This window comes from Ochotona curzoniae, unplaced genomic scaffold (genome assembly GCF_017591425.1).
Source record: "Ochotona curzoniae isolate NIBS_2020 unplaced genomic scaffold, NIBS_Ocur_1.0 contig_3819, whole genome shotgun sequence".
Lineage (NCBI taxonomy): Eukaryota > Metazoa > Chordata > Mammalia > Lagomorpha > Ochotonidae > Ochotona > Ochotona curzoniae.
Genome location: NW_024466004.1, coordinates 501,671 through 571,298, shown reverse-complemented (window position 1 = coordinate 571,298; position 69,628 = coordinate 501,671). Strand labels below are relative to the sequence as shown.

The following is a 69,628-nucleotide window of genomic DNA, read 5'->3' as shown; positions in this document are numbered from 1 at the left end:
CTTTATGCTAGGCATGTGTTTGCAAGCAATGAATCTCAACTGAACTTGAACTATGGTTATGCAACAAGGTGGAGGAATCCACCATGGGGGGAAAGGTATGGGAGGGGTGGGGGGAATCCCCAGCGCCTATAAAACTGTACTACATAATACAATGTAAGCAACAATAAATTAAAAAAAAAAAAAAAAGAAAATTAAAGGCCATATTTCTATCTTTAAAAAATACATATATTTTTAAAAATATCTTTTAAAAATATATATTTATATATAAATATATAAATAAATATATAATATATTATAATATATTATACATTATATTATATATTTATAATATATTATAAATATATAAATATATGTATTTATATATTTTTATATATATATTTAAAAGGCAGAAGGAGAGAATGAGATCTTCTGTCTACCGATTCACTCCCCCAAATGGCTGCCTCAACCAAGGCTGGACCAGGATGAAGCTGGGAGCCTGGAACTCCACCCAGGTCTCCCATGTGTGTGCCAAGGGCTCACCACACTTAAGCCATCTTCCCCTGTCTTCCCAGGTGCATTAACAGGGCGCTGGATTGGACGTGGAGCAGCTGCGAGGCCAGTGTAGTGGCACAGTGAGTCAGGCCGTTGCCTACAATGCCAACATCCCTTTTAGAGTTGTTTGAGTCCTGACTGCTCTGCTTCTAATCCAACTTCTTGCTAATGTGCCCGAGAAGGCAGCAGAAGGTGGTTCGTGTACTGAGCCCCTGCCACCCAAGTGGGAGACAAACATGGAGTTTGTGGCTCCTGGCTTCAGCCTGGCCTTCACCTGGCTATTGCAGTCATTTGGAGAATAACCTAGCAGGTAGAAGATCCTCTCTCTCACTCACTCTTTCTGCCTCTCAAATAAAGAAGTCCTTAATCCCTAAACCCACTCCCCACATACACACACACAAAGGAGCAGATGAGACTGTCCTGAGCAGTCTGGGATGCCAGTGTTACATCTTAACCAGCTATGGCACGGTGCTGGCCCCTCGCCTTCATCTTTCCGTTCCATCTTTCCATGAACACTGCGAGTCCGCTTGTATGAATTACCGTGCCACTGAGTTTGCTTGTGTTCAGGTTGAACAGACACAGCCAAACCAGTTTCTAAGGTGACTGCAACAGCGTGGGCCTCCTCTCCCAGGTGTAGGGGGGCAGCTGAGGTCCGCCAGCGCCTCTTCAATGCAGCCGTTGTGCTCGGTGTGCAGTGACGTCACCTGATGATTGATCACACTGAGCACTTTTTTCTGCTGTGTGTCGGCCTTGCAGGCTTCTCTTTGTGGGCATTTCTTCCTCTCTTTGGCCGATTTTTTAATCTGATTGCTTGTCTTTCCCTTATTGATTTATAGGTGTTCTTTCTGTAGTTCGGATCCCAGTCCTTCGTCTGACGCATGCATTGCAACTGTCTTTTTCACTCTTGCTTTTTTAACTCTCAGAGGTGTCTTTTGATAAATGATTGTTCATTTGAAGCCACTTCATCCCCCTTTGGAAGGTAACTTTTTGTTGTGGCCTGTGTCCGAATGATTTTATGCTCACAAAAGTTTGAGGGGCAGGAGTGGAGGGCTCCTGGATGGGCAGCAGGCCTTGTTACCACTCACCCCCACTTCCTTAGCTGCGCACACCCAGGATTCACCTTGACCTCTAGGCTGCACTGAGGAACCCCTCCTCTGCACTGGGACACTTGCCCTGCCATGGCAGAGTCCCCATGTCCTGGCGGCCCCATGCTTACTGCCAGTGCTCCCAGCACAGGTTGACTGTGGCATGCTGGCTGAGTTGGCATATGACTTCAGTGCCCTGGTCATAGGTGACTGGATAAGAACAGACCCTCAGCAGGCTGAGCCAATCTGGCCCTGGCTCCTGGGATTGGGGAGTATGCCCCGAGGAGGACCAGATACCAAGCAGATGGCAGCAAGGTGCAAGCAACGGGAACTCAGGCCAGGCCATCACACCCAGCTCCCTTGGAAGCAGAGATGGACAGTGGGGTGGCAGGTAGTCTCCCTGCCCTGGCAATCCCTCTAAATGCTCAGGTTTTCTCTAATAAATTTCTCAGTTGTCTTAGGTCAATCCTGTTCTTGCAACCAAGAATGTCCTCAGGACAAAAGTCTTGTTTTGAAAGTTTTACTTATGCCTCCACCATGCGGAGATGGAGCCACTGGCAGTTTTGCTCTCTTCCATGAGCTCTGGGCCCTCGGGACTTGCACTAGCGGCTGTTGGAGCAAGCCTGAGATCATGCATGTGTTTCATTCCCATGGGTGGGTGGGGAGGGAGGAGAAAAAGGCCCCGTGTTTATTATTACTGGGTCTCATGCATGTGCTAGGGTCCCAGGCCAGCATGATGCCAGAGAACTGGGTGTGGGGACCTGGTGGGCAGGCAGAGCTCCAAGTCACTATACCACCAGCACACTAGAAGACAGGCCACGGGAAGATCGTGCTGGGGAACCCATGCGCTCCCGGGAATGGGTTCTGTGGATTACTTAGGAGAGGGGAAGTGAAGCTGCTGGGGAGGGAGGACCGCTGAGGGAGTATGTTGCAGGTAAGGAGTGACTTCTGAAAGACTTCCTGCAGGCAAGCAAGTGGGCTGAGGCTGAGCAGTTTGGAGGAGGGAAGCTAGAGGAGCTTGCGCTTTTTTTTTTTTTTCAGATTTATTTAGTTTTATTGGAAAGGCAGATACACATAGTGAGGAGAGACTGGGAGGAAGATCTTGCGTCTGATGTTCACTCCCCAAACTGCTGCAATGGTTGGAGCTGAGCTGATTCAAAGCCAGGAGTTTCTTCTGGGTCTCCCACACGGGTGCAGGGTCCCAAGGCTTTGGGCCGTCCTCCACTGTTTTCCCAGGCTACTAGCAGGGAGCTGGATGGGAAGCAGGGCTACCAGGATTAGAACCAGTGTCCATATAGGATCCCAGCATGTTCAAGGTAAGGACTTTAGCCGCTTGGCTATTGCACTGGGCCCAGAGGACCTTTCTGAGTTAGACCAGTGCACATGCTCACATGAGAAACCTGAGCTGGGCTAGTTAGCATCGACCACTGCCAACCACCACCCACTGGCACACACTAAAGCTAGGGCTGGGAAACCTACCTGACAAGGCTAGAACACAGTACCCACCAGTGAGTGTCAGAACAGGGGATGGGTAACATTAGGCTGGGCCATGACACTAACCAGCACGTGAGAGAACCATGTCCTGGGGCAGATTCTGTGAGGGTTATGTGGGCTCACCCCCGTGGGACTATAATATCTGCTTTTTTGCTCAAGAGCTGGGGGTGGTGATAGGCTGAGCTAGGCATGACCATGGAACCCCTCAACACTCCTGGGTGCTAGAGTTGGGAATAGGCCAAGCTGGTTCAGACTGCAGCACCCAAGAACTGGATGTGGGGCACACTAGGCCACAACATCTACCAGCACACACAAAGGCCAAGATGGAAGGGGTTAAGGGCCTGGTACCTGCTGGCACATGTGAGATCTGAGGCTGGGAGTGGGCCTCTGGGGGAACCTGGGGGACTTCCCTGGTGGACTGCAGCTCCCATTGGTGAGCATGTGAGGCAGGGCTGGGTGTTGGTCAGGCTGGGCAAGGTTGCTCCACTTGTCAGCAGGTGTATGGATTGACCCTGGGGTAGAGTTCTGGGCAGGGTCAGGCCAAATAGCAGCTAATGGTCATGTGCAGGAGCTAGGATGGGATGTGGGCCATGCCGACTAGGCTATCATACCTACTGGTTTGCATGAAAGCCAAGAATAAGGGCAAGATGGGCAGAGCTAGGCTGCAGCATCCAATGATAAAGGCCAAGATGGAGGCTGGGCCATGCTACAGTGGGTCTGAGCAACTACCAGCACGTGCAAGATCTGTGACTGCGAGCAGGCCTGGTTGGAGAACTAAGGGGATACCCCGGCTGAGCAGCGGCTCCTACTGGTGAGCATGAAAATTGGAACGGGGACAGTGATCTGGGAAGGACATGGCTGCAGCATCCCTCAACATAGATGTGGACTAGGTCTGGGACATGCCAGACTGGGCTAGGCTCCCACACACACTGGTGCTCGCAAGAGCCAGAGTGGGTGTAGGATAGGCTGGACTAGGTCTTGACACCCATGGAAGCACATGAGAGTTGGGTCTGGAGGTGACCAGGCAGGGCTGGGCTGTAGTACCCAATGATAACAACTGGAATGGGTATGGACCAATTGGACAAGGCCACTGTGCCTGCCAGGACAGGAGGTGGGCCAAGCCTGGCTTGGCCAAGAACCCACTAGTATGTGCTTGGGAAGTTCCTCTGTCAGGATGCAGTCCCCACAGGTAAGAACTAAGGTTGGTAACCACCCAGACCATGCCAGGTACAATACCTACCAGTATATGTGTGGCTCAGGTCTGCAAGTGGGACAGGCAGAGCCAGTCATAGCATCCACTGGCAAATGTGAGAACAAGGACAGGGTGTGGGACTGGCTAGGTTTGGCCACAACACCAGCCAGTTCACATTAGGGCCAGGACTGGGGGTTGTCCAGGTTGTAGTATCCACCATCATGAGCTGAAACTGAAGGCAGACCAGGTTGAGTCAGGCTGCAGCACCTGCCAGTAAATCCTGAGGTGAGGTAGGTCGTGCCAGACTGGGCCACAGCACCCACCAACACATGTAAGACCTGGGGCGGGGGGGAGGTGAGCCCAGTAGGGGAGCTGCACTGTCTCCCTTGCCAGGCCAGTGCTCCCACTGGTGAGAGTGAGAGGGGGCTGGGGGCAAACCAGGCTGACCAGGGCTACAAAACCCATTGGCCTGCATATAAATTGGTTTAGGGGGAGAGCCAGGATGGGCTAAGCGACCATATCCACTGGTACATGCATGAGCCAGAGTAAGTGCGGGATAGTCCATCTTTGCCACAGCATTGACTCACAGATGCTGGGACGAGGGGCAAGGCCTGTCAGGCTAGACCATAGAACTACCTGGAAAGTGCAAGATCTGGGGTAAGGAATGAACCTAGCAGAGAAATTATGCACACCCCTCTGGTGGGCTGCAGTTCCCACAGGTGAGCATGAGAAACACGGCTAGGGGCAGGCTTGGCTAGACAGGCAGTGGCAACTCCCAGCATGTGTGGGCTCTCCTGGATAGTGAGGCCAATTGAGCTGAACCAGACTACAGCACCCATTGTTATGTACAAGCTGAAAGGGATATGAGACATACTGTTTCAGCCTGCTGCACATACCATCACGAGCATGAATCGGGGCTGAGGGGGTGCTTGGTGGGGGTAATTTGGGGTCATTCCAACTGGATTGCAGTTCCCGCTGGTATGTGTAAAGGCTGAGTGTGTGGTGGGCAGGGTTTGGCAGGGCTGCGGCATCCATTGGTTTGCGGATGAGATGGAGCTGGGAACAGAATTGACTGGGTGGCTGCAACCACTAGTGTGTGTATAGGTTGATGTGGGTAATGGGCTGAGCCAGACCCCACACTGGCTAGCACACACATGAGTCTGGTCTGAGATCACCTCTTGTGAAGCCTCTTTGGGGCCTCCCTAACTGGACTGCTGGGCTCAAAACTCCTACCACAGAGAAAATCTCAGGACCTGTGGTCTGGCTGGAGTGCCTGTGTCATAACTGAACCTCTTTGGTTGCTGGAGCCTGTGCAGTGGGCGGCATGCCCAGATGCACATGGGAGACATGACAGATCATTGAGGCCTGCAGAGGATGTCTAATAGCACGGAGGGCAGAACAAATTGGGCAACACTCCTGCCTAAGTTTTGACAGCAGGTGTCTGGGTGAGTCAACACTGCAAGGTAGACTGTGGCAGCCAATGGACTTCAGAGAGATTTCCTCAACCATGAAGCAATAAAATGAATAGCATCTCAGAACTATCGAAACCACTTAAGAAGTACCCTCAGAACAGGCTCCACATTGGGAACTCTAGAATGACATCGACTAATCATCTCACCTCCTTGGATACTGGTGTGATTAGGCTGCTGGGAGCATCCTTCTCCCCTTCTCTTCCCTCTTCCCCCAGTAATAGGAATAGAAAGGAAGACTGGAAGCAGTTGTCTCATCCATTTTCCCCCATTCCTGGATCCTTTCCATCCTAATCAGTGGTTCACATGGGTATGCATCCTTCTCAATTATGTAAACATTCTCAAAAATAAAATAAGCCTACTATAAAAAGTTTTAATTTATTTGAAAGAGAGAAGCCAGACAGAAATCTCTCATTTGCTAGTTCACTGCCCCAAATATCTGCAACAGCCAGGACCGGTTCAGGCCCAAACCTGGAGGTGGGGACTGCATCTAGGTCTCCCCCATGGTCTCCCCCAAGGACTTGAGCCAAGTATGTACTTCCCAGGGTGTGCATTAGCAGGAAGCTGGGATTGGAGGCAGAACTGGGACTTGAACCTATACATTCCAACAGAGGTTATGGGAACGCCAAGTGTCACCCTTAACTGCTGCAACAAACCCAATCCTTTCCTTTGTGCAAATGAAGAAATAGACCTGAAAGGTGGGTACTATTTCTTCCAGAATCTTCTGGTCCCTGGGGGTTGAAGTCAGGACTCCAGGTGCAGGCAGCCTGGCCCATGTGCTGGCGTTGACTTCTCCGCAGCACTGCACTGCACAGGCTGAGCTGGGGACCAACGGCCTCTCTCACCAGGGAGAGTAAGGACTGCTTGCCAAAGGCACACAGGCATCTGGAAAAGCGACAAGGATGGTGGCACCTGGGAGCAGCAGGTGATGTGGAGTCACCCCAGCTTGAGGCCTGCGGGCCCCAGGGAGAGGAGGGAGGGGAGGGTGAGCATACAAGGGGCCCCAAGCAAGAGCTAAGAGGGCCTGAACTGGAGCCCAGAAGGGGACAGAGTCTTCTCCCACCAGCTGTTCCCAGTTGCTGACCTGCAGGTACCTCCTGTCAGCTGACCCAAATCAGAGAGCCCCAGGACCAGAGCCACGTGGCAGGACCAGAGTGGAGACTGTCCAGCGCAGGCAGATTTGAGAGAACAGAAAAAGGATGGAAAGGAGATGAAAACAGGCACATCAAAAGGGAAGGCCTTGAAAGAAGCATGAAAAAAGGAAAGGAGCCCTGAGGGGCCACGGTTTGTCCCTGTCCCCCACCACTTCCGTGCATGGTGCTGTTGCCATGGCCCAGGCTCCCAGATCGCTGAAGCTGAGAACAGCTCACCCCGAGAGGCAGGCTCCTGAGCCGGTGCCTCCTCCCAGCACCCGCTCGTTCCCACAGATCTGGTGGGCGGCTGATCTCCACTGAGATGAGCGAGGCGGACCCGCCTCTGATGTGTGCAATCCTCCCTCCTTACAAGCCTCAAGTGCCTGGAAGGCTGCGAGCATAAATCAATGCCAGGCAAAGGCGTGCTCGTTGAAATTCACCCGGAGTGTGCAACGCGAAGGATCTGGAGTGAGCTTGTCCCCAGCCTGGTTTTCCTCTAAAAGCAGATGCCCGCCTGCTCTGTCTCTGCTATTTTTATCACTGGGACGTCCAGGCCTGAGTGAGAAGGGTTGACGGGCTGCCTGGGGCTCCCTGTTTCCCGACGCCTCTCCCTACTTCATTCTGAGGAGGAAGGTCTGTGTGCCTCTCCCCATTCTGCAGAGTAGTAAACTGAGGGATCAGCACTGAGAGGTAACTCCGCCTCGCCAGTGGCCCTGCCCTCTTTTTCTCCAGGCTAGGCTTCCCTAGCTCTCCCCTGGGCTCTGCACCTGGCCCCTGCCATCGGTGGCACCTGATTCCCGCCTCCCCATCAGCTGCTTCTCCAGGCTTGGTCCAGCAGAGAATCACAAAGGGAGAGTCATCTTCTTTCCAAGTTCATTCCAAGCCACAGCAGCACCAGCTGCCTGTGCAAAACGGCGTTGAGAACCCCGTGACTGGCGCGGGGAAAGGGATGTGTGCATCCAGGAAATCCTTCACGGAGGAAGGCAGCTGCCATAGATCAAAGCTTGCTCTCCTGCCTCTCCATCACCATTAGCTGAGGGTGGAGGCAAGGCGGGCAGGCCAGGAGCAGAGGCTGCGAGAGAGCCAGGTGCCCGGGCAGTGCCAAGGCCCCTCTGAGCCCAGCTGTGATGAGGACCAGAACAGGGGTTCTAGGCACCAGCCCCACGCAGAGCAGTCTTTCCAGAGGAGCAAGCCCTGAGCTGAGTCCCAGGAAGTTGCTGGTGGCACTTAGGCTGTGCTCTGGGAAACACGCACACACACACTTTTCCTATTCCTGGTCCTGGGGCAGCTCACACCATGGGAGGACTTGGAAGAAAGCAAAAAACATGGCCAGGGAAGGCTTGAATTCCAGGACTCACTGTAGAGCACCTCCAAATGGTGCCAACGGGCTAGGTCATCAGGAAAGCCACCGCCACCAAGAGGGGGAAACTTGAACAGAATGGAGCGCCACACTGGACAGACCCTGTAGACCCTGGCTCCCGGCCCGCCATGTTCCCAGGACCTTGTCTTTTCCTTTAGCTGAGTCTCAGTGTGGGGCTAGACTTTCAACTGTTGCATTCATGCCCACTCTAACTGCACCATGGGTATGTGGCTGGGCTCAACCTAGCAGCACTGTGACTACGCAGTTAGTGCTTCCAGAATGAATGAAGGAAACAGTGAATGGATGGCCTGGAGGTAGAGGGGGTCAGCCCAGGGTGGGCTCTGTTGTCCTAAGCTGGAGAGATGCCATGACATTTTGGAGGTGGAGGGGAGCACAAAGAATGCCACAGCAGGGCACTGTGAGGGGGTGCACAGCCTGGACGAGATGCATCTGATTTTGGGGAACCTGCAGGAAGATGAAGGCAGTGGGGAAGAGCTCCCAGAAAGGACCCAGATCCCCCCAACTCTACCCTTAGCTCATGCACCTGGGGCCTCCCACAGCCGCTGGCCCCTGCCCCCAGCCTCGCCTCGGCCTCCTTGCTCTGATTGTGCAGGGTGATTTGTGGCCCTGACAAGTTGAATTGTGGGTAAAGCGGCTGTCCAAATAGGGAGCAAATTGGAAGCAGGGCTCCAGCTGGCGGGCCATCCATCATGGAGAGAAAGGCTCCGTCAGCACCTCACCCCGGCCAGAGGCCAGCCCGCTGCTCTCCCCTGCGAGGCCCTGGGGCGAGGCTCCTGGGGTTGTGGGTGGGGCTATGGAGTAGAGGGCTGGGTTTGGGGGTCACTCTGCAGGACAGACAGGGAAGAAGAGGACTGGGACCCCCATTCCCACAGGACTGTGTCCACAAGTCTACTTTGAACGTGTCCGTAATTGTGTTTTTTCTTTTTAAGATTTATTTGTTTATTTATTTATTTATTTGATAGGTACAGTGACCCAGAGAGAGATAATTCCTCCACTGGTTCACTCCCAAGTGGCCACTGCATCCAGCACGGAGCTGGTCTGAAGCCAGGAGTCAGAAGCTTCTTGTGGGTCTCTCACGCAGGTAGCAGGGGCTCAGGCACTTGGCACATCCCTCCGCAGCTTTCTGAGGCACATTAGAATTCAGCTGGATCGGAAATGAAGCAGATGGCGCTCATATGGTGCTCACAGGGGACGCCATTAAAGCAGGCAGCAGCTGACCTGCTGTGCGACGCCAGCCTCGTACAGACTTTAATGCTGAGGAGTTTCACAGACACTTCCCAGGAGGTTTATGTGTGTGTTTACAGATTGGGAAACTGAGGCACAGCACACTCAGGTGACAGGCCCAAGCTCACCTGGCAGGAGCATAGACTGAGGCACAAAATTTGCTGCTGGAATGCATGAGACTGTTACCAAAGCTGTGTTTTTCTGTCACATACAAGAATCCAGAAGCAAATAAATACTTCATCCCATACGGCCTCTGGATCCTTCAGGGATACCCTGAGTGCTGAACTCTGGACCAATGAAGAGACCAGGCAACAGGAAGCACCGGTAGCATGAGCTGGCTCCAATCCCACAACCCTTGCTGGGAGTATTCGCGTGCCACCCACTCTGATGCAGCACCCTCAAGCCTCCATCCACCCGATCCAGCTGAAGGCCGTGGCCGGTCAGGCCAGAAGTGCTCGCTGGAACCCAAGGCCAAAGGCTGGCCACTGCTCTTTGACTTGGGGGTCTGGCTATAGAAAATGAGAGAAGCCAGCCATTAGACACGGATTTGGGACCGAGCTGAATGGCCACCTGTGGCAGCAGCACACTTGGCTTGCTAGGAGCCCAGACTGTCACTCTGCCTCTGCCCCATGTGCAGGTCTAGAAGCCCTAACAGGGACGCAGAAAGGACAGACTGCTCACTCGGTGCCATTGCACTGCCCCTGCTCCAGGAATCCTTCCCTTCCCCCCCCCCCCCCAACCCAGACAGCACTGCTTCTGCTCTCCCTGCTGAGTCACACCTTCCTGGGACAACAGCCGTCCTGCTGACAAGGACAGCCAAGGCTGGGGCCGGGACAGCTGCAGAAGAGGAATTCATAAGGGATGTGTTGCCGACCACTCAGGGCTGCATGCCACCTGCTGCCCTAACCCTCGAACTTCCCTCTGCCTCTCCACAAGGCGGGTGTGGGTTTGCACCCTGTGTCTCCCCATTCTACTCTATGTGGCTCAAGCTAACTGCTGTCACCACAGCACCGAAGGCTCAGACTGTCCAAAGGGCATGGGAGCCAGCTCAACACAGGTCTGGTGCAGGTGATGGAACACACGTAGGCCATGTCAGCAGAGAGAGAGAGAGAGAGAGAGAATTAAGACAAGCAATGAGGTGCTTACAAAGTCACCAGAAGTGCTGTAGGCGGCTCTAGGGATGCTGGGAATCAGCCCACTCAGGGAGGGGCAGCCCTCACCCTTGCAGGAGCAGGGAAACGTCAGGGCCCTCCTCCAGGACTCACAGCTGTAGCTGTGTCTGAGGGGCAGGGGTGTCCACCTTCCCCCTGTACCTGTGTACCCACAATACCAGTGTGTGGACATTGGATAAGACTGAAGGCCAACCACGTACAGGCCCAGCCCCCTAGGGTCATCCACAAACCCCGAGCAGGTTGGGAGGCTGGCTGCCACTCACTCCTCTCTCAGGTACATCTGTTAGGCTCAGCTCATGGACTAGGCTTCTGTTGTCTGAGAATCTGAGCAGCCGCATGGCAACCCTTGCAGCTCAGGAAGGAGCAGAATGGATAGCACATCCAAGCTCACATCTGCAGCCCAAACCTAGGGCCAGAGAGCCCCCACAGGCCACCTGGGCTCACCTTCCACAGCCAGTGCAAGCCACATGGCTGCGGCCAACACGTGGCCCCGGCAGAAGCTGTGTAAACATTGGAGGCTTTGTCTAGCTGTGGAAGGTCAGGCCAGGTGGAGAGCTGTGTATACATCTGACGGTGTATGCATACATTATGCATGTGCACGAGTGTACACAAGTCAATGTGTACAAATGCCCCTGCAGGGAGACAGAGAGTGCCCCTCAGGGGCTGGGAGAGCAGGCCAGCTCTTGCACGCCGACAAGTCTTGGAAAGGAGATGCCTGGCCTGCATGATGCTGGGGACCCTAAATGCATCACAAGTATCCTCTCATGAGAGAGATTAGAGCCAGGAAGGAGAAGACACCTTAGATGCCATCATTAGCCAAGAAATGCTGATGGCCCACAGAACCCGAGAGATGGGCAGCAGCTTCTGCCCTGAGCCTGAGGGGGCAGCGCAAGGCACCCACTCCTGGATTTCAGACTGGGAGGGAGGAACTTCTGTTTGGAGCCACTTAGTTTGTCCTATGGCAGTCCCAGGACACTGGTACTTGAGCCATTGCACCTGCTGTCTGACCCTGCCCCCCAACAGGGGAAGCTGGAGCTGGAAGGCAAGTGAGGAGCAGAACCTAGGCATTGTGCTATGGGAAGGGGCAATTCCCAAGAGTCAACTTAACTGCTGCAACAAATGTCTCCAGTGCATTCCTGGCCGGCAGGTGCCTCTCCAAAGCCTGTGCAGCACAGAGGGCAGAGCTGCAGGGCCTCACCCTGCCCACTAGATTCTCTCCACTGTGCTCACTTCTCTCTCCTGGGCATTTCTACTGTGTGTCTCTCACATCTCAGGGGTGAGGAAGAGAGAGGCTGCTTACCTCCAGCTCCAGTTTAAGCCCATGCCCTCTGCAGTGGGAACCTTTGGTGCAGTAGTTAAGCCAAATAGGCCAGTTGGGGGAGTGGAGGAAGGGGGAGTGGGCACAGGCCCAGGTGCTATGGGCCCCTTCCCTGAGGGCCCCCAGTCTGTGGACCTTTGGGCTGTCCCCTGAGCCTGCACCTGTCCCCATGCATCCTGGCCTCCTCTCCTCACTGTGTCTGGGGCACAACAGAAGCATATTCCGCAGATGTAGCTGATGGGAAAACTTCCACCAAATCAATTAATGATAAAACCCTTGAGCAAACACAGCTACTTTTATCATCTCAGAATGTTCTGATTTAAGCAGCGGAAGAAATTAAATTAAAAACGCAACGACTCCGGGTCAGCACCCTGACCGCTCATGTTGGTTTTTAATCTCCTATTAAACGATCTATCTTCTGATGGCTTTTGTCAGCGTATTCGATGTAATAACCCAAGACACAGGGCCCGTTGACCTCCCTGATCCTGCCATATGGCTAGGGGGCAGGGTGACCCGGCAGCCAGGCCAGACAACAGCATAAAATGGCAGTGGGCAGGTGGGCCAGGGGCATGGAGGATGCCTACCAAGCCGTGTGGGTGCAGGACATGACAGTGGGATGCCCTGGGTCACCTGCTTAGCCCCTGGTGTTGCAAACAGCCAAAGTGTCCCGAATCATACACGACACTAGGATTGGAGCTCGGGTCTCCAACACCTACACAGGGGATGGAGCTTGGAACAGGGAGTGTGATCCTCGGTTGTCCCATCCCCTCAGCATCATCAGCAAAGCTCAGCAGGCTCAGTGGGGAGGGGAGAATTAGGAGATGCAGGCTTCATTTGTGGGGAGAGCTTGGTGCCAGACAGTGCCCAAGCCAGGAGCTGACAGTTAGCCCTGCCCACAGGAGGCTCCCAGGCTCCCTGGCTGTCAGGCCCACAGGTAAGTTGTTGTGATGAGAATACACTGTAATGAAAAAGGGAGCTTGTTGGCGTTTGGGTTGGCTTCGCAAGTGCAGATTTCCTGGAGGTGGCGGAGAAGGAAGGGATAGAGGCTCCAGGCATAGACTGGAACTTGCGAGTGAGACACTTCCCAGGTGCATTTGTGTTGATGGGTTTGTCTTCCCCATGTGCACACTCCTGCCTATGCACATAGACTCCCCATGCACACGCGTCACCACGTAAGCTTTCTCCTGCCCATAACAGAGACCACCCAAGATTGCATGCTGCTCCCTCGGGATTCCTGGGGCCTTGTGGTCCTCTCCCTGGACTGGTCTTTCTGGCTTGCAGACCCAATTCCCTCTCAGGAAGTCAGCAGGCAAGGCTCCCTCCTGGAGACAGAGCTGAGTCACTGGGAAGGGGTGCAGCGTGGCCCCACCTGCTGCCCATCCTGCCAGTGACTCACACCAGCCCCAGGGCCCAAGTCACCCCTTTCTCTCAGAGCTGACGAACCAGTGGGTGGCTGTGACTGTTGCTCACCAGGCTGTGGGGGTGGCAAGGAGCCTTCCCCTCCTGCTGGGCCCGCTGACCTCTGTCTACCTGCTGTACCCGTTGCTTCCCAATCCTGGAGCCAGGCAGCCTCTGGCAAGAACAGCCATAATTTCTGTACCCCAGGCCAGCCCTTCCTTTGCCCTGCTAGAACCAGGCAGCCTGGAGTGCTAGCTGCACATGTAGTTCACCTACACTGTGGCCATGCTCTGTCCATCTCAGGACACATGCTTCTTGCACTTTTAGGTCCCTGGCAGTGGGGCCATCCGGTAGATGAAGGCTCGTTTTTCAAAGCCCCAGCAGTTTAGTGGTGAGACAGCATTTTCCATCCACCCAGGAGGTGATGCCACCGGGGAGATGGGTGGCTGCTGGGTGACCCACTGCACAGCTCCCATCCTCCCCTACCTCCTGCAGGGCACGGAAGAGCAGAACCACATTCTGGAACCCAACAGTGAAATCGGTTTTGGAAAGTTTCCAGGGCTGAAATTTCCCTCCAATGTGCTGCAAGAACCCACCTGCCGGTGGCCATAGCTCCTCCCTCTGCAGCCTCAACAGCAGCAAAGGGCAGAGCTGAGGAGAGGCTTGGGTTATATATGCTTGGGAGACTGTGCCAGGACCAGGCCTTGAAAAATGTGAATGGGTCTGGCCCCCTCCCAGGGAGAACATCAGCCCTATGGGTTTGTCAGAGGGAAGGAGCCCCAGGGGCTGGAGGGAGTGGGGGGTGTGAGAAAGAAAATGCTGTCCCTTGTGGGGTTCTCAGTGGAACAGAAGCCTGCTTCTTCTGGGACTTGGGGAACTCCCAGAGTGGAATCCTGGGACGGGAGGTGACAGGAGGGTCACATCATACCTGGGCCACTTTCTTTCCTTTTTCTTTCTTTATTTATTTGAAAGACAGATTTACAGAGAGAAGGAGAGACAGAGAGAGACATCCTTAATCCACTGGTTCACACCCAAAATGATCAACAACAGCTGGAGCTGACCAATCCGAAGCCAGGAGCTTCCTCCAAGTCTCCATGGCTGTAGAGGCCCAAGGAATTGGGCCATCCTCGACTATTTTCCAGGTCATAAGCAGGGAGCTGGATGGCAAGTAGAGCAACCAGGACATGAACCAGCACCCATATGGGATGCTGCCACCACGGGGTGGAGGATTAGCCTGTTGATATTCGGCACCAGCACCCCACCCCCACCCCCCACCCCCACTTTCAGCAAGTAGTAGAGACACAAGGAAGCTACTGCAGGGGGCAGCTGAAACAGGGCCCTGCAGAGGGAGGACCTGGGCTCAGCAAAGCCGTGGGTGGCCCCCAGGGGAGACCTCCAGTGGTATAGACTGAGAATCCCCCACAGGTACCAGCAATTTTTTCCCCACTCAGCTCCAATCCCACACGAGCTCGGGCAGTGGTGACTGAAAGAGTGCAACTTGCAGGAGGGGAGGGCACACTCCTGGGCTCTCTCTCCTGCACCCGCAGCAGGTCAGGCACAAGCCACAAGCTCTGGGGACTCCTTGGGGGAAGCGACCCGGCAATATCCCACCTCTCCAAGGGTCTGCCTCCTGAGCAGCAGAGACACTCCGTAAAATAAACAGGTAGAATGACAAGCATGCAAAGTGCCGGGAAGAAAAAACACAAAGCAGCAAGGGTTGCCGGGGGACAGAACAGAGATTTATCCAGAGTAAAGAAACCCTTCTGAAGAGATTTGTCCAGAGACCCACATGAAATGAGGGACTGAGCCATGAGAGTATTCCCAGGGAGGGTGCTTTAGGCTCAGTGATCGGTAGCGACAAAGGCCTGGGGAAAGGTGGTGGGGGAGGGGGAAGGGGAGCGGGGAGGAGGGGGACAAGGATTCAACAGAAGGCCAGTGGCTGGAGCGCAGGGGAGCCAAGTGGAGAGGAGGAGGGGAAGACAACTAGGAGGTGGCATCGGATTACACAGGGCTGGTGAGCCCAGGACAGGACAGGCTGCTGTTGTGAGCTGGAGATGTGGTCTGACTCAGGTTTCTAACTGGAGGACCGACTGCAGGGACACCGATTAGCACACTACTGCAAACTTTCAGGAAGAAACACTGGGACTTGGGTTATATGTGAGGCTACACAGGGGACTGACAGCACTTGCCAATTGCACACTGGCTGTGCGACCCGGATGTGTCATTGGCTAACACACGCCCCAGTCTGCAGTGGCTGCAAATGATCATTCTCTTGGTCTTCTATGCTGTGGGCAGTGCTTGGCAGAGAGTCCCAGCTGGGGAGGCCTGGCAAGTTGGCTGAGCTGGATCCAAAATGCTTTACCTACACAGCAGCCAGGAGCAGGGCCCAAGGTCTCGGCTCTCTCCACGGGGACTTCTTAAAAGCCCCAGGAGTTTTCCTAATACAGCAGACAGCTTTGGAGAGTAACCAATCCAGAGCACTAGCTACACGTGTTCTTACACTCCTATCTCCCAAGCGCCAGGGCCCCACCTGTGGTACCCTTGCAAGTCACCACGGCAGTCTTTATTCCAGCTAGTGGTAGGAGGTAGACGCCCCTATTTTATTATTATTTTTTAAAATATTTCTTTATTTTCATTGGAAAGGCCTATTTACAGAGAGAAGGAGAAACAAAGATCTTTCATCTAATGGTCCACTTCCCAAGTGTCGGCAACAGTCAAAACTGAGCCAATCTGATGCCAAGAGCCAGGAGCTTTCCACTGCCTTTCCAGGCCCCAAGCAGGATGCTGGATGGAAAGTGGAACAGTGGGACATGAACTGGTACCCCTATGGGATCCTGGCTTGTGTAAGGCGAGGATTTGGCCACTGAGCCATTGCACTGGGCCTTGCCTCCATTTTTAGGTACAAGAGCTGTGGCCCTCATCAGTCTGCCGCAAAGTGTGAGAGACAGAGATAAGGCAAGGGTGACTCCTGGGCTGTGGCCTTAGTCTGCCCGGCAGGTGCCACCTGCATGCCCATAACTGCCTCCTCCAGAGACAAAGCTGTGTGACCCTGCCCTTGCCTAAGTCCCTTGCCCTTGGGGGACCTGTCTCTCCCGACCTAAAAGGGTTTGAATTAGAGGACAGCCCAACCTTGCAACTGTGGTGTAGCAGCCATGGGGCCCGGAGCAGCCTTTCCTACGGTTCCTGGAAGACCCAAGTCCCTTTCCCACAGGGACTGCTCTAAGCCCCTCCGACCGAAGGCCTGGAATTGTTGGCCCGGCAGGCATCACAAAGTCAAAGGGGGGCAGCCTTCAGCCTTTCTCACTGGACCTGAGCTGCCCCACCGCTCCGCACTCAGGAAGGAGGTCAACAGGACAGCCTGCTACTGCCAGGGTGTATTTCCAGATGCCTGCCAGCCTCCTCCATTCAGTGGGGGCCAGGGTAGTGAGCGGCGCCCAGCCGCTGCTTCCCCCTCACAGGCTGGGCGGACTCTAACTGGCTTTCCCTGATGCAGGAGCAGACGGAAGGCAGGTACTGTAGCTCCTGTACACACACTCCGGGCTGAAGGGCAGGTACTGCTTGCTTGGAGGCAAAGCTGGCAGCACACAGAACCCCAGGGCACACCGCAGCATGAGCCGCTCTCCCCCATCCCCCGACCGGCCATGCTCATGACCCCCAGGGCTATCATGAAGGTGCTGAGTGTGATTCAAAGGTCTGGCAGGGGAGGCATCTACGCCTCCCTAATCCCTCCTGGGGTTCCAGTGTACAGGGCACAGCCAGGTGTGGAACGGCCCCCCGGGACACAAACAGCCCACCAGAAGCCCACCGTCCCGCTCTGCCCCCATTGCAGACAGCGGGATCAACAACAGCACAAGGAGCCTGACACCCACGTGGGTGACCTGGGCTGAGTTCTTTTGTCTCAGCTTGTGCATCTGAAAAGTGAGGGAGAGAAGGAGGAGGGGTGGAGAAGGAGAGGGGGTGGGAATGAATGGGAGAAGTGTGGGGGAGGCGGACTGAGTGCAGGAATTTGTGGGGTGGGGGAAGGCAGGGGTTGGTGAGGGGTTGGTGTGAGAAGGAGGAGACAGACAGGTAGGAAGGGGAAGGGGAGGGATCCGAGGGGGCTGCAGCATCTGCACTGAGACCCTGAGAGATGAGACTCCAGCCCATCTCCAGCCCTTCCAAGAACCTCGTTTATGAGGAGTAAGTAGGAACATGACTGGGGGAGACACGGCTGGCGTTTCTTTTTAGCGATGGCAGCAGCAATGTCACCCCTGGGACCGAGAGGCCTGTCAGCATGGGTAAGTAACAGAGTGACAACCTCCAGCACGCTCCAGCTGCCCCAGCCCAGTTGTGGTCCTGCCCCAAAGCCTCACTGCCACAGTCCTGAGCTGCTGAGAGGGTGGGAGCGGCAAGCCGGGCCCTTGGGAGGCAGGATCTGCAAGGCCTGGACTGCCCCTACTCCAGCTGGATGGCACAGCCTCACATAGGGTAACAGGCAAGGCACCACTGCCTTCTGCACCAGCAGCCTTGTGCTGACCCTGGCTGGCGGGATGAGCCATTCGGGGTGCCTTGCTGGCCGGAGGAGGGAGGGATGCGTTTGTGTGTGGAGATTTCCTTTTGATTGTTGTCCCACATGCATTTCCTTGTGGGGTCAGGCTAGCAAGGGAGGAGGATGGCAAAAGAGCTGAGGCAAGCTATGATGGACTATGTCAATCAGTGGATTTTTCGAAGACCTCATAGTGCTTGGAGTGGCAAGATTGACAGCAATTCATAACTGTTGCAGTATTAAAACCACTTGAGCAAGAACCTCAGAGCATGCCCTACATCCGGGACCTGGGGAGGGTGGGAAATTGGGTGGGCCTTCTCCCTTAATACCCCCCTTTAAACATGAAGGTAACAATATGGAAAACATACTAGTATTATCCACTTTCCGGTAGCCCCTGAACCTTCTTACCCTAATTAACTATGTAAAGGTTGTCAAAATAAAAATAAAATTTTACAAAAAAAAAAAAAGAGCTGAGGCAAACAGCAGTGAGGCTGGTATGCAGCTGAGGGCCCAAGACCTCCTGTGCAGGAAGTGCTAGGCGTTGGAACAGGGTCCATTAATGAGACCTCGGCCCAGGCCTGGAAAAGCAGCAGAAGGTAGCCCAAGGCCTTGGGTCTCTGCCACCCACATGGAAGATCCAGGTAAAGTTCCTGGCTCCTGGTTTCAGCCTAGCCCAACCGTGACTATTGCAACCATCTGGGGAATGAACCAGTGGATGGACAATGTCTCTCTTTTCTGCTCTCTCCACCTCTGTAGCTCTGTCTTTTAAATAAAATAAATACATCTTTTAAAAGAAAGAAAACTTTTTCAACTGAATGTATTTTAAGGAAAATTATTTTTGGAAGTGTTTTATGATTTTGTTTAAAAGGTAGATAAAGGGACACTCCCCAGATGCCAACAGTGGGGGCTGGAAGCCAGGGCCCAGGAGTTCAATCTGGATTTCCTGCACGGCAGGGGGGGCAGAGACCCAAGCCTTTGAGCCATCAGCTACTGCCTCCCAGAGTGAGCATTAGCAGAAATCCAGTATCAGGAGCAAAGGGGGGACTCGAACCCAAGCACTTTGATGGGGGAGGCAGGTGTTCCAAGTGGCATGTTTACTGCTGGACCAGACCCCAGTTTCAAGCTGACTGCTTAGGTTATCAAAGCCAGAACATCTCATCCAGTGTCACCCAGTGTAGTGGCCCAGCCAGGGCACTACCCGCTGCCCCCACTGGCTCTCTGCTGCCACCCACTGAAGCTGTGTGGTTTGGCTTCAAAGCACAATGCAAGGTGGATGGCGTTGGCCCCACACCTGGGTGGTAAATTTCAGGAGTGAACCAGCAGATGAAAGATCTCTCTCTCTGTAACTCTCATTTTTCAAATAAGTAAATAAATAAATCTTAAAATAAAAAAAAAAAGCGGGCCCGGCGCGGTGGCGCAAGTGGTTGGGGTCCTTGCCTTGCATGCCCGGGATCCCATATGGGCGCCAGTTCTATCCCAGCAGCCCCGTTTCCCTTCCAGCTCCCTGCCTGTGGCCTGGGAAGGCGGTGGAGGACGGCCCAAGGCTTTGGGGCCCAGCACCCGCATGGGAGACCCGGAAGAGGCTCCTGGCTTCAGATCGGCATGGCATCGGCTGTTGCGGTCACTTGGGGAGTGAATCATCGGACGGAAGATCTTCCTCTCTGTCTCTCCTCTCTGTATATCCGCCTTTCCAATTAAAAAATAATAAAAATAAATCTTAAAAAAAAAAAAAAAGCATGGAGGAACATGGAGGAAGGGTTTGCTGGGCACAGTGGCCATAGGCACTCTCATCAAAGATGCCAGCAGGAGAGGGGAGGGGCAGTGGCCATGGCAACAGAAGGCCATTGACTCCCAGCCTAGGGGATGTGCTGGCCACTTTGTCTTTGCAATGGCTGGGCTGCAGGAGGAGCTTGCTCAAACCCCTAGTCCTTTGTCGGAGGAGTTAGGTCTATGTTCCAACATGGAGGGGAGGGCTGAGGGGGAAGGCATAGGACTGAAAATGCCTACAGTGAGGAGGGGGTGCTCAGAGCCTGGAACGGTCTTGGGGATCCTAGACCCAGGAAATAGACAGCAAGAAAGGGGAGGGTCCAGGCAGGGTTTACAGAGGCACGTGGCTGGGGGTTGTGCAGGCCAGAGGCCTGAGAAACAGGAACCACTAACCCTTCTGTGCCCCCTCCTTTCTTTTAATTAAGATTATTTTTAAATCTTCTTTAATTATTATTTAAAAATCAGATATATAGAAAGAAGGAAAGACAGAGAGAAAGATCTCTTGTCCAATGATTTACCCCACAACAAATGGAGCTAAGCCAATCTGAAACCAGCAGCCAAGAGCTTCTTCTGGGTCTCCCATGCAGGTGCAGGGTCCCAAGACTTTGGGCTGTCCTTGACTGCTTTCCAAGGCCACAAGCAGGGAGCTGGATGGAAACAGGGCCTCCTGGGTTACAATAGGTACCCATATGGGAATGGGATCCCTGCATGTGCAAGGTGAGGACTTTAACCACTAGGCTATCGCACTGGGCCCTTATTTAAGTTTTTTTTTTTTTAATTTATTTAAAAGGCAGACTTTATAGAGAGAAGGAGAGACAGAGAAATCTTCCATCTGCTGACTCACTCCCTAAATAGCTGTAATGGCTGAAGCCAAGAGCTTCCTCTGGGTCCCATGTGAGTTCAGGGGAGCCTTGGGCCATCTTCCACTGACTCACCAGGTCACAAGCATCAAGCTGGATGGGAAGTGGAGCAGCCATGATGCGAACCCTTGTCCAAATGGAATGCCACTGTTGCAAGGTGGAGGGTTAATCCATTGAGCCACAGAACTGTTCCTGGCCCCTTTTTGTGGAACATGTCCCCAGAGCTTCCTATTGTTTTGTCATGTTCTCATTGTGTCTATTCCCAAATACATCTCATTTATCATTTTAAACATCCATTTTTATTTGTATGAAAGGCAGACTTACAGAAAGACAAGGGAGAGACAGAGATCTATCTGGGTTCAGCCAGGTCAAAAACCAGGAGCCCAGGACTCCATCTGGGGTACCCATATGGGTTCAGAGTCCCTAGGACTTGGACCATCCTCCACTGCTTTCCCAGGCCGTAAGCTGGGAGCTGGATCAGTTGGAGCATGAATTGGCACTCATACGGGATGTGATGCACCGCAATGCTGTCCCCAATCTTGTTCTGAAATTTTTGTTGTTTGCTGTTTAGTTGACAATCTCGTGACCCCCCACACATACTCATCCATCTCTCTCACCAGAATCCCTCATTAGAGATGCACCCCTCTGAATAAAACTTGTGAAAAACACAGCTGCTCCTGGAGGGTCACTTGGAAATGCTAGGGGATATCTGGGAGACACGTGAGCAAAGCTGGCCCGATCCTTACCCTTTCCTGGTCTGTCTGCCCTGGGTCACACTCAGTTGCTACACTTCCCAGGCTCCTCTCTGCTGTCTCTGTCAGGTGTGGCCCTGCAACCAATGACCAGAGACAGTGGGAAGGGGAACAAGGGACAGGCACAATTACTCCCTTCTCTCTGCTGTAAGGTGTCTGCCAGGCTTCTCTCTGTCCACCTTGGGCGGCCCCTGTTGCAGTTCCTTCTCCAGCTCCCAGCTCCTGCTGGGCAGCCCCATGCCCAGTCCTGTTAACACGGCCTTCTCTTCCCTCCAGGAGTGAGGCTTGCTTCTGCCCCTGTGACTCCTGTCAGCTCTGGCAGCACCTGGTAACCTGGTTCTATGGCCTTTACTGAACTGTTCAGAAGGAGTTCTATTTGCCTGCTGAGACCCTCCCCAGTGGGCTGCAACTCCTTCTCTGACATTCAACAGGAGAGTGGGTGTTTGGCCTCGTGGTTAAGATGTTGTTTAGGATTTCTGCATCTCAAACAGAGTGTCTGGGTCCCAGCTGCAGATCCCGACTCCAGCTTCTGGCCAGTGCAGACCCTGCCGTAGGTGAGGGCGCAGGTGACTGGATTCCTGTTGATAGAGACTCAGGGAACCTTGGAAAGGAAACGAAAAATCACAGGAAAGAAAAAGCATATAAGACATAACTCCACAAGGCAGATGGGAAGATGAGAGAAGCATATACAATGCAGGTTTGCACTCTGCAAAGTGTGGCACAAAACAGGCCACTCCAATGTCAGTTCTCTGATTGATTCACATAGAATATCATTAACATACACATTAACCAAACAGGGAAGAACATCCTGCTTTAGAAACTCATAAAAGTCCAACTCAAGGGAGTCAGAGGCCCAGTGGAGAAGAGGAGCAGGAACCAGAAGACAAGAGGCACCACTCAATAAACTGGTACAGGAGCCGGCAGAGAAAAAGCCACATACTGTCACACAAGTGCTGTGCTGTTCCTGGAGAAGCCGGCTCCCTGGAGGCCCTGCCGTGTCTCTCAGGGAGGGGACACAGACCCAAGCCCCTGGCACCAGATGCCTGCAGCAGCAACCCCAGGGACTGCTGCACTGCCACCACCGCCCACGCGGGATCAGGGTTCCTGGATGCTGTCACTGCGGGCGCTTGGGGAGTGAACCAGCAGATGGGAGCTCTTGCCTTCTCTCCGTTCCTCTAAAGGAATATTTTTTTTTCTTGGTATGAGACTGTTAGTTCTATCTCCCCCAGTGCATATCTGTTGCTTTTTCAGTTCTGGGCAGCCGGGAAGATACCAGTACTGTGCACAAGCCATCAGGAGCTTGATCCCAACTCCAATTGCACGTTCCCACTACAAATCCTGCACCTGGGAGTTCTCTCTCCACAGTTCCCTCACCCCAGCCCGTGAAAAAGAGGTAATTAAATTTTACTGGAAAGTCACAGTAGAGACTTTGCAGAGAGAGAGAGGTATAGTCCACCCATTGGTTCATTCCCCAAATGACTGCCAAGGCTAAAGCCAAGCAGATTCACCTGAGTTTCTTCCAGGCCTCCCACATGGGTTCCAAGGCCACCCTCCACTGCTTTCCGAGGTCACAAGCAGAGAGCTGGATGGGATATAGAATAGTCATGCTCCCACATGGGATGCAGAAGATAGCCACTATGCTAGTCTCCCAGAACAACCTTTCAAAGATTTATTTTATTTTTATTGGAAAGTCAGATATACAGAGAGAAAGACCTTCTGTCTGATGATTTACTTCCACAATGGCCAGAGCTGAGCTGATCTGAAGCCAGGAGTTGGGAGCCTCCTCTGAGTCTCCCATGCAGATGCAGGGTCACAAGACTTCGGGCCGTCCTCGACTGATTTCCCAGGCCACAAGCAGGGAGCTGGATGGGAAGTAGGGCTACCAGAATTAGAACCAGTGCCCATAGGGGACCCCAGTGCGTGCAAGGCAAGGACTTTAGCTACTAGGCTACTGCACGTGGCCCCAGAACAACCTTTTAAACCATGACTTCCACTGCATCTCCCTTGCCTCAAGTTCTTCTGTGGCATACCATCCCAACACTGGTTCCAGTTTCTGGCAAGAAGTGTTCATCTGTGTGTGGCTTTGCTTGGGGCAACTTAGGCCCTGGGGCAGACGACAGGAGCAAGCAGATTTGGAAAAAGGGTAGGTAGCAGCCTTTGGCTGGTCCTCTCCTGCACGGGGGAGGGTCCTGGCATTCTCTCCATCTCTGACCACTTGGGAATAGCAGCCCATGACAGGAGTGAGCCTCAGCCAAGCCAGATCACAGACAAAATTTCAGCAGAGAGAAAGAGAATTAATCTGACATTGAATCTGAACCCTTCCCTCACAGAGCATGGGTGGCTGTTGATGTACAAGCCATGATAAGCATCTTCATGTGATCTTGGGACTGTGCCCACGTCTTTGTTTGGAGACTCAAGAGCTCCTGCCTGTGCAGTCCCCTCCTTGGGGGAGTGGGCTGCACCCCCCATTTCAGAGTGCTCCTGCTCCCCACATGTGTCCTGTGGGAGGGGTGGGAGGGATAATGGTCAGGGGCCAGCCCTGCTCCTGGCCTGGTGGATGATCCCAACCCAGCCTGCAGGGCCAGCATGCTGTGGCCTCTGGGTGTTGTCAGAGAAGCTGGGGCTCAGGCTATTCCTTGCAGGCATCCAAGTGGCAGCCCCAACTGTGGGGCTGGGGGTGGGGATGGGGGCTTCTACCAGAACAGAACTGGCCCTCAGTGGGTGGAAAAGCCCTATCCTCCATGTCCCAGCTCCAGATCACAGCTCTACTTCCACTCCCTGCCACTGCCTCCCCCACCATCAACAGCTGCAAAGCCCCAGCCAAGTGCATGAAAGACAGGTGCTTGTCTTTGGTTCCCTTCTTTGAAGAAGAAAAACAATGAAGAGACAAAACCCTGAAAAATCAAGTGGGGGGAAACTAACGCTGTGTTCTGAGGAAATGTGACATCAGCGGATTGAAACGCTGAGATGAAAGCAGGAAGGCCGCTGGGGACCGGCACAGCCATTCTGACTGTGACCGTGTGGAGGTGGGGCTGGCCGGCACAGGTCCAGACGGAGGGGCTCGGTGCCAGCACCTCACCCTACCGGCCCCTCTGACTTTCACACTTTCCCCTCCAGGAGGGAACAGGAGCAGCCCCTTCGTCCCACCTCCTCCCACCGCCGAGCCACCCCTGAGACCCTCCTCACTCATACTTCCTCCTAGGTGAGTCTGGCAAAGAGCCTGTGAGAGGCAGTGAGTGTGCCTTCCTTTCCGCCAGAGAATGGAGCAGATGTTAGACGGCAATCTTCAACTTTGGATTTTGAACCTGCTGGCCATGAGGGTCCAGGTGGCTTAAGCACTCAGGGAACAGGAAGAGAGAGAAAAAGGTGGCCAGAGTCTGATGTAGGACCTGTCAGGCGCAGGTCCTCAACAGCAGATTGTTATGGGCACCAGGGAAGAACCTAGATGTTTGCAGACTGTAGAAGCCCTGGAGGCAGCTGCTGAGAAGCAGCAGGGCCAGTGGGAGGAAGGGCAGGCAGGTGCCAGGTCACTGCGGTCACAAGGACCTCAGGGCAGGCAGCCGGCCTCACCACAGCAAGAAGGTGCTGAGCGTCCCTCTCTGCCTTGCCATCTTCCCAACTCTTGTTTCCCAAGTTCCCTTTAACAAAGGGCAATTATTCCAGAGACTCGGCATGGGCTGTATTGTTGCCCATAGGGGAAAGGGAGCTGTGTCCAAGTCTATTTGTTTAAATTATTCAGCCCTCCAAGTTCCCAAGCTGCAGGAATGGGGCGAGAGTGGGGAAGGTGTGCAGGGGGGGATGTCAATCAGCACCATGGACAGCACACAGCGGCAGAATCAGCGTAGCCACCACAGTCCCTTGTGCTGGTCCCTGCTGCAGCAGGCTAGGAAATTGAAGGGGAGAGACAGCAGGCCCCACTGTCGAAGCCCTGAAAAATGTCCCTTTTGCTGCAGCTTGAGGGGACATTGGATAAGGAATGTCACCGTCGGGCCCAGTTGCCTGATAATCAGCCATTCCTGGTGCCCGGCATGGAAAGGCAATTAAAGTAGGAATTAAAAAGCCATCACATCATTTAAAATCCAATAACACAGCTGGTCTGAAACGTGTCCTCAGTCTCGGGGGAACTGGGGGTGGGGTCCCAAGGGCAGAGGGATGGGATAGATAGGAGGGGAAAGGGAGGCAGGAAGGGAGGAGAGGATGGCACACATGTTTTGCTTCCCACTAGACAGCCAGATCCTGCTAGCCCGTCTCCTCTTGGGAGTCCTCTCTGCTGACTCGGGCCTCCAGGATGTGCTGTTCCAGAGCCCTGCAGAGCTGGCTGCCACGGGCAGTGCCACCTCCTAGTACTCAGACTTGAATCCTGGTTATCCATCTTTCCTTCTTGGCCAGAGCCAGCATTCCTGTGGGGACAAGCCATGCACAACTCCCAGCCACCCTGGGCCGAGAAGAGCAGCAGGTAGGTGGTCAACAACCACCGGGTGCACAGGCTGCTGCCGTCACCCACCCCACTGCAATAGATGAGTCCTTCCATGCACCCCAGCCAGGCCAGCCCCAAAATGTGCATAAAACATCTGGTCCATGTGAGTCTGCACAGCAAAGGCCTGTGAACTTGATCATGGCTTCTTTTTGTCTCTTACATCTGCGCAAGATTCCTGCACATCCTGTTTTTTTTTTTTTTTAAATCTGAATGTATGTTTCCTTCCCCAGACCTTCTAATCTGCTAAGATGACGTTAACCCTTTTCACATCAAATAAAGCCCTCCTGCAGGTAGTCTTGCTGCCGGGAGCCCACGGCCTTGATGTAGCTTGGAAGTGAGTGGGGAGGCTTTCATTTCCCATCCTCCTTAGTAAAATCCTAAACCAGGAGGATTCCAGTTTGATTGGAAGCCGTTTGTGCAATTTATGCCCTGTGTCCCTCGGGAGCTTACACGTGTCTATTTTAAATAAATTCCCCCTTTTTTCTGTCCTTTCACAAAGCGCGACGGCACATCTTCTCTGAGGAGAGCTTTTCTTTGGGCTTTGGATTCAGCTCTGACAGGCAAACATCGAGGAAGTCAGAGCCCTGGGTGAATCATGATTAAACGAATTATCCTGTGATGGGGTCTCAGCCTGGAGCTGGGGATGTTTTCTCCAAGTCCTGCAGGGGGTTTGGCTGCCGTTTCCCAATAACTTAGTTGCTCTTTCAAGATAAATCTTATTCGAAGAAGTGGAGAAGAGGAAAAAAAGTGGGGGAGGGGAGAAGTCGGTGTTGAATGCTGCCAGAGGAGGGACGGTGGATGCTGGACCATGCATGGACTGCTCTGGGCAGTTCCATCTGGCTTTAGATCTGACCAGGCTTGCCACCCACTAGCAAGGCAGCTCCCTCTAAATCCATCCCATCTGAGAGGTTAGTGGTTTCGCCCATTTGCTGTGTATTGCAGCTGGGTGAGGCTGGCAGGGATCACAAGGCAGGGACCCCAGGGCAGTGTGCTTGTTACAGGGAGAGCCTGGGACTCTTCTCACCCCAACATCAGTACTGGAGGCCGGATCTGACACGCATCACCCCATCTTGGGGGTGGGGTGGGGATAATGAGCACTGGCCATCCACACACAACATCCACTCGATTCCTGGGCAAGGTCACCCTCCTCCACCGGCTCCCCACTCTTCCCCAGACCCCACGAAGCCATCCAGCCCTGGCTCTGGACTGCAGGGGAAATAAGATCTCTCTGCCTTCCCTGCCCCTGGCTCTCACATCCACACAACTGCCACCCACAGCTGTCAAAGGCAGAAGCTCCATGTGGCCTGCTGTATCCATTTACAGCTGTTGGCAGCTCCCTGAGTCCTAGAACCAGCCACCCAGCAAGCAGAAGGCAGTCAGCAACTGGAGTTCGCTGATGCAATGGACGAGAAGAGGTTTGGACAGGCTGGATGCCCTCCTGGATCAGGCTGATGTTTGGAACAGCTTTGGATCCCATCCCTACTACATGAAAACTCCATCAAGACTCCTTTCCTTCTCCAACATGAAAGCACAAACTTTCCCCAATTACCCATCTCTTAGGAAAATGTGCCATCTGTGTCTGCCCCCTTGTTCTAGCAGCTAGCACCCTCCGGTCCCGGAGCTGCCTGCCCTGAAGGAGTGAAAGAGAAAGGAAAGGCCTGGGCCTCTGCAAAGCCAACTTTCCCTCGTAATTAATCTGTCCCTTCCAAAGCCATCTGCTCTCTCTCTGCAAACACATCCATCAGCCCCATAAAAACACAAATACATATATTTAAAGTTCAGTTCAAAGCCGAGCTGGCATCACTAACAAAAGTCACAGAAGGAACTGAAAAAAAAAAAAGTCTCCAACAAGCCCTGCCTGTCACACGCCCTGCTCTTAGCATCCACACCTGTACTGGGGACAAAGTTATGTGACCTCTTCTTAAAGTTTTATAGCAGCAGCTTTTGTGATAAACCCCCATAAATAGAGAGGGAGCCACGGAACAAGCTTGTAACCAGGACATGTGTGGGAGTGTTTTAGCCACCTGGAGAAATATTGACCAGGGAGCCGCGGGGTGCTGCTGTGACGTCCATCAGAGCCCAGGTGGTGTACACGCTGCCCACAGCCCCCCTCTCCCCAGGGCATGCCGGGCCTGTCCATGGTCCCTCAGGCTTGTGCACACAGCTATTGCCCACAAGGCTGAAAAGAAGGAAATCGTTTTATCGGATTGTTTTGAGCCCTGGTTGTCAGTAGGTACGGAGTAGATCCATCAGGAAGCAGGAGATGCAGGAATGTTCCTGGGAGAAACAAATGCCACACCTCAGCCAGCAGCTCCATGCCCCGGGAATGGCTTCTGCTCGGAGCCTCTGGCGCCTGCGTTTTCCTCTCCCCTCCAACCCACCCCTGCATGTCAGCACTAGGTCTGCCTCATGGGTTCTGTGGCATGAACTCTTCTGCCTGCCATTTCTCAGTGAATCATTCCTGAACTCTGAAAGGAGACCCTGAGCCGCAGGATGAGAATAAAAATACTCCATGGGGCACAGAAGCCCACATCCCCCAGGGCATGGTCATTGCCTAAAATACTTCTCTCTCTCTCTCTCTCTCTTTGGAAGCTTCACCTGACCTAGTTTGCAATATCTTCACCATCAACTCATGGCTTTGCTCGTGAACCTAGTTGTGCTCATCCAACTCTGGGGGGGTCACACCAAGGGCCTGGAGCAGGCAGGTGGAGTGGTGCCCCTTGCCCTGCATTCCTCCCCCTGGTGTTCTGTACCGCAGTCAAGTTCTCCAGCTCTGCTCGGCCTATGCTTAACATGAGCTATGCATGTTTGATTCTTACCAGCGCTCTGGGCAAACCAATCTTTTAAGACCTTTTTTCATTTTTACACCTTCAGCATTGGCAATCCCAGAAACCCCCAGGTTGTTTTGGCTCATCTGAACTCTGCCTTCTTTTGGCCGTGGCCTGTCTCCACCTTCATGCAGGAGCCATCTGGTCAATGGGGCAGCATTTGAGCTATGCTGTCCCCTCCCCCACCTTTCCCCATGGTATCTCTGGGGCCACTTTCCATCTCTACTTTGTCCTCCCTCCCACCCAAATCCTTCTTCATATGGCCTTGAGGCAGCGTGACCTGGCCACTGCTGACCCATAGCTCTGACCTCCTGACATCTTCTCAAAGGAGGTCTCTGCCTTCTCCCAGGTTTGCTACAGCTCCCAATTTAGTATCATCTGCAAACGTAATTAACACGCCATGGCCTGCCTGTTCCGGGCCATTAATGAAGATGTTCCGGCAGCACCCAGCAAACAATATCTTCAAGGTCAGCAAGAGAGGAGAGCTGAACTGCCGAAACCCCAGCTGGTGTCCGAGCAAGAAGAAGCAATCAAGCACCCACATGCGGTTTGAGCCATTTCCTCTGAGCTCTGTGGACTCCCTTTCCCAGACCCCAGGCTGGGTGTGGACGCCTCCCGCTCTCTGCCTCAGCTCCCCATTCCTGTGACAGCTCCCATTTGAAAGACTGAGAACATTGGATTGTGCCTGCCTTTTATTTCCTGCCCGCTTCTTGCCGAAGCAGCAGCAGCCACTAATTGGGCATTCGTAGGGAGAGAGGATGTGCATGGTGAGGACAAAGTAGCCCTTATTAGGCTCCCGATCCGCCCATCTCTCCACTTTCTAGGCCCTGATGGTGACTGTGGAAAACACAGTACCCTACAAAGAGGGGAAAGAAAATGCATGCCCAGCACAATAGTCCCCAAAGGAGCTTGGAGGTGGGGTCAGGGAGACCAGTGCCTCAGCAACTTGGGCTGTTAATGCCTGCAGCCCAGCTAAAGCCAAGAGTGGCTGTTTCCCTCTGGCATACAAGGAAGACCCCCTTGCAATGACAACCCCATGTCGAGCCACACATATCACCCAGTAGTTCAGCAAATTGCTTGGATCAGAAATACTAAATCATGGGAAAGGGCCAGGAGAGCGCTGTGCATGCCCAGAAAATTGATCCCCAGTTATTTACTGCTTCCGCTATGTGCCTGTTCCCCAATCTTCACAGTGGGCCTGGAGGCACCTAGTCATTCCTCAGACACTATCTTGGGGGCATCTCTGAAGTGAAGCCCAGGCTGCCTCGCAGAAGCAGGGCCCACATCATGCAGCACTGGTGTGGAGAGGAGCTGGGAGGTGAGGAATGTTGGGGAGTGACAGCCTCAACTTCCTGCCTCTGCTGTCCTCCCCATGAAAGCTTGAGAGAGGATGCCAAGCCTTTGTCCCCACTGGTCAGCTTGTAGGGTGGGAAGAGGAGGGAAGGTGGTTTCAGTTGCAAAAGTAGCACCAGGCCTCTCCAGGCTGCATGCCTGCACCTTAGTGCAGAACACCGAGAGATTGACCAATGCGGGGACCAAGACATTGGCTTCTGAAGCCAGTCTTCCAGGAAACTTAGACTCTGAATTCTTGCCCTGCCTCTTTTAAGAGCTTTGTGCCTGTCTGGGTCATTTTCTGCCGCTGCAACAGAATACCAAACACGGGCAAAACTACAGACCACACAAGCTTATATGCTCAGGGCTCCAGAAGCCAACAAGTCTAGCAGCCCAGCGCCAGCACTGGCGAGGGCCTCTCTGCTGCACCATGTCATGGACGTGGTATAAGGGCAAGGACATCCAAGGCCAGCAGGTGACAGAACAAGCAGAACCAAACTCAGCCTTTATATCAGGAGTTCAACTACAGCTGTGGACCCAGGGACTCCTCCAAGGCCCACCTCTTCAGCGGGTACAAAGGCAGCTAGGCAGAGGTCATTACAGCTGTGACCTCAGGCCAGCACTACTGCCTCAGTTTCTCCACATGGAAATGGGCTAAGAACCAAATGGTCCCACTGCCATTGTGAGATTTAAAACGTGGGTGTGCCAAGGAGCAAGGTCCAGCAATTCCTCATCACAAGTTCTAGACATTGCTGAGACTGGAGGTCAGCACACACTTTGGCTTTAAATAACAGGTGCAGTCAGTTCTATGTACAACCTGCTCTCTGCCATGGTCCCAGTCTGCTCTTCCAGCTCCAAGGCAACCACAGCCAACAGGTAAACCAGTGAGAACACACAAGTAAAGCTCACATGTCACTGCATCTCATTCTTTTAGTCTCACAATTATCAAAAATAGAAAAACTATTCTTAGTTCACAGGCTGTACAGGAGGAGCTTTCAAAAATTCATAGGACATGTGCGGTATGAGCAAACTATGCTTGGATTTCAAAATGCTCATGTCAAAATTAATCTTTTGTTTTTCCTTGTCTCCGTTTAGTTTGAGATGGGGAGAGAAAGAGACAGACTGATAGGAAAATAGAGTAATTGTCCATCAGCTGGTTCACTCCCTCAAATGCCTGAAATGGCCAGTACTGAGCAAGGTCAAAGCCAGGGATAAAACTCAGTCAGGGTCTTCCACAGGGGAAACAGGGCCAAGCTAGTGGAGCTATCACCTGCTGACTTCCTAAGCCTGCATTAGCAGGAAGCTGAAATTGGAAGCTAGAGTCTGGACTTGAACCCCGGGTACTCTGATGTGGGAGGCAGGCATCCTAACTGAAATTAACCCTTAGTCCAAACACCCACCCCACTTATCTTTTAACTCAATGCCCCACAAACTTTTGCAAAGTCCACTCTTAAAAACAGGCGGTGGTTGGATTTGGCTTGCAGCTCTATTCTGCCAGCCTCAGCCCAGGCGTTAGAGATGCAGGTGGCACTGTGTCTGTGGCAGGGACCAATGGTGCTCACGGAGCCTCTCCAGAGCCCGAGACCTGTGTGCCTGCCAGGCTCTGCGACCGAGCAGGTGTTTTTAAGGAAATGATGTTATCAGGTGTCTCAGCAGCCCCTCTGGAAACTAGGGCAATGCAACTCCCATCAGACCAAAGATTAAAGGAGGGCAACCTGATTGCAAATCAGGCATTTCAAGCTCTGATTCCTCTGAGATAAATAATGCTCAGGAGACATACACATGTGCGCATGTGCACACACACACACACAGCAGCAGCAGCAGCAGCAGCAGCAGCAGCATGGGGAATGCGGAGGCCTAGAGGAGATCACAAAGGTTCTGCAGTTTGGCAGGGAATGAAGAGATCGGAAGATTGTTTCTTTCTGAAGGGAGACACTGGAGCAGACCCTGGGACTCCCAGGGGAGGAGTGCTGGTCATTCTGTCCCCATCTGCACGTGCTATCTGTGTCTGTGGAAGATGCTGCTGCTCAACACGGCTCACCTGCAGGGGAGACTGCCACCCATGCAGACCCTGTGTATTCACACCCACACTGCTCCCACCTGCGCCACCCCTGCCCCAATGTCAACCTCCACCACCTTCATTTAGGCACCACAAGTGGCCTCCATCTATTATCATCCCCTTGGAGGTTCTGTAAGGACCCCAATTCACACACCCATCAGATTTCAATCCTTTCGCTTGGTTTCTAAGGCCCTGCATTTGGGTCTTATAGAGCCACACACACCCCACACAGTGGTCCCCCTATGACAGCCCCTCCTCTGGGCCATGCCCCAGGTCTGAAGGTGCCCCAACCCCAGAAGCTGCATCTTCGTTCCTCTGCCACATTTGGCTGCATCCAACCTTGATCCTTGAACCCACCTCACAGTGGGGCCACAGGTGAGCTATTTCATTGTGTCTCCTGGGGCAGGTATGTGGCACAGCAATCAAGTTGCCATGTGGCACAGTGACATTCCTGTATCAGAATGTCTGGCTTGGGTCTCAGCTCCTCCGCTTCTGATCCACTGCTCGTTAAGGCACTCCTGGAGACAGCAGATGGTTGCTCAACTGTGTAGGCTCCCGCCATTCAAGTACCTCAATTCCGGGCAAGAAATCTGGGCTTCAGTCCAGCCTCGCCCTGACTGTTGTGGGCATTTGGGATGTGAATCAGCAAGTAGAAGATGGTGTGTGAGCTTGTGTGTTTTGCAAATAAAGAAGAAAATGGTGCCTGCATTTCCCTGTCTGTGCATGATGGGAGATGAAGGCACCAACCTCTGAGGCTTGTCAAGATTGATGAGAAGGCAGGCGAGCGGTGCTCCGGAAATGGCGCCAGCCAACGGCAGACAGCTTCTGCCCTCCAGATCTCATTCATGCCCTCCCTTTCCCTCTTTGAATATTTAGTTTTTAGAGGATTTACTTGTTTGAAAGTTAGAGAGACACACAGAGAATGAGATCTTCCATCTGCTGGGTCGTTCCCCAAACAGTCACAATAGCTGAGCCTGGGCCAGGCTGAAGCCAAGACCCAGGAGCTTCCTCTAAGTCTCCCACATTGGGTGCAGGGGCCCATGGACTGGAGCCATCTTCTACTTCTTTCCCAGGCATATTAGAAGGGAGCTGGAGCAGAAGTGGAGTGGCTGGGACTCGAACCTGCACTCATATGGACTGCCAATATAGTAGGCCACAGTTTAACCCACCACGCCACAGTCTCTATCTCAGCCACAGTTGAAATGGTGTATGGGTTCCTCAATGACGACAGACTGCTTCCTGACGAGATGACAGCCACAGAGTTCTCCCTCCTAGACACCTCACCGTGCCTTACCTACTTCCATGGCTCCCTCATGGCAGCCAGGCCAGACTTGGCCACATTTTTGTCATAAATCTGTCACACATCGGACAATGTTTCCTGTGTTTTGGACTTCTGTGAGTGGGAGGGTTTAGAACAGAGAGAAGTCTTTCCATGCCAGTGCTCGGACGGATCAAGAGAAGGCTCTGGTGACAATGGCCAACTCAGTGGCACCTGGGCTTCAAGTGGCCGGGATGGTGCCACCTGGCAGGGCTCATTTCTGCCAAGCTCATTACTTGTTCAGGAGGCCTTCTCAGAAGGCCTGCCCCCTCCCCACACCCCGCTGCCTGCCCTTGTGGCCGGCCCTGCCCAAGGTTTCCATGAGCTTCAAGAATCCAGGTTCCTCCACCCCAAACCCCCAAAGGTGTGGCCAAAGGTCAGTGGGCCCAGCACAAGGATAGGAGTATAAAAGGGCCTGTCAGACCAGCTGGACATCAGAGGACAAGCAGAGTCTCTTCCTGGCCCAGTTGGACCACTCTCGCTCTGTAAGTAGCATGGGAGAAAGTGGGTACAAGAGCGTGTCCACATGAACCTGAAACCAGAGCCATCCCCAGCTCTCTGGGGGAGAGCTGACCAGCTGCTGTGTCCCTCTGCCATTGTCAGGTACCCACTGGGCTCCACTCTAAGAGCCCCAAACTGATTCCTGACAGAATCAGCAGGTGGAAGCCTAAGGTGTGGCCGCAGGAGAGAAGTCCATGGCTTCAGTTTCTGGCAAAGCAGGGGCTCTTACAGGGGGCTGTGAGAGGTGGGGAGGAATGTGTGTGGAAAGTTCGTCAGGTGGGCATCAGGCTAGGAAGCCAAGCCAGAGTTCAGTGTGGACGCAGGGTCCAGCTCAGCTTGGTGACTTTGCTGGGGGACAGTCGGGATGAACGAGCCAATCCCAGCACAGCTCCCCAGCTCAGCAAGACTACCCAGGCCAGGGGTAACTACGGCGGCAAGGCCCAGGGCAGAGCGCTGCAGGGCGGGGGGCTGTGAGGAGATGCAAGTCAGCATCTGTGATAAGATGAAGAGCTCACTCCCTTACCCACCCCAAGCATGAGCGCAAATGAATGTAGGAGACATTCTGGCTGCCGGTCAGATCAAGAAAATGAACAGCAATTGGATTGTGCCTTCTTTTATTTAAAGTTTTTATTGATTCTTATAGAATGAATTAAATGTGCACACCAGAATGAAAAGGGATCCATAGCATCTCTATGAGGGAAATGGGATGCCATAAATGTGGCATCCCTCAGCCTCAGCCCTCTCTGCTGGGAGCAGGTGCCCAAGGGAAAGGAAGGGCTGGGTCTCATCCACACCTCCTCTCCACCTCCACTAGTTCAGCTCTAGCTCTAAGGCCATGAATGAGGCTTCAGGGTTTGTGTGCCCTGGAAGGGGAATCTGAACAAGCTCAGAGAGAAGAGGGGAGCAGGGAGGCTGGACCAACTGGAGAAAGTAGAGAGAAGGCAGAGGGAGTGTCCTGCTTGGTGTTGGTGACTCCAGGTCCCCTGGGAAGGACCCACAGGGAAACTGGGAGGGGGTGATGGCTAAGAGCAGGGCCAACTGGCAAAGCCAGGCTCCCATTGGGGTTGGGGGGAGCCACGTCTGCTCCTGCCAGGCAGAGGCTTCTCTGCTTTCCCCTCCCTGCCCCAGGAGGCCTGCCCCCTGCACCCAGCTCAGTCCCCTGTTGCTAAGATGCCTTCAGCAGGCCTGCCCCCTGCACTGCCTCCTCCATAGAAGCAATGAAGAGTAGGGCACTAGGAGAAGCCCGGACCTCAGAAGGCCGGGGTGGATTAAGCCAACCAAGACTGGCACTGGCCAGGCCTTGTTGCCCCTGCCCAGATCCATCCTGACCTCTCCTCTGGTCTGCAGACACCACACCTACCTGTTCTGGGGGATGGAGGGAGGCTGGGCCTTGGAAGATCCCCTCTGTCTCTTCCCTGCCCTCACCCCGCTCTTGCCAGCTGTTCTAGACACTCCCATCCTCCAGGACAAGCACCCTAGCAGTTCTCATTATGGGGGTGTCAGGGCTTGCTAGGAGTAGTCTCCGCTCTGGTGTCCCGGGATGGTGGCCACAGACCAGCTAGAAGCACAGGAGTTAGAACTACCTCCAGCCCAAAAGGCCCCCTGCAGTGGGCTGCTCCCTCTCAGTGCTTGGGGGGTAACTCTGGGCTAATGGTTGAAGCATGAAACAGGAAATGTCTTCCTTCTCTTGAGACCAGCAATCCTGGCTGGGTGCTCCCAGATGGGCCAGGATAGTCACCCTAACTGGCACTCAGAGCAGGATCTCTCCTGGGCTCTGACGCTTGGCTACCCTGCTCAGTTCTTCTGCTGAGAGATGAGGATACCCCAGCCCTTCCCCACCCCACCAGCTCAGCGGATCCCAGGAAGCCTTGCCTGCTGCACAGAGAGGGGGCAGGCAAGTGGCAGGGGTCAGTAGCCTTCCCCATGAGCTTGATCAGCTCTCCAAGTTCCAGGGCAGAGGATGGCTGACCCCAGGCCCACATCCAGGGTGGCTAAATGCTGGCTGCAAGCCACAAAACTGCAGGCAGGGAGCTGAGGGCTCCCTTCCCCAATGCAGTAGCCCCTCCAGGCTGATGGGAGCTGTTCATCGTTGTCCAGCTACAAGATGGTGTCACGCAAGACTGTGGCTACCCTGCTACTGGTGCACGTGGTCGCGATGCTGGCCTCCCAGACGGAAGCCTTCGTCCCCATCTTCACCTACAGCGAGCTCCAGAGAATGCAGGTAAGGACGCCCTGCAGCCCCTGCATGCTGACCCAGCTGAGTGACAGCTGCGCTCCGCCCGAGGGGGGCTCGTTCCCTCCCAGGCCCAAGGACTCCTCTGCAAGCCTGTGTTCAGTGCTGCACAGTGAAGCTAAGGACACGCAAAGCCCTGGAGTCATGATCACCTGCACTCCCACCACGCTCCTGTCTTCACTGGTGTCCCCACACAAGAGTCAGTGGCCCACAGCCTGTCCTTGCCCTGCCTGTACCTTGGTGGATGCCCACAATGACTCAGCTGGGAAATGTCTGAGGCCCTTCTCTGGGTCACCAGGGGGCTGCCCCCAGGGAGCCAAGTCAGGGTCAGAAAAGAAAGTAACACCCAGAGACATAAGAGATGTCACAGTGGGACATGACGAGTGGTGTCCTAAGTAATCCCAATGCCCAGTCGAAGGAGAAATCCCGCCACTGGGAGGCCTAGGGGACCTCCTAAGGAACTTGCAAGATGAGAAGTGAGCCAGTGAGGGGTGCCAGGGGCTGCAGGAAGGTGATTCTATGCATCTATTGCAAGAACTCCCATCTGGGACCCCAGATGGAAAAGAAGGCAGGTGGATAGAACTCAGCTGGCAGGTGCTCATGAGCACCAGGCTGCCGCTCTGCCCACCCAGCACCTTTTCCCTGTTCTATGCAGACAGTAGAAATGGGACTTTCATGCCCTGCCACCCTGGCGTGAGCTCTCTGGGAGGTCTCATGGCTCTGCGACCTGTCTATGGCAGCTGTGGGTGGTGATGGAGGAACTGTTGCAGGCCCTATACCGGCTCAACTCTGCAGTTCTGTCATCCCCGCAGCTCTAAGCAGGAGGAAGCCCACAGCAGAATCCCATGGGAGTCATTAGAGAGCCTGGGCAAAGGACCAGGGTGAACTTGCACGCACAGGGTCTCCAGGATTGGGGGCGGGCAGATGGCTGTCGGAAGCCCTCGAGTGCCGCAGCGCCTGAGTGAGCAAAGCAGTAACGATGGGACGCTCCGCATTGAGCAGCTGCGCGGTTCTCCTGCTGTAACTGCCAGGCCCGTATTTCACTGGGAAGCTGCAGGCTGCTACCTCGCCGTTCATCTCACGGATCTGCCGGTCATCAATCACCTCGCGGGAACTCAGAGCTCCCGGGCCACCCCACGGCGCCCTCCCAGCCCAGGCTGTTTTGCTAGCTTTTTTATTGGCTCTCTGCTAAGAAAGACACATTTGCACCCTGAATACACGCGAAGGGCAGCCATTATTTTCAGCTTCTTTGCTTAATTAACAGTAACAATCCTTGTGCAGATGTTTTAACTATCAAGGAAGGAGAGGGACTGCCTCTCCTCGGCAGCAGCCCCTGGGCGGGGGCAGCTCAAGGGCACCCTTAGTCCTCCGTGAGACGGAGATGCCTGGTGCAGGAGGGCCCTGGGGAGGGCCGCTGCGGGAGGGCCTGTGCTTTGATGCAGCTCTCTGCCCTAGGAAAGGGAACGGCACCGAGGCCATGCAAAATCCCTGAGTGTTCAGCAGAGGGCGGAGCCGGCAGCCGCTTGGGTACCTGCAGAACCCGCCCTGGAAGAGGAAAGCAGAAGGAGCCAGGTGAGATACAGCTCTCTCCAACCCATCCACCCCACCCCCAGCCAGCATGGTGAACAGGCAGGCCCACCCAACTCAGCCAGTCCTGGAATAGTCTAGATTCAGTAGCAAGCAGGCACCCAAGCACCCTATCCTGGCAGGAAGGGAGAGTTGGCAGAATGAGACATATTGGTCATTTTGGACACCCAAGGAGGATGTACAGGCAAGGGATGCTGGGACATTCACTTTTCCCGAGGGATGTTGGGACATTTGCCTTGTCTCAGAGGAGGTGGCATTCTGATTTGCAATCCAAGGGAGGAGAACTGGTGCAAGGGTCTCACAGAGGAGCAGCAGCGAGTGCAGAAGCCATCTGAGGGCATCAGACAGGTTCCAGGTCCTTATGGCAGAGGGCAGGACGAGCGAGGTCAGCAGGGACAGCTCAGGAAGCGTTGGTGCCCACGCTAGGCAAGGCCACAAGGAGCCATGGAGGGCAGGGTCAAGGTGCAAGCAAGAAGGTCATGTGTGGGTGGTGCAGGAGACCAGCGAGAGCAGCTGAAGTCCTAGAGGGTCAGGGTGGTGTGTAGGGGTTGGTGGAAGGGGGACCCTGTCTCGTCCTCCTGGGCAGGACACCAGGAACGGTGGCCAGCTCCACCTAGGCCCTGTCCTTCAGCACTGGCCGTGGAGGCTGGGGAGAGCATGGAATGCGGTCAGCTCTGGACCCTCCCACAGTGAATAAATATCTCTCTCTCTCTCTCTCTCTCTCTCTCTCTCTCTCTCTCTGTGACACACACACACACACACACACACACACACACACACACACACACACACACACGTTGGTTACCAGGGGATGGACACAGAGCCCGTTCTTAGCCGCCAGGGGGCTCACACTCCCTTGGGGAGGCAAAATTCAGGGAGATCCGGAAACTATGTTCCAGGGAAAGGAGTGAGCTGTGCAGAATGGTCTCAGGAAGAGGGGCTGTGCAGGAAGACAGTAAGGGGAGGAGCTGAAAAAGACAGGCTGCAATTTTAAATTGGGGGGAGGGGGGCACTGGAACTATCTTTGCCAGTCAATGGTATTGGTGCAGAGAGTCAGGAGTGAACATTGAAAGCATGGGGGGATGCCAGTGCAAAGGCCCTGGGGCAGGAGAAGTTGGGCCTGGTGCCTGCAGGAAGCTGAGAGGCTGGAGCAGAACAGCGTGGGGACTGTGGGAGCCAGGCTGTGGCCTTCATAGACTGGTGTTTGGACTTGGAGTTCCTTCTGCTGAGTCCATGGGCTTTAAGGAAATCATGAAGGACATAAGTTATATATATTTGAAAAGCAGAGAGAGATTTATCCATTGGTTCACTCTCCAAATGCCTGCAATAGCTGGAGCTGGGCCAAGATGAAGCCCAGAGCCTGCAACTGCCCCCTCCAGGTCTCCCCTGCAGATGGCAGGGACTCAGGTACTTGAGCCATCACTGCTACCGCCCAGGGTGCCTGCAGGCAAGGAGCTGGTATCTAAAGAGGAGACAGCACCAGAACCCAATAGGAGATACAGGCATCCCCAGGAAATTTAACCACTCTACTGAACTCCCAACTCTGGCTGACATTCCAATGGGGGCTTCCCAGCCACCGTGCTGTGCAGATCGAAGGGGCAATGACAGAGTTAGGGAGACCACCAGAGAGGCTACTGCATGGGGAGAGAGGGATGCGGGTGCTCAGCCTGAGGTGGCCATGACGGGAGGCTGCATTCAGGAGGCACCTTGCCAGAGAAGCCCACAGCATCCACTTGAAGCTGAGGTCAGGGATGGAGGACAGATTTGCCCCCCAAATGAGGCTGCAAAGACCCTGAAGGATGGTTTGATGAGAGGGAGAGTGGAAGGCCAGGCAAGACCTGTGAACCGTGAGATGCTGCTGTGTGTGCGGAAGGAGACAAAGTTCAGAAGCAAGGTTGGGGCTGGAGACATAAATCAGAAATAATTGGGTGGACTTTCCCACCAGCTCTGGGAAAGTGAGCCCCCAGAGGGGCAGACAGAGAAGGGTTAGGTCCAGGTGTCAGAGCCCCAGAAGTCCAGAGTGGGCCAGGGCCTTGCCAAGGCCACGCAGGAATGGAGCCAGCAGCACACGCAGGCTGAAGGCCTTCCCACATCCTCAGGCACATGCTGGTGGCCTGGGCACTGGTCCCCACCTTCACAGGTGCACCCCACCTATCCTGGCCCCAATCTGTCAAGGTGGAGCTGGGACAAGTCCCCAGGCTGGCAAGGGGAACCTCGCCAGAGGTCTGTGGGACTGAGTTGGAGTTGTAGGTAGCCATGCAGTTTCCATGGTGCATATGCAAGTACATCCAGCACAACTTCCCACTGCTGGAGGAGGGCATGAGGGAGAGTCATGCAGTGGCCCCTCCCCCTGAAGAACTGCAGTGAATAAATGACACCCGCACACTGGTTACCGAGGTTGGAGTAGTGAAGGACACAGTGTGTGTTCTCAGATGCTGGGGTGGGTGGGGTGGTCCTTCCAGGATTTGCCAGTCCTCTTCCTCACCTCTTCATCTTCAAGTGAGGAAAGTGAGGCCTAGAAATAGAGGCACAAGGATAGCCAGTGGCTGGACAGGCAGGACCTGAACCTATGCCCCTTCAGGTATCCCTGTTCCTGGGGTCTCCAGGGCAGATCTGAGGCCACTTCCCACATCCAGGAAGTAGACGCCAGAGCCCCAGTGCTACACAACTATAGCAATGGGAGGCACTGGAGGAGGCGGGGCTATCCACCAGTATGCCACCCTTGGGGCAAAAGGCCTCCAATCGGTTCCCAACAGTCTCACTGTGTCCCCAGAGTGCAAGAGCCTGGCATTGAGGATAGACACAGACTCCGGAGCCAGGCCACCTTCCTCTATAGGAGCTTCTTCCTCTGCTGCTCTGCACCTGTATGGCCTTGAGCTTCTTATTATCCTGCTCAGTTTCCACACCTGTAAGAAAGAGATGCTGATCATGCCTGCCTCCTGGGGGTCTCGAGTGGGCTTGGTCTCCTGCCAGCAGCCCCCACCCCACCCTGTGCCGTGTCTGCAGCCTGCGCCTGCTCAGACTCAGCCAGCCATGGGGCTCAGGCAGCATTTACATGGTGTCTCTGCCAAGCACGCCCCGACCTTTTCTTATCACTATTCCCTGAACATGCAGCCCAGTCACTGCTTCTTAGCATCTGTGTGGGATTGGGGCTTAGAAGTAATCTGCAAACGATTTAAAGCAGACAGGAGGATTGTATGGGTGACAAATGCTGCACCGTTTCAGAGGGGGAACTTGAGCACCATGAGATGTCCATGTTCCTGAGGGATGGGGTTGGAGAGTCCTGGAGCCAAGCTCTCCCCTGCTCAGCCCTGTGGATACCAGGGAACTGCACCAAAGCCCTGGGAACGGCACCTAGAATGCAGGAAGGCACCACCAAGGTCTGCTATTGAGCGCCTCTCTGTCTCAAAGGCCAGGAGGGCTTCCAGCAGACTCCCAGCTTCCTGGTGGGGGGAAGGGGAGTGAGCCACAATTTCCACAGAACCCAAGAGGCCCAGGGGATGTTAACAGTAGGGACCATAAAGGGGTGACTCCCATGTGTCCCTCCTTCCCCTAGCAGGATCCCCAAGGGTTAATGGCCCTCTACGCATCTCTCCCTTCTTGTTAACTCTGCCTTATTTCACAGCTGACTGCTCCCGTGGAAATTGGATGGAGGATGAACTCCAGGCAGCTGGAAAAGTACCGGGACGCCCTGGAAGGGCTGCTGAGTGAGCTGCCACCGCCGCTGCTGTCAGCCCAGCACGGTACAGGGAGGGTGGGGCGTCGCAGCTGCTGCTGGGGTTGGGCTCAGCAGCCCCTCACTGCCCTGCTCCATCAGCTGCCCACGATGGCTAGTTGTTGGTTTTCCTCTTTGGCACTTGACAACAGCGAGCTGGCTTCTCCAAGGTTGGGGGAGAGGGCTCAGTCTCAGTGTGGGCAGGCACTGACATTGCTGGTAGCCAGGGGCCCCAGTTCTCCAGCTCAAGTCTCAAGTGGCTCAAGTCCTAGCCTGCACACCCTTCTAGCTGAGGCCGCAACACCCAGTCAGCCTCCTTGTCCAGCCCAACCCTCCCCAAATCCCACCAAAGCTGAGCGTTGTTCCAAAGAAACTCCTACCCCTCCCAGTGCTGCTGCTATTTATGTGTTGTTTCAAGAGGACCACCCCTTTGCAACAACATTCATGGACACGTAGATTATAAAGATAGGCTGTGCTGCTGCAAAATTTGTTATTTTTCCCATAGGAAACATCAAAGAGCTAAGCTCCAGTTGGCCTCACCCAGTTCAAACTCTGCCTGAGTTGTGTTTGAAAGGCTAGATCTCACAAACTGCCACTAATGACTTCTGGTCCCCAGGAGGCAAAGACAGATACGTAGGGGAAGCGGTATAGAGATGGAGCAAGTGCAAGGTTAAATGGGAGTCAAAGAGAGCTTCCAGGCTTGAGCACCCACCTCTAGCCGCCAGCCTCCACCTGGCAGGTGGGCATGTGGGTTCAAGGGTCTCAGGAGATGGTTGCCCAGGAGGATCTGCCCACTCCACTGAGCTGCAACCTTTGCTTCTTCCCAGGAGCTCAGTGAGGGCCCCGTCCCAGCAGAAGGTGAATGGAGTCAAAAGTCCTCTTCCATACGAGCAAGCCCTCAAAAGTCTGCCAACCCACTAGCCCGGCTTGGAATGTAAAATCCCTTCTTCTCAGAAACTCTCTCCAGCAAATAAAGCATGTAATCAACAGAAATCATCTGCTTAGTTAATACACTGGTTTCCGAAAGTTGAGAGGGGAAGGACTGAGGGCCCTGAGGCGCTGTCCATGGTGGCGCACACAGGGAGCTTCTCGGCCAAGTGCAGAGTTCAGGAGTTAACTCCACCTGCAGTGCAGAAGGACTCAGCATAGCTTCTCCTGTGGTATGCGAGGCGACAGATGCACACCGGGTCTCCCAGCTTCCCGTCTGCTCTCTGCTCACAGCCCCACTGCAGGTCTAATGGACCGGACGATTTCCAGGCCTCTGCACTCAGCCCCTTGCTGAGTGACTTCCAGCCAGCCCTTTAGCCTCAATGAGCCTCTGTAAAAGCAAGGTGGTAATCTCTGCTCTGAGATCTGGGGATGGAGGAGCCGGCAAAGAGCAAATCACTATGATTATTGTCACCTTGTGACTTCACACGGCAGTGTCCGCAGCAAAATCAGTCAACCCACTTATTTTGCCTTCTAAACAAAACTGGAGGGACATCTCACCCTAACTTAATTTTACATTAAATGAATGCTGATTTATTTATATACTGGGGCCATGTGGGAATAGCAGTCCCTCTTCCTATAGGTCACAGCGATTAGGCATCCAAGTTCATGCCCTATTTTCACCCACTTCAAGCCTCACCTGTGCTTAGCCACAGAAAGTGACTGTCAGGATACGAAGGCCTTGACCTTTAAAAAGACCCTCTGTATTCTCCTAAGGAATACTCAGCTCCTGCATGCAACCCAACCCCTGCCATGAGGCTCATTTCCATATATGCCCTGTGATCATAGGGATTTGGCTGTAGGCAATGTTGGAAAGAAATGGGCACAGAGGGCCTGGCTCAATGGCTCAGTGGCTAAAGTCCTCATCTTGCATGAGCTGGGATCCCATATGGGTGCTGGTTTATGTCCCATTTGCTCCACTTTCCATCCAGTTTCCTGCTTGTGGCCTGGGAAAGCAGTTGAGGACGGCCCAAAGCCTTAGATCCTTGCACCCATGTGGGAGACCTGGAAGAAGCTCCTGGTTTTAGATCAGCTCAGCTCTGGTCATTGCAGCCACTTGGGAAGTGAATCAGTGAATGGAAGATCTGTCTCTCCTTCTCTCCATAAATCTGATCTGCCTTCCCAATAAAAATAAATAAACCTTTTTAAAAATTGACAGACAGGGCTGCAGTCACAGGGCTCCCAGGAGAGAAAGGAGAAAAGACAGGGCTTGCAAGGCATGCTGCCTCCCAGACTGCCCCGGCCCTCTGAGGTCCCCCTGCCCCCTCTTCTTCCTATCCCACCCAACCCTCTTCCCCACCTCTTCTCTGCACCACACTCCAAGAAGCAGAGCATGAGGCTCCTAGTGTTGTTCCACATACGAAGTAGAGTTGTGTCTGTTGTTTACCCTTTCCTCCAGCCTACCCTACCTGCATCCACAGCAGCAACAGAGGATGCCCCCTGGGGAATCTGCCCCAAGACCTTGGTGTTTGCAGAGCAGCACTGGACTTGACGCCATAGGGGGCAATGGACCCTAGGATGTCACAACTCTGTTGATTGGCATTGTTGCTTTTCATGAGGCAGAGACATAAAAAGAGCATGCCATTCGCTGGTTTGCTCCCCCAAACGCCTGCAATGGCTAAGGCTGGGTGGAGGAAGGACCAGGGGCCCTGGCTTGGAAGCTGAGATGGGGAGCAGAGCCAGGAATCCAAGTCAAGCGCTCTGATATGGGACATGGTTTTGTTGTTGTTGTTGTTGTTGTTTTAAAGATGCATTTATTTTTATTCAAAATTCAGATTTTACAGAGTGTGTGTGAGAGAGATTCTCCATCTACTGGTTCACTCCCCAAATGGTTATAACAGCCAGAGCTGGGTGAATCTGAAGTCAGGAGCCTGGAGTGTCTTCCAGGGCTCCCACCTAGGTATAAGGGCTCAGGTACTTGGGCCATTCTCCATTGCTTTCCCAGGTCACAGGCAGGGAACCTGATCAGAAGTGGTACAGATAGGACACAAACTGTTGCCCATATGGGGTGCCAGCACCAAAGGCAGAGGTTTAAATTTTTATGCCACAGTGTCAGCATCTAATATGGGACATCTTGATTTGATTCTTCAGTGTAAGGTTGAACACCCTCCCTGGTGTGCATTTCATTAGAGTATTGGCTCAGGAACCACAGTGCCTAGGAAGGGATGGCAATGATCTGCAGGTAGGTTCTGCTTAAAGCTTGGCACTGCAGCCAGGCTGTCCTTAGCCTCTGATCTGCTTTCTGGTAATGAGCCGCAACAGGCAGCCGGCCACCACCTCCATCTGTATGCACAGTGCCTGGTCAGATGTTTCAGCTCTTTTCTTCTCTAGTTTTCCTCCTCCTGCTGCTGTACAATTTCTCACAATTGTCTCAAAGAAAGCCAGTGAGTTCCTACAGTTTCCAGGACAGTGGGCTCGATTGCTTACGGGACCTGCACAGCCCTTGAAGAAATTAAAATTGGAGAGGCGCTGGGAGAGAGGATTCGGTGAGCTGAGTCAAGAGAAAATGACCATGTTTTCACACAACAGAAGAAAAGAAAAACATGCTCCTAGTTAAAGCTGTGAGTGAACTGGAAACCAGGCAGGATGGGAGAGAGGCAGGGGAAGCCCCCAGGTAAACAGGGGCAGGTAGGCTGTGCTCCCATCCCGCAGAGTTGGGTCCCCGCAAAATCAGCAGAAAGCTCTCTGGTCAGCGGTGAGCCGGCCAGCACACCTTGGTGGGAGTGTGTTCCATGCCCTCACATGCCCACGTGTAATTATAGGGCAGACTGCACTGGGCTACACAAGGTGGAGATGATGAGGTATTTTCTCAGTAGCCACATCCGTGTGATTTTATAATTACTCAGCCACGTGGAGTTGCCATGAAATTGAATAGTTAAAAGCAAAGAGTAATTGCCTGATATCTGTACTCTGTAATTTAGTGTAATCTAATCATGGACAAAGCCCAAAAGAAATGTTCTGAAAGCATTACATTTTTCTTCATATACAATTTGTTATTGACTCTGGGTAATGGGTCCCATAGCTACTCAGGGACTGTTACCCATGGATACGGAAGTGTGAGCATAGCCAAAGGACTAAGAGCCACATTTCGTGTTCAACAGGTAACACAGCAGGCCGGTAGAGCCTAATGTGAGCTATCTCTGCCACTCTGTCTGCTAGTGAGACAGCAAGAAGCTGTGGGTGTTCCTGGGTCCTGATTCCCAAAGAACACTCTGTTTCCCACAGTACTCTCCAGCACTCTCTTCCTCCCCCATCCCACCCCTCCCCGTCTGCCCTGGTGTGGTGCCACCCATGACGTGGTTGCCTGGAAACCCAGAAGAGGATGAACCAGGCCCTCGAGCAGCTGGGACAGGGAGAGGTGAGGGAGGGGGAAGTTCATGGGCAGATCTGTGTTCCCCAGTACCACTGAGGGCCTGACAACTGGTGCAGGCTTTCTGCAGGAAGGGAAGGGGAGTGGAACCGATAAACAGATTTATAGTTGTTATTCTTACAAGGCTTGTACAGGAAGGAAGACAGGCGGTGCGACAGTCCCCGGGGAATCCAGAGGGTGCTCAAGCAGTCCCCTGCTCCTGCTAAATGTGTGGCTGTAGTTGCTAAGTAGACTCACACACTGGAACTGCTTTCTCTTTCTTTGCCTTTAATAAGCCAGGAAGGCCCACAGTCTGAAGTACTCATCTTAAAAAATAAAAATAGGGTCCAGCACGCTGACCTAGCAGCTAAAGTCCTCGCCTTGAACACACCAGGATCTCATATAGGCACTGGTTCTAATCATGGTGGCCCCATTTCCCATCCAGCTCCCTGCTTATGGCCTGGGAAAGCAGTCAAGGACAGCCCAAAGTCTTGGGACCCTGCACCCGCGTGGGAGACCTGGAAGAGCTCCTGGCTTCAGATTGGCGCAGCTCGGCCATTGTGGTTATTTGGGGAGTGAATCATCAGGCCGAACATCTTCCTCTCTGCCTCTCCTCCTCTCTGTAGATATCTGACTATGCAATAAAAATAAAATAAATCTAAGAAATATATAAAAAAATAAAAACCTGCAACAAAATGATGAGAAAGGAGGCAGGGAGAGCAATGGCTCCTTTCCCTGCAGCCCCAGCCCCTTGTCCCTGGACTCCTGGCTCCACAGGAGTTCAGCAACAGAAGATTCTAGTAGGCAGTTCCTAACAAGGAAGAGAGTACAAAGCAGCAGAGGAACTCTGAGGAGGGCGCATAAATTTCAGGAAGGGGCAGGACCTGGGAGACAGCACTAAAGGAAAGGGACAGGTTCATCTCAGAGTGGGCAGGAAGAGGACTATCACCTGGTAGTTGGTGTTGCTGCAATCTGGTGGGTTCCTCAGGCACCTAGAGGTGCATCATACAAACAGCCTATTGGAGCCAGACATCACCACAGACAGAAGCGGAGGTCAGGGGACCAAAAGGCTTTGGCTGCCACCGTGCTGGGTTCTAGGCTGCAGGGCAAAGGGCCCCCAAGTGCTGTAGAAACCACAACGATCCCCTCCCCCCATGCACACACAACACACAAGGAGACTGGGCAGGCCTCACCTCCTGCCTTCTGCTGAGTTTTAAAGTCTCCCTGAGAGCCATGGGGAAGAACCAGCGGTAATTCTGAAACGCTGCAGCATTCACTTTGTGTAAGCATCAGTTTTAAGTCCTCTCCGAATCCACAGGGCCGGTATTGATGCCGCAAGGCTCATTCTTTAGATATTGAACTGCACAGCTGCAAGGAGCTGCACAAACGTTACCAACTCATTTGTCATGCAAACAGTGCTTCAGAATGAAATAAAATACTATTATGTGGTGTATGTGTTAGGCAATCACTATATCAAATTCATGGCATTCCGTGCAAACACAGGCAGAGAAAAGGAAAACAACACTTGGTGAGAGAAACAGCACCACATGGGAGCAGCTGAGTGGGGAGATGGGGAGGCTGACCCAGCCCAGGCTGTCACTTTCCCAGCAATGGTGGCTGGTGTTGAATACCCCTGGGGGAAGGGCAGGTGGCAGGATGCTAAAGGGGGCTTAGGGTCACTGGGATGGATCTTGGAACTGCTGAGTAAAGCGCTAGGAAGGCCTGGGGGTGGGGAACCCAGCAGGCAGTCAGGAGCCAATGAGGAAGGAGTAGAGAAACAGGGAGGAATCAAGATGGTGAAATAGGGTAAGGACACATTTAAACAGATGGAGACACATTAGCCAGTGTGAAGCAGAGAAGGCACATTCTAGGAAATGGGAGAGGACAGAATGACAGCAGAGGGGTACCCAAAGACTGTCAGACACAGGAAAGCAGTAGACACAACAGTGTGGTGGTGCAGTGATTAATACCCAAAAGGCATTCAGTGAACTATGATTTGAACTACACAAGTAGCCAGAACTCCAACAGCAACAAGGTGGAAAGGGGTGTTCACTGAGAGCTCAGGAGGTGAACCCAGACAAAGAACTGCCTGTCCTGCTGGTCTGTTTGATTTGACCAGGACCAGAGACAGAGTGGCAGGTCCCAAATGGGCAGTGTGGAAACAGGGTAGATTTCATAGCCCAGCTCACGCCCTAGAGCCAAATCGGATGCCATTTTGTATAGGGAGGCAAAGGCTATGGGACAGTACTGCATATGCACTGAGCTGGGAGTGAACTCATTTCTGGCACAGTGAACTGCAACAACATGGCATCTTGCAGGTTCTACCCAGGATAGGGACAGGTAGCCCTCAGACCTGATGGCCAGCAGATCAAGAAGTCCAGAAGGGGCACATCAGGTGCCATTTTATACAATGTGGAAAGACTTTAAGACTACAGGGACAGGCCTGGCACGGCCAGGCCTCACCTTGAACGCCCCAGGATCCCATATGGTCGCCGGTTCTAATCCCGGCAGCTCCACTTTCCATCCAGCTCCCTGCCTGTGGCCCAGGAAAGCAGTCGAGGAAGGCCCAAAGCCTTGGGACCCTGCACCCGCGTGGGAGACCTGGAAGAAGCTCCTGGCTTCGGATTGGCTCAGCTCCAGCCATTGTGGCCGCCTGGGGAGTGAATCATCGGACAGAAGATCTTCCTTTCTATCTCTCCTCTCTGTATATTCACCTTTCCAATAAAAATAAAATAAATCTTTAAAAAAAAAAAGACTACAGGAACAAAAGTGAACTGCGCATGCACTGAGCTGGGAACGAACTCACTGAGCTCAGGGCATTGCACTGGCCCCACAGAGAAAATAAGTTGATAGATGTTGGCATCATACTGGTCAAAATAGGTCCATGTGACCCTCAGACCTCAAAGCCAACAGGTTCCGGCAAGATCAACACCACCAACAATCTAGTTATATAGGACACCTGGTCTCTCCCTAATCCTGGGAACTGTTCTAACAGGAAGTAAGAGAAAGATTATACAAAGGGTGTAGCCTCAGCACAGTATTACAGGAAGTGGAGAATTGTGGGCCAGGAGCTAAGGCTACAGAGACCATGCTGGAAATCTAACATAAAAACCCAGACCTGGAACTCGCTGGAGGCAGTGGCACAACTGACTGCAAACAAAGAGCTATGTATCAACTGCAATAAGTAAAATCGAACTGTAGATCTGTGGGTGACACAGTTTAGAAATCTTTCCCAAGAAGAAGAATCTGCTAACCAGAAGTACAATGACCAAGAGCAAAAGAAGAGACAGAGGCACAATGAATATTACTGAAGACTCCCCTGCAAATCTCAGAGTTCACTGAGGAAAACATCAGGAAAATGTTTTAAAACACTTGTTATAAAACTTCTTATCAACAATGAGAAACACATAATATAAAAGTTCAAGGAATTTTAGGAATATGTCACACAGAAAATTAATCAAATGAAAGCTGATATATTAGAAATGAAGAATATAGTAGAGCAAATTAAAAGTACAGTGGAGCATCTCCAAAATAGAATGAAGCAAGCAAAGAAAGAATCTCAGGGTTGGAAGATATATGTTGTCACCAGGAGGAAACAAACAAAAAACTGGAAACAGAGCTGGGTCAGGCTAAAAAAAAGTATTCAAGAACTGAAAGACACCATTAAAAGGCCAAATATAACTTATCGGAGTCCCAGAAGATGCAGAAAGAGAAGCTGGGATTAAGGGTGTATTCAATGAAATAATAAGGGAAAATTTCCCTAATCTAGAGAAAGAATTGGACAACAACATCCAGGAGGGGCACAGAACTCCCAACAGGCTTGACCAAAAGTGATCTTCATCATGACACATGATCATCAAGCTCTCTTCAATCAAATTGAAGAAGATCCTTAAATGTGCACATGGAAAAAAAATCTATTGACATATAAAGAAATGCCAATTAAACTCACAGGAAACCACTCACAGGAAATTCTACAAGTCAGAAGAGAATGGAGTGACATATTCCAAATTCTAAAAGCAAAAAGTTGTTGGCCCAGGATAACCTACCCAGCAAAGCTTTCCTTTGTCTTTGAAAATGCAATAAAATTCTTCCACAGTAAGGAAATGTTAAAAGAATTTGCCTCTCCCAAATCTGCCATACAAAGCACATTTAAAGATGTTCTCTTGGCAGAGAAGAGGAATAGCACCCACCAAAACCAAAGGTAAATGTGAAGAACATCCAAGTAAAATAACAACAGAAGACTAAATCAATGAACAACTCACTGCTAAAATGACAGGACCAAATTACCACCCATATGTATTAACCCTGAATGTAAATGACTTAAACTCATCAATCAAACATTTTAGATTAGTAGCTGGATTAAAAAAACAAAACCCATCTATTTGTTGCCTACAGAAGACATATCTCACCAACAAAGATAAGCAGAAACTATATCTCATTGATTTTGATTTTTTAGAATTAGTTTTATCTCCTCAAAACACTTGCTTTCCCATTAAATTCTTCAGTGACTTATAGATCATACAGTAGCATCCTTTTCTTCAAGAAGGTTCTTGATTTCTTCAGCGACACATTAGTCATTCAGTAGCATGTTATTTAACTTCATGGCATTTTTAACTTATTCTTTTCTTCCTGTCGTTGATTTTATTTTGTGGCTTTTCATTTAAGGGGATGTACAGTAACTTTGTAATGGAGATTATTATATCCAGATGTGAGGATACAATGCAGTATGCATCTCTATTTCCAGATCCAAGATGGACTCGCAATGAAACTGTTAACTATATCTTTTCTTTTTTTAAGATTTATTTATTCTATTACAAAGTCAGATATACAGAGAGGAGGAGAGACAGAGAGGAAGATCTTCCGTCCGATGATTCACTCCCCAAGTGAGCGCAACAGCCGGTGCTGTGCCGATCTGAAGCCGGGATCCAGGAACCTCTTCCAGGTCTCACACACGGGTGCAGGGTCCCAAGCCTTTGGGCCATCCTCGACTGCTTTCCCAGGCTGTAGGAGGACATTGTGAGCCTGGAAGGCCAGCGAGCACAGGTTTGCAGTTCATTGGACAGTATTTGCATGGCAATAACCAAATGGCTACCTTTGGTATAAACAGCATGTAAATGAGAACACCTAGCGCGATATACAAGACAAAAGGAATTCCAATATAGAGTGTGAAAAGTTGATGGTTTTGTTTATGAGCTCGATACTTCCTCCCCTACCCAATACGGACTTTCAGAATATAAAGTCTGATGCCCCTAATAAACTTCGGCTTTGACCATCAGTCAGGGTCCACGCGTGTTATTATCGGCTCCGTGCACCAAGTCCGTCGCTGCGGGACAGCGACACCAGGCCACAAGCAGGGAGCTGGATGGGAAGCAGGGCCACCGGGATTCGAACTGGCGCCCATATGGGATCCCGGGCGTTCAAGGTGAGGACTTTAGCCACTAGGCCATGCCACTGGGCCCGAAACTGTTAACTATATCTTGACAATAGGATGCAGGACTCTTTGCCATTTTTCATGCCCGCAATGATGGACATATGGCTTTTTTTAAATTATTATTTTTTATTGCAAAGTCAGATATATATAGAGAGGAGGAGAGACAGGAAGATCTTTCGATGATTCACTCCCCAAGTGATAGCAACAGTCTGTGCTGAGCTAATCTGAAGCTAGGAGCCAGGAGCTCCTCCAGGTCTCCCACGCGGGTGCAGGGTCTCAAGACTTTGGGCTGTCCTCGACTGCTTTCTCAGGCCACAAGCAGGGAGCTGGATGGGAAGTGGGACCACCAGGATTAGAACCAGCGCCTATATGAGATCCTGGTGTGTTCAAGGCGAGAACTTTAGGTAAGTACAAAAAATGAATGAATAAATAAAAATCAGCTGCTTTTCAATAGGACAAAAAAAAAAAAAAAAAAGGAGTGGGTAAATGGGGTGGAAAGAGGGACATGAAGTGAGGGCCGGCCTCCCTCTGCCATTACTACTTTCTTTAGCCTGTGTTGCTAAGTTTTCCTGTAACAAGTCACTTGTCCCGTTGGGGCCCTGTACCCCGGCTGCCAGCCACAGGCCACCAGAATGTTGGCTGAGCAGAAACAGTTCCTAGATCATCCTCTGAAGCCCGCTGTCCCATAGGATCGCACACCCCATAGCTGTGGAGCTGGTGCAACTGTCTGGCTTCACAGTTCAAGGCTAAGCCCAAGTTGGTGGCGACAAGTTCGTGGGTCTTGGGGTTTGCCTCTGTCCCTCTTTTCCACAAAAATGCCCCATCTTGGCAGCCCCAGGTCGTCTGGCTCCACAGTCACACGAGGGAGGACCCTCTGGGCTGGGAAGTCTGTGTCCAGTCTGTGTCCCCTGCAGACTCCTCCCCTACGCGGGGCTCAACCTGGGCCCAGGCAGTCTCGGAGCGAGTCTGGGTGCCTTCCATGACTCAGATGAAACCCAATCACACACAGGTTCCCAGCACTAAGAGGCGAATGATTGTGTCTCTGGCGCTGGGCAGTGACTTGTCTCTCACCATTAAGCAATTCATCCATTACATCAACACTTTATTGAATGCCTACCACTTGCCAAGGACCGCGGTAGAGACGCAAGAGGCAGAGAAAAACACTGCTGGGTCTAACAAACCAGGGCGAGGGGGAGGGTGCCACAATACGTGAAAGGGAGGGTGGTGGAAATATCTCCTTCGACCTCCCCAACATGGCCGGCACACCTGCCGCGGGCTGACCCTTCCAACATGGCGGCATTCCGACCCTTCCAACATGGCGGCGCCACGACCTTCCCATCATGGCGCGCGGCCCCGCCCGCTCCGCCGCGGCTGTCGGCGGGAGCAGTTCCGGGTGCGGTGTTCGCTGGGGGCGGGCGGGGGGCGGCGTCCTGGCCATGGCCGGCCTGTCGGACCTGGAGCTGCGGCGGGAGCTGCAGGCCCTCGGCTTTCAGCCAGGACCCATCACCGACACCACTCGGGACGTCTACCGCAACAAGCTGTGCCGCCTGCGGGGCGAGGCCCGGTTGCGCGACGAGCAGCGGCTGCGGGAGGAGGCCCGGCCGCGAGGCGAACTGCGGCTGCGGGAGGAGGCCCGGCTACGCGAGGAGGCACCGCAGCGCGCCCGGCCCACCGCGGCCCCTCCGCGGGCGGAGCCCTGGCTCTCCCCGCCGGCCTCGGCCCACCCGAAACCCGGGGCCTACGGCGACCTCGGGGCCTCCGCGGCTTCCTGGGCCGGGAGCCGCGGCCTCGCGTACCCTGCGCGCCCCGCGCCGCTCCGCCGTCGCCCCTCGGTCCGGGGCAGCTCTGAGGAGGATGAGGACGCCCGGACGCCTGACAAGGCCGCGCTGGGCCCGGGCCTCTCGGGCCGCCGCTGGTGGGCCGCGTCCCCTTCCCCGGCGCGGCCGTCCTCCTCTCTCCTCAGCCCCGACCCGCGCCCCGGCCTGCGGGCGGCCCGAGGCGGCCTTGCGGGCGCGGCGCGGGCCCGGCCTGAGGTGGGGCGCTGGCTGGAGCGCTGCCTGTCTCGGCTCCTGCTCTGGGCCAGCGTGGGGCTGCTGCTCATCTTCCTGGGCATCCTGTGGGTGAAGATGGGCAAGCCCTCGGCGCCGCAGGAGGCGGAGGACAACAGTACGTCCCGGGCCGGCGCAGGGGAGGGTCCCCGTGCCGTCGGCCGCCCTTGTCCCCTGCCTGTCTTCTCACCTCCAGAATTTGACTTTCCTCCTTGCCAGCCACTGCCATGATGCTTGCCTTCGCGGTCTCCTGTTCTGCTTTTCCACCCTGGCTCTTCCGTCTAACACTTTGCTTGCAGCCACGTGCTGGGGGGCGGGGAGTGGAGTGTTTTGCCCCAGCCTCTCTCTGATTTTCCCCCCTCTAACAGGCCCGCCTTCTCTTTCTGTGTATTTCTTCTGTTCTAATCTTTTGCTCACCCCTACAAGTGAAGGCACCCCTGATTCCACTAGCCTACTGATGGGATCTGCTCAAAAAGGCCACCTGCCCCCTGCTTTGGACCACAGGCCTTGCTCTGCCAAAGGAGATTGTGCTAACTCTACCGCCCAGGCCAGGCAAGAAGGCCCTGCTGAAGAGTTTAAGCTGCTGTCCCTGGGAAGTGTCCCCCTAGCTTGCGGTGTGGATAGGGGCTGTGACCACACTTGGCAACAGGATGGCAGGTGCTCATGGGAGGTCTTCTAGGATACAGTGTGCATCTCCTGAACAACTGGGGACTTGTATTTCCTAAGTGGGAAATGCACCTCTGCACAGCACGGACACAGGACACAACACACTGACGGAGTAGGGGGTGGGAGGGGAGTGTGCTTCTGGAGAAGTTTTAACAGAAATAACATAGAGACCATTCTGAATTTAAAGTAGCTCTGGACTTCTAATGTTCTTTACAAAGCAGGAGTATGGTTAACACTGTTTCCAGACTCCAGGCAAGGCCATGTCTTTCCATGCCTAGCAGGACCAAAGGACATACAGGCATAGCTCGGTTCTGTCCTTGCTGTGTGCCAGGTGGACCTTGGGCGGTGTGCAGTCTGTGGACATGGGCATGGCAGACGCCCAGATGGTTTCTGTGATTGCAGTTTGTCAACTCTAGAGACACGAGGCAGACTGGGGTGTCAGCACTGAATCAGTGGAGTTTAGTGTGTACCCATCCTCTGGTGCAGATGTATGCTGAGCTCCACCTGTGTGCTCCCCGCAGAGGACTGGTTAGGGTCCTTGTTGAACATCGCACTGTGGATGGTCTACAGAGCCATCCCAACAGGTTCATAGAGGACGAGTAGCCCCAGATTCTGTGCCTAACTATTTTCAGCTGGGCTGTGGTCGTGGATAGTCTGACTCTTAAATGCAGGCTGGGGGATGCACTCAGCTTTCACCTGCCTACAGTGTAGACGTGCTTCCTTTCACTACCCTGTCCCTGGGTCAATGTTTTGCATTTCCAGAGTGGCCTTTTGTATGCTTCCTCTCAATGCACACTTTTAATTTCCTGTTTTCTTTTCTTGGTCTCAGTGAAATTGTTGCCAGTGGACTGTGAGAAGAAAACAGATGAGGTGAGTGACCCCAGAACTGCGTTGTGGCAGACTCCATCGTAGCCTTGAAGGAACACTTGAACCGCAGAGCTGAGCTCCCACAGTCTGACCCCGGGCTTGTTACCAAAGCCTTCCCATGCAGTGCTGCACCAGGGGCTTTGATCCCATGTCTGTGTGGATCTGAGGGTATGCTGTGGGTTATTGCCAAAAGGCCCTCGCCAGCCCTTGAGGGCACTGTTCTCAGCACCACCCTTTCCACCTGTCGTGTGTGTGTGTGTGTGTGTGTGTGTGTGTGTCTTTTGAGGGCTCTAGAACTGCCCTGTGTACTGGCTCAGGGTTGGTTTGTCACGGACGTGTCTGTCGTCAGAAGTGGAATCAGCCCTCTTGGTCTTGGTGTGAATCTGTTTGATGCAGCTCTGATGTTCTCTACAAATAATGTCAGGGCAAGGCAAGCGGGCCCCATGCTCTGAGTCACAGAAGCCATGTCTGCCTGGTCCTGGAGGTAGACACAGATACGGGGCAATAAATTCCCAGGTCATAAATCCTGCCAGGAGTCTTGTGCTGCCAGAGGGCATGACTTAATGGTGTAATTAGGGAGTGTGTGGTGCCAGGCCTCATGGCCCAAGGACTGACAGTGGTTGTACCCCTCAGTTGCCTTGCCTACCTTGGTTAGTGAGGGGGCACAGATATCCGTTTTTATTTCTCTTTGACTTCCAATGTGTTGTAGTTGGAAGTGTTTTATTGCATCAATTTGTTGCATTCATGTGGCAGATATCTTTGCTTCCCAATTGTTCTGTAAAAACAGATTCATAGTAAGTTCAATTTGCCTTCTATCATCAAATTCACAGTTGGTAATGAGAAGAAGTGGCCCAGAAACATAGATGGCCAGAGGGGAAGCTAGAATTTTGAAGACTAAGCAAAAACAGAAAAAAAAAAAAAATTGGCTTTTGTTTAAGACTTTTCTGGTGATGTTCATTTTGTCTGTCTAGTTAGAACAGGAATCCTGGATTTTAATTTAATATCTCCAAATTTCTCAGGTCCACAAGGGAAGGACACATTTGCTCCCTGGCCCCTCTCTGAGCACGGCATGTTCCCAGGAGGCATCCTAGGAGCCCAGGCAGGCCCCTCAGGGACCTTGCTGAAGCCGTGCTTAGTGGGTACATGGCACCCAGTACCTGCCTGCTGGGACTTCCTGCTGTGGGTCACGTTCCAGCCTGCCCGAAAGCATTGCCCTGTGCGGATGGAGGACCCAGGAATAGGGAGGCCGAGGCCTGTTAGCTGGCTGTGGCCTCATGCTTTGCGCACCTCCAGCCTGCTGCGGACCTAGCCAGGCCCCCCAGCTGCAGGGCTGTGTTCCTGCCCTCAGGTGTGGGCCCATTGCTCCTGCATTACTCTTCCACCCCAGTGCTGCTGTGAACGCAGGGACAGTCCGGCAGTGGGTGTGTCTTTTGGTCCCACCTCTTCAGGTGTCCTTCTGTGCCCACCTCTCCCTCCCCCATTTCCTGCCTGTACTGAATGTACATGAGCTTGAACTGAGTCCTCACCCCAGTCCTGTCTCAGGAGGGCTGGCAGGTTAGTTAGGTGGACAGCGGTGGCCCAGGGGGGAGAAGAGACCGCAGTGAGCCAAATTTTCCCTGTCTGCCCCAAACTCCGCAAACACCAGCAGGTTGTCCCCCAAGCCTCTTGGCCCCTCAGCCCCTCAGCCTGACTCCTTGACTCCTCGGCCTCTTCATCCCCTTGGCTCCTCAGCCCTGCGGCCTGGCTTGTTTCTGAGGGGAGCTGCAGGCGGAAGCCAGGAGCTTCCAGGATACCCGACCCCTCTTTTCCACCTCCTTCCCTGCCAGTTACCTGGTTGTTTGGCAGCTGTCTCCAGGGCCCAGCTCCTGGCAGAGCTTGTCTTTGTTTTGCAAGTTCCTTGGCGGGAAGGGCAGAGCAGCCAGCAGCGCCTCCTGCCCCACTGACTGGTGTCCCGTGCCTTTCCAGTTCTGCCAGGCCAAGCAGAAGGCAGCCCTGCTGGAGCTGTTGCATGAGCTCTACAACTTCCTGGCCATCCAAGCTGGTGAGTAGGCCCAGAGTCTCGGGGCTCCCTGGGTGGCATGCAGGCTACCATCCTGGTTGGTGGAGCATGGTGATTGCTGTAGTCAGAGCCCCTCTGGCCTTCTCACCTCCCCGCTGAGACTCATTTTTAAGCTCTGCTTTTGTGCAGAATCCTTTGATTCTTGATCTCCTGCAAGGCACAACCCTTGTAGCAGGTGGTCTTCCACCTGTGGGGAGCCTGCCACCCAGTGCTTGGGGCCCTGTGTTGGCATCAGATGTGCTAGGCCAGTTCTTCTAGATTGTGGACTGCTTCTTGGAACCAGCTGGCCTGCTGGGCCAGGGCAGAGGATGCCATGCATGCAATGACAGGTGTTCTGTGGGGTAGACCCTAATGTCACTTCCAGTCCTGTTCCCCTGTATGGCTTCAGGACCCAGGACAAGTCCCTGATTCACTCGAGGTTTCCAGCTCCCATGTCTGACCAGTGACCTCAAATCTGTTTCCTCCACAAATTGAGACAATCGCTGATCCCTTGAGGGATAGCCTTAGTGCCCCACATTAGGACTCTGGGAATTTCTTCAGAAGGGTCCCCTCCTGCTTTATGTGGGGAACTGGCTCCCTGGGGTCAGTCATGCCACCCATGTTCCTGTGTTCTCCCCCAGTTGGCATCTAAGGCTCTCCAAGGCTGTGTTGACAACCCAGATGCATTCCCAGGCTGTGCTGGGTGGTGAATGCCTTACTCAGCAGGAGAGCCCCATGGGGGTCTTCAATCTGAAAGTTTAAGAGACTCCCCTGGCTTGAGGTAGCAGAGGTCAGGTCTTAGGTTGGTCAGTGGGCTTGTACTGGGCCTCGGGCCTAGGATCAGTCTTCAGAGCATCAGCTCTCCCACCGCTGTCTTCCTGAGAGTGGACAGAGAGGACGCCAGGAGCTCCTCTGTGGGGGTGGGGGCTCCTGTTCGGAGTGGAGGTGACACGGGCATCCCTCAGTGCAGCCCAAGCCCCTGGTGCTGGAGAGGGCTGCGCGAGTTCTTTTTGAAGTACATTCACTTAAGCTATGATTGATCACAACTGAGATGCCTCCTTTGAGATGCATCAAAGGAGGTGGCATGTGTGTCAGGCCCTGCAGCCCACCAAGGCCAAGGGCCCAGCCTAGGTCAGGAAATCGCCTGTCAGCAGGAAAGGGAAGGTTGCGAAGAGCAACTGATGGGTGCTGACAGCCAGGTGCCCTGGGGTGGCACAATGTCATTGGGAAGCTTTGTAGTCAGACTGTGTGGGCGGTGGACAGAAAAGGTGGCAAGAGGAAGCAGGAGGCTGTGGAGATCCAGGACAGGAAGTCAACCTGGTCTCAGGGGACCCCAAGTCAAGATGAAGTTTGAGATAGGACTTGGCTGGATTGGAGGCCGAAGTCAGGCTTCGAATCACCTTTAAGGTTTCTGAATCTTACCTTACGCCCTGCTCTGCCCCCCGTGTAGACATAGCCAAGTCATGGGTGCATAGAAAATTCTGTGTGCGCCCAGCCCTGATCAGGCCCCATAAAGCACAGCGTCTGAGAGCCAGTCTTGGGCAGGCCACTGCTTCTGGAGCCATCAGGCTGAATGAGAGGCCCACAGCCAGGGGCTTCTGGGGGTAGATGGCTTTGTAGGTGTTCCCAGAAGGTTGGTCAGAATGAAGAGGGGGAATCCCAGCTCCAGACAGGGTGGCAGCCAATCCCGGGGTGCCCAGAAGGAACCGCCCCGGCCCCAGTGCCCCACACAGGCCTTGGGGATGTCTTTGCCCTGAACCCTTTCAAACAATGGGCCCAGCTTTCCAGGTCGCTGGCCTGTGTCACAGATCCAAATCTCTGTGGTGCCCATGGCCTCCCTGCCTTTCTCTTTTTCCCAGGCTGTGTTTATTTATAGCGTCATTCCTGTACCATTCTGAAGCTGTCTGTCTGATTCTTTCAGGGATCAATCGCGAGCAGACCTTGGTATTGGGCAGCTTTTTAGTCATTTAATGCAAATCGCTGCACTGCTTTGCAGGTCAGGTTTTAATGATCTGGAATCGATCCAAGCTAAGTGGCTTTTGATCTTGCTGCAGAGTGAAGATGCCCCATGGAAGCTGGGAGCCGCCGGGCCACATGCTCCTTATTAGAGCTGATGGCTTGATTCCCACTGCATTTTTTAGTCCATTTCAGAGTAATTTTTTTCTCACCTTTTGTCTTCCAATGTATCCTTTTTTTTTTTTCTCCCAGGTAATTTTGAGTGTGGAAATCCAGAGAAGCTGAAAAGCAAATGCATTCCTGTCATGGACGCACAGGAATATCTTGCAGTAAGTGGACAGCCCGAGCCCCTGCGAGCCATCGGGCCTGGGGCTTGCCTAGTGATCTGGCGAGCCCCACAGGTGCTTTGCTTTTTCCCTGTTTTGTTTTTGAGTTTACTTCGTGACTGTTTCACTACACACACACACACACATACACACACACTTTTTAAACTTCATGGCCATGCTGGGGACTATGATGCATACCCAAACCACCCACTCCTGACCGCTGCTCCTTAACCAGCTGGCTGAAGGCCACCCGTTCCTTAACCAGTCCTCTTCCTTGTTCTGTCCAGCTAGGCTCTGCTTCCCTTGAGGGCCGCTTGTGGGACACACATTTCACTTCTGGTGCTCTCCATTCAGACTGTTCGGGACCCATGTGATTGCCTGCATGGCCGTGGGCTGGTAGAATCAGGGAGCTCTGGGGCCAACAGGGCCCTTCGGGGTCAGCAGTTCAGTCTGCATCTCACAGATGCAGGAACTGAGGCCTTGAGAGGGGGACTCCCCAGCAAGGCCACACAGCTGAGCCTGGCTGTTGGGTCCCCAACCCAACACATCCTTTCACTTATCCTGAAATGAGCTGCCAGCTTTCTGGCCTGATGCATCAACCCTTGAGAAAATTGTATTCTTTTGGCCACCCAAGACCTGTGTACTTTGTTTTGTTTTGTTTTTGTTTATCCCCTGTGTGTGCTTCCTCATCAGCTCCTCTGGTTATAGCTTCTTCCTTGGCCTCTATCACCCCACGCCCATCCTCCACTCCCCTCCTGCCAGTTCACTGTGCGTTTAGCGTAACGGGGCTGTGGGGCATGTGGAGGACATGGGCAAAGGCCTGCTTAATCCACTAGCACAGTGGTGTTGCTGCGGTGCTTCGCCCAGCACAGAGCTAATCTTCTCCCGCCCCCTCTCACAGAATGTGACCAGCAGCTCCTCCGCCAAGTTTGAAGCTGCCCTGACCTGGATACTGAGCAGTAACAAGGACGTGGGCATCTGGTGAGTGTGGGCCTGGCAGCACAGCCGCGAGCACCTGCAGCCCCGTCCCAGCAGCAGCCCAGCACCTTGGCTGTGGCGGTGGAGGCTGCATCTCCCTGCTGAGTCATCGCAGGCTTGGTTGGAAGCCTGGCAGTGCAGCGTGTGGAGCACACTGTGCAGATATGCACACTCCAAGTGTTGCCATGTGAGTCGGGCACTTCGGCTAAATTTGCCCCCCACCATGCATTTATTCTTTTACTTATTTTATTTGAAAGGCAGGGCGACAAAGCGATCTGTCCACTGGTTCATTTACCAGTTGCCTGCCATGGCCAGAGCCGGGCCATGCTGAATCCAGAAGCCCAGAACTCCATCTGGGTCTCCCATGTGGGTGGGTAAGGGTCCAAGCACTTGAGTCATCATCGGCTGCCTGCCTCCCAGGGTGCATTAGCAGGAAGCTGAATTGGAAAGTGGGGTGGCACGGACTTGAACCAGTACTCTGAGATAGAATACTGGCATCCATGCCGAGGTTAGCTTGCTGAGCATGCTCCTGCCCTGCCTTTCTCTGCATTCCCACTCTTGGGTGCCAGTTCTTGTTTGTGGAGAAATGATTCTGTATGTTGGTCTCACTCAGTATGGAAATTGCGATGGAAAATTCTGGATTTTTTTTTCTGACCCACAGTTTCCGCTGCATTGTCATCATTGGCAAGTAGCCATGGCAGAGATAGCAAGCCCTTTAACAAGGCTGAAAGCAGCTCCTGCTGCCCTGCCCAGGGGGAGGAGGGCAGCAGCCGGCAGCCAGGCGTCCCCGAGAGACCCCCCCTGCCGGAGAAGCAGGCAGCACCAAACGCCTTCCTGCTCCAGTGTTTGTGTCGGGGTCTCTGTTCAGGTTACGGCTCCAGATAGTAAAATACACTCTAGGGTTTTGTTCTCTTCCTCTCTAATCCGCCCAAATTACTAATTCCATCAGCGGTGCATCCAGCAGAAGCCCCTTGGGCAGCTCAACCTAAAGCTTAAGAACTGGATGCACGGCACGATTAAAATTCACTGGCTTTGAGAAGAAAAAAAACAAAAAAGAGCCGCTCTGAGCGGCTGGGCGCTTCTTGTTAACCGAGGCAGAGGAGACATGAGTGTCACCTGGAACAGCACTCACTGGGGACGCCGGTACTCACGGATGGTGACACCATTTTGTGTTGGGGGCGGCAGCCTGGAAGGGCTGGGTCTACTCCCACGGCCAGTGTTGACGTGGGTCACTGGAAATCAGAACCTTATGGGTACCAGCCATTTCAGCGTGTGTGGATGCCACAGGTCACTGCCACCCGAGTGCCCTTGAGGAACAAGGCTTGGGCGTTTGTGTCCTTGTGTGTCCTGAGGGCTGCTTGCCAGGGCCCGGCCTCAGAGGGCCTGGGGCCCTTCACTTCCCATCAGCCTCACAAGCTGCCTGGGATCTTTTTGCTTAAACTGCGACTGCGCCTCCCCATCTCTGTCCTTCGGTTCTTGCCATGTGGCTGCTGGACCCATGATGCAGTAAACATTTCCATTTCTCTGTGCTGGGAGGTGGGAATCCAATTTACAGTTTAATCTTCCGCATGCTGAGAGAGGCTGTCAGAGCCCCGGCAGAGGGGACGTCGCTTTAGCAGTGGGGGTTCCCGCCTGCTGCCGTCTTTAAAGCTTTATTCTTTCTAAGTAGCCAGCGTGGGGAATTTCTGGAAAGAGCGCAACCAGGATCCCAAGCCCATTCTCTGAGCAAGGAGAGACCTTGAGACCCTCCTCATCCAGTGGGCGGGGGGCTCACACTGTGGCTCTCCGAGCTGCCAGTCATGTTCAAAGCCGTGTCCTGTTTCAGGCTGAAGGGGGAGGATCCATCTGAATTGGTGACGACCGTGGACAAAGTGGTCTGCCTGGAGTCGGCCCGTCCCCGCATGGGCGTCGGCTGCCGCCTGAGCCGCGCTCTACTCACAGCTGTCACCAACGTGCTCATCTTCTTCTGGTGTAAGTCTGTGACTGGCCAGCCGCCCCCTCCCCTCACCGCCGGGCCATTGGCCAGCAGTGCTTCCGCACCCTGCTTGGCAGGCTCTCAGGCAGCAGTGTCAGGGTGCAGAAATCCAGACCTCGCTTTCATCACTGTCCGGTGAACCTGACCCTCGTATGTTGAAGCAGCAGAGAACCCCCACTTCCTCCTGCACTACCTTCACCTTTGGAGCTGTGTACCAGCTGCTCCATTCAGGGCAGGGCCCCGTCGGCCTCCGTGAGAGGCAGCAGAGCTGGACGGCAGCCGAGCGTCGCCCCTTCCCGTGGCTCTGTCTGCTTTCTGTGTACACACCACTTGGAGTAGGAAGCGCAGTGGGGGCCTGGCCTACTTTTACTCCCTAACAAATGTCAGCATGTCCTGGAGCGCCACAGTTACCTGACAGAAGCAGGGAGGCTGAGCTGGAAAGGAGGGTGCAGCTCTCATCAGCAGACATCAGGGGCTGACCGCCTTTGAGCTGAGGCCTTAACGTGCCTCTGAAGGTGCGAGGCCGTGGCTCCCCTGGGCTACAAATCACAGCCTGCATTGTGCCTGCCCTGGCCTCGCCCACGCCATCCCACTTGTGGCCATCACACAAAGGGTGCAGCCTGTATGTGTATATGCATGGAGCACTGAGACCTGTCTCACGAGGGAGGACATGGTAGTCCTGGCAGGAGCTGGGGTCATGACAGCCAGGGAGATGGCTCTGTGGTGACAGCCCAGGAGGCAGCTGATCCCTTCATTGCCTAACCTCCTTCAGCTCTGTTTCCTTCATCCAGCCTTGTGCTACTGCCTAGCAGATACTCAGGACATGGCATCCAAGCCTCCAGCTCAGCTGTGTTCTGTTGCCAACAGGCTTGGCTTTCTTGTGGGGGCTCCTAATCCTGCTGAAGTACCGGTGGCGGAAGCTAGAAGAGGAGGAGCAGGCCATGTACGAGATGGTGAAGAAGATTATCGGTACGTGGCCCACGCGAAAGGGCTGCCCAGCGCCTGCAGCAGCCCTCCCCTGACTGCTGTGCTCTCTCCTGCAGACGTCGTGCAGGACCACTATGTCGACTGGGAGCAGGACATGGAACGCTACCCATACGTGGGCATCCTGCACGTGCGTGACACCCTCATCCCGCCACAGAGCCGGTGAGTAGAGCAGAGCTTGAACCTGCTGTCTCCACAGGAGGAAGCCCGGAGCCTTGGGAATGTTGCTGGGTGGCTCAGCTCCCAGGGTCATGAGTGAGGGCCAGTTCACGCTTCCAGCTGTCGGTCTCATGTGCTCAGCTCGTCAGGACACAGGAGCTAGACGGGGCATGTCAGTGTGGCCCCATGGTGACAGGGCTGCAGGGCACGGAAGCCTCATCCCCAGGGGTTCTGGAGGATGCGGGGATCTGCGCGTGGGAGTCCCTTTTAGTGTTGGCTGCAGGCACAGAGGAGTCACAGGGCTCTGTTTGTGTTTCTCTGCTTCCCACAGTCCCATCTTCCCATGGGTATTGTCAGCAGGCTGGGTCTCTCAGGAGTGGCAGGCTGGTGACCCGGCAGCAGCTGGAACTGCATCTGGAGAGTCAGAGCAGCCGAGAGGAGGCCTTCCTGGGCCTCCACGGGCTCCATGCTGGGAGCTTTTGGCCAGCCTTAGCTTCTTGTCTGTGAGTCAGTCAGCAGCAAGGAGGAGAGTATGTGTCAGAGCTTCTAGCTGTGAGCCACAGCAATGCCTGGGACCTCAGTGTGTACCGTGAGTCATACACACACATATACAATGGCCCCTTCCCCTGAAAGTAGAGGCAGCTTCAGGGGCACACAGGTGCCTGGGTGGGGCAGCCAGCCTGATGTCACGAACAGCTGCTGGGTCCCTTCCCCATGCAGGGTGACTGCTGGAAGTGTGCACTATAACCCTTGACAGAGCCAGATGGGCTCAGGGGGCTGAGCCCTGGGGGTAGCTGATGGGGGCCCAGCAGTGTCAGCTTGGGTCACTGCCCTGCCACCGCAGGCTTGATGCACTCCCTGCGCAGATGGGGCCAAGAACCCAGGCTTACTGATTAATCACTGGGCTCTGGGCACTGCTCCGTGTTTGCCACAGTTGCAGGCTTGCTGGGTCCTTGCTGTAGCCCGTGGTAGGATAGCAGGGTGTGCCCCTCTGTGCAGGAAAGGAAGCAGCTGGGGCTGATAAGTTTGCCCAGACTCCCAGAGCTCATGACCTCTCTGCTCCCCAGGAGCCCTCGGGCAGAGCACCAGAGGGTCACCGTCACCACCACTGTGTGTGGTGGCTTTATGTCCCATGCACTCCCTGGAAAGGTGGCAGGTAGAGCAGCCTGTGGCTGGCTGTGTGCCCACCCGCAGCTCCCATGGGAGACCCTCAGTGGCAGACTCAGACTCTGAGCCCTGGCAGGAGCCACCATGTGACTATGAGCAGCACACTCTGCCTCTTGGAGCTGCACTTTGGTCACTCTACGAGGGGGAGCCCACTGCCCTGCCTCATGTGTGCTGACTGGGCCATGGCTCCTGAATGCTGCTGTCTGCTGGACCCCGACGGGGTGCTGGGCAACAGCAGAGAGCAGGCGCCACAGAGCTTGGGTCCAAGGGAAGGAGGCAGGACCCCAGTGCACCAGAAGAATGGGTGGTCCAGGAGGGGAACAGCTGGTTGTGCCTGTGCCTTGCATGCAGGCTCTCCCTCAGGAGCCATTGGCACTTGGGCGTGACTGGTAACACATCCTCACTGAAGTGAGTGTGAGGCAGCATTGCAGTGCCCACCTCTAGGCTCCTGAGGGTGGGCTGCGGCGTTGAGAGCTGCCACAGGTCTGTGCATGGCCACTGGAGGGTCTGAGGCTGTCACGAGCCCCGCAGAGCTCAAGCTGTGCTGGCTCCCAGTCTCTTGACTCTGCTCTCGGTGAGGAGCCATTAGCTGGATTGGCGGATCTGCCCTGTGGATGAGGGCTGCTTGTGTGGAGCGAGGGAGATGCGAAGAGCTTGCTTAGCCAGGGAAGCGGAGAAGCTGATTGCGGCCGCTGGCTCCAGGCAGGCGTTCTCATTACCTGTTAATGGGCAGCCTGGGAGGGAGGGGCTCAGCCTCGCAGGTGGCGGGCAGGCAAACATCCTCCTGGGAGCTCAGAGCTCGGGGAATGTGCAGGGCCTCAGCCTGAACACTGTAGACAAGGGGCCCTGCACTGCCCCCATCACCGGTGCCTGCACTGGTCCTCCCCTGGGTGCCCCTGCACCATGTTTATAGTGGCACTCTGCAGAGGTGTCCCTGCGGATAGGGTGAGGGGAGGAATTGGGGCGGGAAAGGCCGAGACCTGTGATGTGAGGCCCCCGTAGGAAAGTAGCATGCTTCCTGCTGGTGGAAAGGGGAGAAACTCACCAAGAGGTGCAGGACCCTGACCCCAGCTACAGGCCACCCCTCCTTGCATCGTTGACTGCTTAGCTGCTCCCCACCCTTGGAAGGGGGCTGCTGTTTGCCCCAGCAGCCCATGGCCAGGCTTTCAGATGCAGTCAGCCCACAGTGGGGCAGCCCAGCTAGGGCTGCTGCAGGCACTGTTCCCCCGAAGCCCAGCAGGCCCAGTGTAGCTCCTCAGTTGAAGACCAGGGCAGGTGGCCTGGACAGTTTTGACAGCAAGTGGCTCCCTTTTGTTGAATGTCTGAGGAGCAGAGAAGGTAGAGGGATGGCTTCTCTGTAGCCCCAAAAGTTTCTGTCCTCTGTAGACATTCTCTTGTTTCAAGCTCCTGTCTGGGAGCTTGCCCATCTGCCCGCCTTGTGGGATGGTCCTGGGCCGGTGCCCTGTGGGCTAGGCAGCACATGCCGGGGCTGCTGAGGACCAGACAGCCTGCCGAGCTGGCCCCTTTCGTTGCAGGAGGCGCATGAAGCGGGTCTGGGACCGAGCCGTGGAGTTTCTGGCCTCCAATGAATCCCGAATCCAGACGGAGTCCCACCGCGTGGCTGGAGAAGACATGCTGGTGTGGAGATGGACTAAGCCCTCTTCCTTTTCTGACTCGGAACGATAAGGCCCGGAGGGCAGGCACCTGCTCCCATCAGCCTATCCCGGGACAGCCCGCTCTAGGGGCGTGCGAGGGTCCCAGACCCGTGGTGCTGAATTCACACTTGCCTTGACTTTGCACCCTCCTGAGTGTACTCTGGGAGCCCCTGAAAGAGGAACTGAGCTCAGTAGGAACCTGAGGGTGTCCTTGGAGGGTGGCGGGGAGGAACCGGGGCAAGGGCCACTCCCTCTGCTCTGTTTTGCTGGCAGAAAAGGGGAGAAGGGTTTGTTTTTCCAGAATAGAGAAAATATGCTGCAGTGGTAAGATGGTTTAAGCTATTGTGGGAGCAATGTGCACTGCCTGCCAGGTGGGCCTGCAGCCCGCCCAAGTGGGGCGGGGAAGGCTGACCCGGGTGCTAGGGGGCCGGGAGCAGCTTGGTTCCATGTGCCTTTGTGGGTGCAAGTCCAGAGCTCAAGGGTTAGGGGAGAACGCTTGTCTCATGGCTGGACAGCTTTTGTCCTGGAGGAAGATGCTAGAAATTAGAACAAGGGACTAGGGAAACTGTCTAGAAAATAGGGCTCTCAGGTCTGGAGTGAGCTGCTGCTGTGGCTCCTCCGGAGGCAGCCTCCCAGTGGGCTCTACGCCAGCCCTGTGGCCAAAAGCAAGATTGGATGCCAGCTCGGGTCACTGGAGTGTCAAGGCCAAGAGTGCGCTCCCTCTGCGATGTGATCGCCTGGTTTGACTGCCACCATGGCTGCCCCTGGCTGTTGAACCAGAACTTCCACTTCCACTGTGGCTGGTAGTCGTGGTGGCCACATGCTGCCCCCTGCCGGCCGCACAGAGCGGCGCCCGTGAGCTCTAGCCGCCAGCCTCCACCTTCTGGTGGGCTCTACCCTGGAGACCAGCCCCGGAAACACCGCCCTGGAGTCCTTATTAAGTGCGAGCCATCCCTGTAGGTCCTCAGCCGTGGCCAGCGGGAGTGGGGAGCAGCAGCAGCTGCCTCCAGCGGCTGTCAGCCGCCCCTCCTGGTCTTGATGGTATTGTTGGTTTCCGCACTAAAGCGCCAGCCTCCTCTGAGCGGTGCTCAGTGTCACAGGGACAGTCGGGCCGGCCACCGTCAGCGTGGGCCTAATCAGACACCAGCCAGAACAGGAAGCGCCGCCGGTACAGGCTTCAGCTTCAGGGTTGGAACTGCTGGATAAATAAACTATTTATTAAAAATGAATGTGCTTCGTGTCCATGCTGCTTTCCTTTCGCCCCCAAGCAACGTGTAAGGAATGACAATGCGTAGACTTAGGGGCCCTAGCTCCACTAGAAGACCCAGCAGGGCCAGGCAGCCCTGCCCCTGATGCCTAACCTTGCCACCCTCGGGCTGTCAGGGGCCACATGTGTGACCCAGTGTGACTGCCCTGCCTCACAGGCTGCCTCTGAAGGCCAGAGTGCCCAGGGACCCACATGATCCAAGAGTGGGGCTCAGCAGGGCCTTTCTGCTTCAGCTCAGGCAGAATCTAAGACATTGCCTGGTCCTTTTGGCTTCTACCCAGGAGAGGAAAGATCTCAGGAGATCAGGCTCTTCCCATGGACTCTGGCCCGTCCACCCCACCTCACCCCTGTGCTTGCTCCAGGCCACCCCTGCCCTGGAGGCTTGCAGGGAGCACCCTAGGTGGTTGAAATTGGCACCCACCTTCTGTGGGGAGTGCAAGGTCAGTTGCCATGGGGAAAGGTGGCTTTGTAGCTGGGCCCCATGCATCTGGCAGCCCACCAAGGCTGCCTTCGCCACAGACACCGGCCTACCTGTTGGGTGTGCGCTGGCACACGAGTGCCAGCCGAGGTTATTCTCCACTGGAGGCTGAGCGGGCAAATCAGCAAACAAAGGACCTGGTAGAAGGGGGAAAATGAGCAGTCTTCGCCTGTGAAAGATGTTCCCTCTGCCATGTTGTGAGCTGAGACGGGGACTAATGCCGGGCTCTATTTCTGTGCAGCTGTTTAGAGAACAGGAGCAAGATCAAAATAAACTAAATAACAAAAGGCCCCCGCTGGCCCGGCTCTCTCCTTGATGCCACACAAAGGCCCGAGCAAGCGCCCCTGCAGCCAGCTTTGAAGCGCCCAGCCTCCCTTTGAAGCAGCCCGCCTCACAGGGGACAGGGCCGGCTGCAGGGTTCATCTGAGGAGGGGGTCTGAGGGCGTGTAGGGACAGCACTGGGGATGGAGGAGCTTGTATTGTTCACTGGCACCGTGAGTACTTCGCAGACTGTAGCGCTGTCCCTCCCAGATGACAAATGGCCCTCCCAGGCCTCGGTGGGCGCTGACAACACAGCTTCGGGGTGTGAGGGAGGCAGAGGCTGTCCCCCACAAATCTCCACTGTGGACATCTGCCCAGGAGCTCGGTCACCTCCCGGAGTCTCTACTCAGGAGGAAGGTAAACACAGCCATTTGTCACTGACTAGCACACGGCCTGTGCTAGCAGCTGTTCCCCTTAACCAGTATGCCATTGACTTTGAGCCTCAAAAGAAGAAAAATAGCCACCTCCCCTCCTGATGACTGCCCCCAAAGGGAAGCGTCCAGTAAGTCACCCTGCTGTTTTAGGATAATACCAGGACAACCCGGTCAGTTTCTCCACCCCCGCCCCCACAATGTGCCAGGGACAAGGTGAAGGTGACACAGGGTTCAGTGGGGGTGGCAGCCTTGTCTCCCCAGGGTCCCTGGTGTACCTGGTAGAGGCAGGGAGAGGAACTCGGGACTCTGCCACTAGATGCTGAAGACCTTGGGTTCATTTTATGTCCCCGTAACACAGTAAGTTGTTAGGCATAAACTGCCCAGTCAGTGTGATGACACCTTCCTGTTGTGCCGTGGCCCCAAGTCCTCACAATGCTCCAAGCTGTAGCAGCCACTGTTGTTGCCTTGAGTTAGGAAGAAGGCAGGTGGCGGGCGCCAGGGCTCTTGAGCCCAAGAAGCCCAGTTCCACTCTTGCACTCCTGCCACTCTGGACTCACCAGGACAGGACTCGGTGCCTTCATTGCCAGGGAAAAGCTGGCTTGCACACAGGCCCTGGGAGGCCCAGGCCCCCCGACTCCTTGAACTCTCTGACCTCTCCCTGTTCCCCTGCCTAGGTCCCACCCTTGTCGCCCAGGCCCCCACCACCCTGCCCCTGCTGCCAGGCCTGTGCGTTGCTGCCCCCTGCTCTGCGTCCCCCAGGCCTTCTCCCCTTCCCATCTTGCCTCACGGTGCCTCCTGCCCTGTGCCTGCACCTCAAGCCCTCAGCTTCCTCCTTCCTCTCCTCACCCCTGACATGCCACACATCTGGCTGGCTCATGTTCTGGCTGCCACTACTCCAGTGCCAGCTCCACAAGGACACGTGGCTCTGTTCACAGCTGACCTGGCACTGGGCAGTACCTGGCACATGATAGGCACTGACTGGCCAAGGCGTGGACATCTCCATTCCAGGGGGAAAGCCCAAAGCCACGTGTCTAGGGTCTGAAACCCAGTTTGTGTGCTGACTCTTCTTTATCCATTGTGAACAGGCAGGCCTTGTTGGTGCCCCATTCTGGGATACATCACAGCCTAACTCTCCCCGCTGCTTTGTGGGATGCACCTGCCATGCAGGTTGTCTGCCAGGATCTGTAGCCCACCCCAGCCTGGACTGCATGAGATAGGTCAGACTCACCAAGGTGGGGCATGGAAACAGGA

At 54.1% G+C, this 69,628-nt stretch overlaps 2 protein-coding genes across 4 annotated transcripts; both read left to right on the top strand.

Annotated features, from left to right (window-relative positions):
* The first annotated feature begins 35,920 nt into the window (after positions 1-35,920).
* Positions 35,921-42,189, top strand: MLN (motilin). The gene is made up of 4 exons (XM_040983022.1): positions 35,921-36,037; positions 37,505-37,621; positions 41,262-41,379; positions 42,179-42,189. Exons 1-4 carry the CDS (start codon positions 35,921-35,923, stop codon positions 42,187-42,189), a joined length of 363 nt encoding a protein of 120 aa, XP_040838956.1.
* A 10,352-nt stretch (positions 42,190-52,541) lies between these two features.
* On the top strand, positions 52,542-67,166 carry LEMD2 (LEM domain nuclear envelope protein 2). 3 transcript variants are annotated; one of them, XM_040983207.1, is made up of 9 exons: positions 52,542-53,284; positions 54,662-54,702; positions 56,665-56,740; positions 58,946-59,022; positions 59,921-60,000; positions 61,823-61,968; positions 62,840-62,941; positions 63,016-63,118; positions 65,818-67,166. In XM_040983207.1, exons 1-9 carry the CDS (start codon positions 52,555-52,557, stop codon positions 65,966-65,968), a joined length of 1,506 nt encoding a protein of 501 aa, XP_040839141.1. In that variant the 5' UTR covers positions 52,542-52,554; the 3' UTR covers positions 65,969-67,166. The 3 variants fall into 3 exon arrangements, with proteins under 3 accessions (XP_040839141.1, XP_040839142.1, XP_040839143.1); XM_040983208.1 differs by having other exon boundaries at positions 52,555-52,897; XM_040983209.1 differs by lacking the exon at positions 54,662-54,702 and having other exon boundaries at positions 52,555-52,890.
* The last annotated feature ends 2,462 nt before the right edge of the window (positions 67,167-69,628 follow it).

Coding starts and splice junctions, on each gene's coding strand:
- MLN (XM_040983022.1), top strand. CDS start 35,921: ATGGTGTCACGCAAGACTGTGGCTACCCTGCTACTGGTGCACGTGGTC. Junction 36,038..37,504: donor GCGAGCTCCAGAGAATGCAG/GTAAGGACGCCC, acceptor TCTCTGCCCTAG/GAAAGGGAACGGCACCGAGG. Junction 37,622..41,261: donor AGGAAAGCAGAAGGAGCCAG/GTGAGATACAGC, acceptor CTTATTTCACAG/CTGACTGCTCCCGTGGAAAT.
- LEMD2 (XM_040983207.1), top strand. CDS start 52,555: ATGGCCGGCCTGTCGGACCTGGAGCTGCGGCGGGAGCTGCAGGCCCTC. Junction 53,285..54,661: donor GCAGGAGGCGGAGGACAACA/GTACGTCCCGGG, acceptor TCTTGGTCTCAG/TGAAATTGTTGCCAGTGGAC. Junction 56,741..58,945: donor CTTCCTGGCCATCCAAGCTG/GTGAGTAGGCCC, acceptor TTTTTCTCCCAG/GTAATTTTGAGTGTGGAAAT.